Consider the following 72089-nt stretch of genomic DNA (forward strand, 5'->3'; position numbering starts at 1 on the left):
AACGAATATAACTATATCCGTTTTATCAATTATCCGAAGTGATTGATAAAACGGATATAACAATATAAAAATTTATAACAGTAAGAACTATTGATTTGGTTTACTTTGCTGTTTTTCATTAATAATAATTCAACTATTTAATCGTTTGCTTTAAAAAATTAATTAAAATCTTAATTCAACTATTTAGTCGTTTGCTTTAAAAAGTTAATTATAATCTTAATTCAACTATTTAATCATTTGCTTTAAAAAGTTAATTAAAATCTTATTTTTAAAACATTCCAATACTTAAGAACAAAATGAAAAGTATTTCTATAACAAATGTTAATAACTTAGGAAAAAATTAGTTAATGGCGGTTTTTAAAAATCGTTCTGCTTAATCGATATTCGTATTTTAATTCAAAAACGCATATCAAATTATAAAAAAACACAATAATTAAGGTAGTGCATGCTAATATTTTATAGAAAATTAATTTTTACATTAAAAATATTAGGCCTATGATTATTTTAATATCGAATAAAGCTAGATATATCAGCATCTATTACATTACAATTAGGGATTGCAATACCGGACCAAAATTTAAATACCGATATTCGGTATTTTTTAGATCTTAATACCGGGATACCGGTTTTAATACCGGTATTAGAAAGTTTAGAAAAAGAAAGAAAACAAGGTGTTTCTTTGTTTTATTTGCCAGTTTTATAAGAGAGTGTAATATCACAAAAAATAATATGGAACTTATAAATTATAACAGTATATAAAGAATCACAAAAAAGTAAAGGAACAACTTATTTATTTAAATCACAAAAAAGTGTAAACATCACTATTCAGTCAGTGGTACTATTACAAATTTTTGAAATGTGATCTTAAAAAACATAATGCATCAGTTGTATTGCCATTAAGCCTGAAAAGTAATTTTGTGTAAAAATGACCAGCTATCGAAAACGCTCTTTCGGCATCTACGTCTACGTTCTTCAGATAGTGATTTGTGCTGTTCTTTCATGATTGCAACATGAAATTTATTGTTGCATTAGCTGTTAATAAATTAGAATCTCTCCGACATAATGCCTCAATAGTCAGTTTTATTGGAAGTAGAGCTGATATAGTTCTGGATATTAAGACGAATTCACTGTCTGAAAAAATTAATTTGAAGGTTTCAGTCGATTATTGCTTTTTGGATTGGATTTCTAAATTTCAAAAACCGTTCCATCATTAGGAGTAAAGTGTTCCAACGTGTCTTAGAATATATTATTAACATATATTCTGTTTTATTTTCAGTTAGTATATATTTTTTAATATGGAATTTTTTGTAGGGGAATGTTTAAATATCTTAACAATTTTCCGAACTTTATAAATTATAGGAAGCAATTCTTGAAGGGTTAATATTTCATCCTCATTAGCAATATCTTCTTCCACAATTACATTGTCATTATCTTCATTGTCAATATCACTCTCACTCTTACTCTCTTCAATGTCGGAATCCGAAGTTTCTATATCCACAGTATTTGGATTCTTCTGTTCTTTATTTTTTTTATTTTTTATTTTTTTTTGGTATAATACATCTATTACTCCTAACTCAATTCCATGAGCATAGCACAATTGCTGATTTGCACCAATCAACTTTCCAATTTTTTTTCATAACTGTTGCTCCATCAGTCATTATGGATACAATATCTTCTTTCAGGAATAATCCATATTTCGCTAATTTAGATTTAAGCAATTCATTAAGCCATTAATTAGCTAATTAATTTCGCCAGGAGGGGAGACATAAAAACAAAAACGTATACTATTTTGCTATGGTGGCGATCCCTGAACATATAGTGCAGACAATTTAAAAAATTTCTAGTAAATACCGAAAAATCGGTATTTAAACTTGTGAATACCGGTATTACGAAATTGTAAAATGGCTCAAAATACCGGTATTCGGTATCCCGGTATACCGGTATTGCAATCCCTAATTACAATGCATATTTTGTAGATTAAGTTTGAAATAAATGAACTTTTTTTATTATAATTTTTACCGATTAGTTTCTCATGTAATTAGTATGTTAATTTTTACATTTTTTTTTTTTTTTTTGAAAAATCAAATAATTCTGATTCTGAGGCAAAAATTACAATTTCAATAATATTAAATAAGCAATATTTTGTGTGAATTAATATTAAACATTATGGGAAAAATCAATTTAATATTATATTTTTGAGCTTATGGAACAATTTAAAATTTTTTAAATATTTTATTTATTACTTTTCAAAAACATCTAAAAGTCACCAATAAATTTTACTGAAATTAGTTTTGTTGCTTAATGATTATTTTATAAATTTATAATGCAGAATTCAGAACAAACTGCTTATAAATTAAAAGATAAACTTTATCTAAAATACCCATTATACTTTTAATTAGAAAAAGTGACTATCCATTGTTTCAATCACCGTACAAGATCATAAGATAAATTATCTTTACATTTCAGCTATGCTCGAATTAATTACGGGGATATGATATCTTCAAATACTGTTAAGTGATATCTCAACAGCCGTGAAGTGAGAAAGAGAGCCAGTTAGAAAGAAGCTACTCAGTTAATTACGAAGGTGTTAACTGTCCCACCCTAGCAGCAGAGAAATTTGAGATCACGTTTTCCAGTTCCACATCAACCAGATGACATGTCACTCACATTTTTTCATAGTGTTTATGGTGCAGAGTTGCAATGTTTGGCGAGTTATCGCTTGTTTAGAGAATCAAAAACAGCGATAAATGATTGTAAGACATGATTAGATATTAGTTTTAGTGGATACTTCTAAGACAGACTGTATTATTAAAAAAAGCAATGTAGAAAAATGCCTAGGAACATTTCTATTTTTGTGTGTGTGTGAGGGGGGTCAGTTATTTAAATTTATGCTTTTTTTTTTTAATATAAAGGTTGTACGAGCGAAGTTATTCAAATTAATATTAAGCGCTGTTTAAAGTTTCAAGCATTATTTAATCATATAGAAAAATAATCATTTAAAATTTATGTTTTCTTTACAATTGTATAATTTTATAACTGTAAAAAATAACTTGTTTTAAAATTTAAAAAAAAAATGTCAGAAACCTAATTGAATATTAGATTGTTTTTTTTAAAAAAACGTTTTTAACATTTTTATTTTTACTAAATGGAATTGCCGAATTTACTAGCAATTTCGTTTGAAATTATTTTTAGAAAATTGCTTTTTTCTTTGTTTAAATTTACTTTTAAATCAAACCTTTTCTTTTTTTTTCTCCTCATGCAGGATATGCTGACGTTTTTTAAAGTAATTCGGAAATAAATGTTTTGGCGGATTGCCAACATTTTCTATTTAAACCTACTTATATAAAGATTAAATTTTAAAAAAATCAACTTAATTTTGAAAATTGGGAGAGAAAAATAGTATCTTGGGACTTATATTGTCCGCGGGTCTTTAGAAGACTTAATCCGGCCCTAGAAATAGGGCCGGATTAAGCCTACAAGGAGACTTTACATAAATTTTGGGGCCCCTTTTCAATTTCTCTATTTTTTTTTTTTTTTATTTTATTGACGATGAAGAATTTTATAAATTCGTTTGTTTTGTTATTATTTACATTTATTATAAGCTTATTAAGGAAATTTTAGTAAAAAAATAATATTATGCGAACAGTATTATATAATTTTGTTAAGAATTTGCATTTATTATAAGCTTATTAATGAAACTGCAGGAAAAACCAACGGAATTTTTCTCCCCAAAACCTTTCCCATATACTCTCTAATCATGTCAGAGAACGCCTTGCATGGCACTGGTGTACAATAATTACGAAATATTAACTTTTGTCGGGAATTTAGCATTTTTACTGAATCTATCGTTGTCATTTTTGACGAGTTATTTCACGATTTATCCCTGGCATGTGGTTAATAGCATCCAGAAATCGAATTTATATTTCAAACATGTTTTTCTCCATCGATTGAAACAAAAATTTGACTCAAACTATATTTGTAGTCACAAAATCCCATACCAAAATTGATATATTATTTATGCCATTGCGTTTTTGAATGATCGCTTTTACATGTTTCTGAAAGTACGGACATATAGACAGTCAGCCCGTGGTTGTATTTGACTCAAAATGTCTACACTGTAGATGTTAAATATGTGTACCCAATTTGCTGAAAAAACCTTATACTAAATTTTAACCCTATAGCTCAAAATATTTTTTAGTTATCTTTGCCACAGACAGACAGACAAACAGACCTCTAAATATGTGTTTTTCAAGCTCAGGGAGTCTGAAACATAAATACTGGTCAAAATCTCATATTCGAATTTTTTGACGATCACCATACTTTTTCTATAAGTTTGTACGACAAAGAAAAAACAGTATTATTTCTCATATAGCATGAATTTTGCGAATCAAATATAAAACATTACTGTTCGTTTCAGTATTCAGAGACAACCACTTTTCTACGATTCTATCTCATTAAGGGGAGAAACACGCATTTCTGGAATTCTTCGTCTTTCTTTAACCTATTAAATATTTTTTGTTCAATTTTTTTTCATGTGTATGCAAGTATGACTGTTTCTGACAGTATTATTTTAATTCAGTCATCGAATAATCAGAGTTTACTTTATTGTTGAATGTAAACATCTCCTTTCATTTTTCCTCTCACCCCTATTTTGACGAATTAAACCCATCCTAACGCATGCGCAAAAACGCGGAGGGTTTTAGAATCCGTTGTCAAACAATACCAGTAAATTTTTATAATTTCTCAAAAAGAAGGAAGCATTTAAAAGAAATCATTAATAATAACAGTAGCCAGTCCTACTTTAGATGGCAATCTTTAAGTAACGACAAAACCGGTCGTAAATCGACTCAATCAATCAATCCGCTCTTTTCCCCTCTGCAGAGTGTAACACGGAAGACAATAAATTACACTAATTGCTATGGGACTCTCCAAAAGCGGAAACAAAACTCCTTGCCCCTTTTCCTTCCTCTTCAAGCAAACTGCAAGTCCCAAGACGTTATGAATTGTCTTTAGTCTTGTCAATTCCTTTTCTCTCCCCGTCTTTTCACTCGATCCCAGGAGTAATTTCATTAATTTTTGTCGGTTGAAGCATTTGAAGAGTATTTTACAATAAAACCTTGACTTTCCAAGTTGATAAGTTTTTCGGATAATCAAAACGTGGATAATAGAGACTAAATTTAAGATCATAACTTCTTCTATGAATTACTTCGAAACATCTTATTTGAAACTATGAAATTAAGTCACATGCCTCTACTATTTAATAAATTAAAATTTCAAATATCATTCGCTGGTGAAAACGATTTGTGAATGGGCCGATTTTGTCTGCGCTCTTTACATTTTTTTAACGATTTTTAAACGGTCCTCAAAAAGAATAATATTTTTCACCGGCACATTCAATGTTTGGCATGAACATAAACAGAGTTTCTTCTCACCTCTGTGGAAGAGATTCATATGAAACTGTGCTATCTTTGCTTTCTCCTAAACGTAATACAGAGAAAGTACAGTAATCATTAAAAAAGTCAATTCGAAATTTTGACGAATCTACACGTTTTAGATCTCCCTGAGTTCGAAAAATCACATTTTTGGAAAACACCCGTCTGTCTGTCTGTGACAAACACAACTCCAAAATGCTTTGAGCCAGACGGATGAAATTTGGTATGCGATCTTTGCACCGAATTTGAAAATTTCTATCAAAATCTGTGTTAAATCTGTTCAGAGGATTTCAGAATATAAGTTAACACAATAGCCACAAAATGTAGAAACATGGATAAAATTCGGTGCACAGATTTAACATTAATACTGCAGGATCCTATTAAATTTTGTGCCAAATCTAATAATGGATTGACTGTCTGTCGGTCTGTACATTCAGAAATATGTAAACTCAACGCAACAGAAATATATAAACAGACGCAATGACTTATATCAAATTGGTATGGGATTTTGTAATTACAAGTGTAGTTTTATATCATATTTTTGTTTCAATCGATTGAGAAAAACGTTTAAAAGACACAAATTCGATTTTTGGATTCTATTAACACATGAAAGGGATTAATTGTCTATTCAGTCGCCAAGTATCAGACAAGTAATTCATGAAAAATGCTAAATTACAGCCAAAATTCTATATTATTCAAACTATAGTAAGAATCTCCTGGCGTAACAAGTTCATTAGAGAGTAGGCGAGAAAGTTTTAGGGAGACTACTTCCCCTGGTTTCTTATAAGGGATCTCACATTGATGATCTTTTCACAAGAATCGTGAAATCGACTTCAATGCCATCTTTAAAATCATTTCCGAAAGAAAAAAAAATTGTGAACGTTTTTAAAAAGACGAAAAGTACGGTTCGATATTCTAGGCTAGTTGATTAACAGAGATATCGGTTGATAAAAGCTCAGTTGATCGACTTCAATGCCATCTTTAAAATCATTTCCGAAAGAGAGAAAAAAAAATCATTAACGTTTTTAAAAAGACGGAAAGTACGGTTTGATTTTCTAGTCTGGTTGATTAACAGAGATATTGGCTGATAAAAGCTCAGTTGATCGACTTCAATGCCATCTTTAAAATCATTTCCGAAAGAAAAAAAATTTAACATTTTTAAAAAGACGAAAAGTACGGTTCGATTTTCTAATCTAGTTGATTAACAGAAATATCGGTTGATAAAAGCTCATTTGATCGACTTCAATGCCATCTATAAAATCATTTCCGAAAGAGAGAAAAAAAAAATTGTTAACGTTTTTAGAAAGACGGAAAGTACGGTTTGATTTTCTAGTCTAGTTGATTAACAGAGATATCGGTTGATAAAAGCTCATTTGATCGACTTTAATGCCATCTGTAAAATCATTTCCGAAAGAGAAAAAAAAAAAAATTGTTAACGTTTTTAGAAAGACGGAAAGTACGGTTTGATTTTCTAGTCTAGTTGATTAACAGAGATATCGGTTGATAAAAGCTCAGTTGATCGACTTTAATGCCATCTGTAAAATCATTTCCGAAAGAGAGAGAAAAAAAATTGTTAACGTTTTTAGAAAGACGGAAAGTACGGTTTGATTTTCTAGTCTAGTTGATTAACAGAAATATCGGTTGATAAAAGCTCAGTTGATCGACTTTAATGCCATCTGTAAAATCATTTCCGAAAGAGAGAAAAAAAATTGTTAACGTTTTTAGAAAGACGGAAAGTACGGTTTGATTTTCTAGTCTAGTTGATTAACAGAAATATCGGTTGATAAAAGCTCAGTTGATCGACTTTAATGCCATCTGTAAAATCATTTCCGAAAGAGAGAAAAAAAAATTGTTAACGTTTTTAGAAAGACGGAAAGTACGGTTTGATTTTCTAGTCTAGTTGATTAACAGAGATATCGGTTGATAAAAGCTCAGTTGATCGACTTTAATGCCATCTGTAAAATCATTTCCGAAAGAGAGAAAAAAAAATTGTTAACGTTTTTAGAAAGACGGAAAGTACGGTTTGATTTTCTAGTCTAGTTGATTAACAGAAATATCGGTTGATAAAAGCTCATTTGATCGACTTTAATGCCATCATTAAAATCATTTCCGAAAGAGAGAAAAAAAAAATGTTAACGTTTTTAGAAAGACGGAAAGTACGGTTTGATTTTCTAGTCTAGTTGATTAACAGAGATATCGGTTGATAAAAGCTCAGTTGATCGACTTTAATGCCATCTTTAAAATCATTTCCGAAAGAGAGAAAAAAAAATTGTTAACGTTTTTAGAAAGACGGAAAGTACAGTTTGATTTTCTAGTCTAGTTGATTAACAGAGATATCGGTTGATAAAAGCTCAGTTGATCGACTTTAATGCCATCTTTAAAATCATTTCCGAAAGAGAGAAAAAAAAAATTGTTAACGTTTTTAGAAAGACGGAAAGTACGGTTTGATTTTCTAGTCTAGTTGATTAACAGAGATATCGGTTGATAAAAGCTCATTTGATCGACTTTAATGCCATCTTTAAAATCATTTCCGAAAGAGAAAAAAAAAATTGTTAACGTTTTTAGAAAGACGGAAAGTACGGTTTGATTTTCTAGTCTAGTTGATTAACAGAGATATCGGTTGATAAAAGCTCATTTTATCGACTTTAATGCCATCTGTAAAATCATTTCCGAAAGAGAAAAAAAAATTGTTAACGTTTTTAGAAAGACGGAAAGTACGGTTTGATTTTCTAGTCTAGTTGATTAACAGAGATATCGGTTGATAAAAGCTCATTTGATCGACTTTAATGCCATCTGTAAAATCATTTCCGAAAGAGAAAAAAAAATTGTTAACGTTTTTAGAAAGACGGAAAGTACGGTTTGATTTTCTAGTCTAGTTGATTAACAGAGATATCGGTTGATAAAAGCTCAGTTGATCGACTTTAATGCCATCTGTAAAATCATTTCCGAAAGAGAGAAAAAAAATTGTTAACGTTTTTAGAAAGACGGAAAGTACGGTTTGATTTTCTAGTCTAGTTGATTAACAGAGATATCGGTTGATAAAAGCTCATTTGATCGACTTTAATGCCATCTTTAAAATTATTTCCGAAAGAGAGAAAAAAAATTGTTAACGTTTGTAGAAAGACGGAAAGTACGGTTTGATTTTCTAGTCTAGTTGATTAACAGAGATATCGGTTGATAAAAGCTCATTTGATCGACTTTAATGCCATCTGTAAAATCATTTCCGAAAGAGAAAAAAAAATTGTTAACGTTTTTAGAAAGACGGAAAGTACGGTTTGATTTTCTAGTCTAGTTGATTAACAGAGATATCGGTTGATAAAAGCTCATTTGATCGACTTTAATGCCATCTTTAAAATTATTTCCGAAAGAGAGAAAAAAAATTGTTAACGTTTGTAGAAAGACGGAAAGTACGGTTTGATTTTCTAGTCTAGTTGATTAACAGAGATATCGGTTGATAAAAGCTCAGTTGATCGACTTTAATGCCATCTGTAAAATCATTTCCGAAAGAGAGAAAAAAAAATTGTTAACGTTTTTAGAAAGACGGAAAGTACGGTTTGATTTTCTAGTCTAGTTGATTAACAGAGATATCGGTTGATAAAAGCTCATTTGATCGACTTTAATGCTATCTTTAAAATCATTTCCGAAAGAGAAAAAAAAAAATTGTTAACGTTTTTAGAAAGACGGAAAGTACGGTTTGATTTTCTAGTCTAGTTGATTAACAGAGATATCGGTTGATAAAAGCTCAATTGATCGACTTTCTAATAGTTTTTTTTTTTTTTTTTTCAGATTTGCAAAAATTTTGTGAGGAAGTTAAGGTTCTAAAAATAAAAGATACCGGCAGTTTGATTTCACTTATTTATTATCAAGCTCATAAATTTTTGATGCAAATTGTTAATAGAACCATTCTGGTTTAAATATTTCAAAAATTCTTATAAATAGCGGATTTTGAATGAATTTCCTTCAGCTAACATGCTTTATTATTTCATTTATTGTGATTTATTTTACGTTCATTGAGACATAATTTCTCCTCCAAATTCGGAGGAAAATTTTTCACATCAAAAAACAAGTGTCTTGAGGGAAAAAAAAAGTTTTAAACACTCAGACGCTAAAAAATATACAGATATTTACTTAAATTAGTATATCCAGAATTACTTGTAAAAAAAATTCTAAGAACAGAGAATTCTATGACGAGTGGATTTCAACGCATTTCTATGGTTATGTAACATAATATGTTGTTGAACATACTTAGATATTAGAAAATATTTCCTCATTAGATGGCGAATGGAATAAAAGTTTGAAAAAAAGATCGTACCATTGTATTCCATATCAAAATGTGTGAACAGATATTGCATTTTGTTTTAATGACTCGATGTTAATTCAGTTTAGAGTCAAAAAAATGTGAAAAATTTATTTTATGTTTTACGAAAAATGGCCTATATTCTTGTGCTTCTGCATTTGTGAAATTTTATTGGGCTGAAATGATGGCTAATTTTGTTTTTATATTCATAGAATTAATAGGATTCCATTACATTTCTTGATTATAATGATTATATTTTTCTTTCATTTTTTTTTTCGGTGCTACTGCTCCCCAGTAGGTGGTCCTTGAAACGTGAGAACCATTCACCTTTCAATTTGATAAGAGAAGACCCTGAAGGGGAGGGGCGGTATTGTTAAGTGACCGGTCATACGTCCCTGTCCACTTGATACGCAAAATGACATCATTACATTAATAGTCTCTTGTCCCTTCTCAAGTCCAGGTATAAAAAGAGGTATTTAACGCGGATTGGAGTATTCTTAAGTGACCGGTTATAGGTCCCTGTCCATTTTCGCTTCGTATTTTCTATTTCACGTATCTCTACCAATGTCTACCTGTTGATTACCGAGAATCCGTTCAATCCCTGGCCGGCACCGTCCAGAAAATTACCGCTTTGATATTTTAACTCCCCGGAGATCTTCTGGGTGGAAGGCCGACTTCAACAAACTCCTGATTTTTTCGATTTTTAGACTATAATTTTCGATACATCTCTATTGCTTCGTATATCTAGTTCATATTCCCATCAGTAAAGTTTACTAGGACTTATAATGCGCATTATAAAAAGTTACTCTGTTGAGTTACTCTAAAAAAAAATAACTACTCATCATCTACGATATTCTACTGCTCTAAAAAGAAATCATGGAACATTTTTGGCGACCACAGATGCGCGCCGACTGTATGTATGTTAACCCTCTTACTGCCACTTACTACGCTGATCCATCCGCACATATGGCTTTGGGAGAAGAAGCCCGACCGACTACTAGTAACTGTGTTCCCTCACGTTTCACGAGCATCCCTGAGACAATCCCTCCTATATGCAGCGCACTCGGTCCGAGAGTTACGTCCGTGCCAGAACGCACCTTGCACAGTTCTCCTCACCCGTTCAGCGATTCGGGTATCTCAGTAGCAAGTCGCTCCCCAGAATTCGTTGATACAAGCAGTTTCCAACGGCCATCGTTTGAAAATAATATGGGACAGATGCCTTATTATGCCAATCCAAACTGCTCTCAGTTTTATCCGCAGAACCCCAGTTTTATCCCGTATGATCCAAATGTTGTTAGTTATTCAGCCGCTTTGCAGAATGAAGTATTGGCCCAGAGGCCAAGAAGTCCACCGAAACGACAACCGCCATACAAGATCAAAAAGTGCCGCCGTCCTAAAAGGAAATCTACCCGGTAAGTTCTATAATTTTTAGTTTTATTTTTTTATTCTGTTCTTTGTTTTAAATTAACTTATATATATACAAAAGTGAATCAAAATCTGTCATAAATTTCATTAAAAAAATTCGTTAATGTCGCAGTTTTGTTATATTATTGATTTTTAATTATGTAATTACGTCCTGTTTAATAGGATAGTTTATTTAATACGTAAATTAAACTACTATTTAATATAAATGAACTATTTATTTCAAAGGAAACCCAGCTCTGCTGTGAATTTTATAGAAAAATTTTCATTATCATTTTTTCCCCCTTCAAATATTGAGAATTAGAGTGTATGTTACATCTTGGCACTCTAATGACCTGTAGTAAATAAAGAAATATTTTCAATATCATTATTTTTTCAAAAATTGAGAAATAGAGTATGCGTTAGTTATCTCTTGATACTTTAATTACCTGTAGTAAATATAGAAATATTTTCAATATTATTATTTTTTCAAAAACTGTGATGTATGTTGCCTTTGACACTCTAATTACCTATCATAAATATAGAATTATTTTCAATAATTCATTTTTTCCCTCTTTCAAAAGCTTAGAATTAGAGTATGTGTCACCTTTAGACGCTCTTAATTTTCTGTATTAAATACATAAATATTTTCAATAATAATTTTTCCCCTTCAAAAACTGAGAAACAGAGCATGTGTCACCTCTTAACACTCTAATTACCATTAGTAAATATAGAAATATTTTCAATGTCATATTTTTCTCCTTCAAAAACTCAGAAATAGAGTATGTGTTACCTCTTGATTCTTTAATTACCTGCAGTAAATATAGAAATATTTTCAATATTATTTTTTTCAAAAACTCTGATGTATATTGTATGTTGCCTTTGAAACTCTAATTACCTATCATAGATATAGAATTATTTTCAATAATTCATTTTTTTCCTCCTTCAAAGTTTTAGAATTAGAGTGTGTGTTACCTTTAGACGGTCTTAATTTTCTGTAATAAATACAGAAATATTTTCAATAATAATTTTTTCCCTTAAAAAACTGAGAAACAGAGTCTGTGTTACATCTTGACACTCTAATTATTTGTAGTAAATGTAGAAATATTTTCAAGATCATCTTTTTTTTTACCCTTAAAAAAACTGAGAATTAGAATGTGTGTTGCCTTTTGAGCAGTTGGTTCAAATGTACATGAAAGAATGTAATTTTTGATATTAGATTAAAAATTCATTAACTTTCTGATGGATTCTAGTTATATAATGGCTTTCAATTTAGTTGTCCAATTTATTTTATTATTTGACTTAAATGAACTTGTTTATGTAAAAGAAAACTAAATTTGTCGTTGATTTTGCTGATTGCTAATGTCATTTTTTTAATAAATTGAATAATTCTATAATATATATATAATATCTTCTACAGTTGATTTGATTTTGTACAAAATTGTACATTTTTTATTCTATAATTCAAATTCCATAAAATATTTCCTGATTCCAAATAGTTGACTGAGTCCTTTAGTAACCCAGTTTATTCTAATTTGATTTAAATGAATTATTTTTATATAAACTAATGAAGGGAGGAATTTATGAATTATTTATATAAAATGTCTTCCAGTTGAGTAATCAACCTTATTTTATTATTTGATTTAAATGAACGTATTTAAACAAAAGAGAACTAAGCTTTGTCTTAGATTTTGCTGATTGCTAATGTCATTTTTTTAATAAATTGAATAATCCTACAATATATGTAATATCTTCTACAGTTGATTTGATTCTGCACAAAATAGTACACTTTTTATTCTGCAATTCAAAATCCATAAAATATTTGCTGATTCCCAATAGTTGACTCAATCCTTTAGTTTCCCAGTTTATCCTAATCTGAGTTAAATTAATTGATTTATACAAAAAGAATGAAAAAAAAGAAGGAATTTATAAATTATTGATACAAAATGGTTTTCAGTTTAGCAGTTCAGTTTATTTTATTATTTGATTTAAATTAATTTGTTTATACAAAAGAAAACTAAGTTTTATAGTGAATTTTGCAGAAAAATTGTCAATGTCACTTTTTTTTTCATAAATTTAAAAAAAAATTCTTACAATATATTTAATTTTTTAAACAGTTGATTCGATCTTGTAAAAAACAGTACAGTTTCCTTTCGCGAATCCAAAATCCATAAAATATTTGTTGATTCCCAATCGTTGATCGAGTCTTTTTGTAGCCCAGTATATTCTGTTATTTGATTTAAATGAATTTATTTATACAAAAAGGAATGATGGAAGGAAGGAATTTATAAATTATTTATATAAAATGAATTCTAATTTTGTAGTTCAGTTTATTTTATTATTTGATTTAAGTGAACTTATTTATGCAAAAGAAAACGAAGCTCTGTCGTGACTTTTGCATAAAAATACTTAATATCGCTATTTTTTTATAAATTGAATTTATAGTGTATGCTATTTTGTCTCCAGTTGGAACAATTTTGTACAGTTCGCGGGTCCAAAATCCATAAAATATTTCTTGATTCTAATCGTTGATTGAATCGTTTGGCAGCCCAATTTATCATTTGATTGAAGTTAGCTTTGTCGTGACTTTTGCAAAAAAAAAAAAAAAAAAAAAAAAAAATGCGTAATATTGTTTTTTTTTTTTTTTTTTTTTTTTTTTTCCAAAAATGAAATAATTTTGCAATACATGTAATTTTTTTCTCCAGTTAGAACGATTTTGTATAGTTTGCGAATCAAAAATCTAAAAAAAATATTTGATTTCCAATCGTTGATTGAGTCATTTGGTAGTCCAGTTTATTCTACCATTTGATTTAAATGAATTCATTAATACAAAAAAAAAAGGAACCGATCTCTGTAATGAATTATACAGAAAAAAATGTTAAAATTAATTCTCCTCTCCTTCAAATGCTCAATATTACAATATATTATATATTCTCTTATGCGGCTACTTTTATTTTGCACAAAGCAACAAAGTTTTCAATTGTAAATCCATTAAGTTATTGTTAATTATTAAATTGTATCCTGTGTCAATAGTCCAGTTTATGACATTATTTGCTTTAACTGAACTTATTTATAAAACGAAGGAGAAGGGAATTATAATGAAAAATAAAATTTTAATGTCGATTTTTTTTTTTCTTATCTCTTGTAATTTCTTGAATGGTAAGTTTGATTTGTCCACAAATGACTACAGTTTTTCAATAATGAATCCGAAATTCACAAACTAACTTGTTTTACAATCGCGCAATTGCATCTTGTTAAAAAGATTTGATTTTTAAAAGTTTTATTTAAGTTAACAACGATTATTTGTTAAAGCTAATTAAATTATTATTTATTTGTATGTTGCCATTCTGACCTGTGAAATTATTTAAAATATTCATAAGTACGTAAATTATCAGAGTTATAGTGGAAAATATTTTTTTTTAAATGCTGCATGCATATTTAAAAAGCAAATACCCTTTAAATGTGTAAAAAATAATCACATCGGTACGGTCGAATATCTAACTTTTAAATTAAAAAAAAAATAAAAAGGATAAAACTGGTTTTTTTTCAGACAAAATTTTTCCAAAATATCCTGTAAAGGTTAGAAATCAAAAGAGATTCCTGTAGCTTGTATCTGTCTTTTAAAAATTTTGGTAAAGTCAGGAAATCAAAAGGAATTCCCGTGAGAAAACAGTAGTAAAAATGAATTCAAGTCACTTTTAGACTTTTTTAATGATGCCATTTGGCAAAGCTTGACTTCATAGGAATGTCATTATTGAGACTTGACTTGATAACAAAGCCATTATATTATCATTTTTAAGCCCATGATATGAGTTATACCTTTTAGCATTTGAAAATGCTTAGAATAGAAATTTTTCGAATTTTTATTTTTATTCAAACTATTTTTCTTTATTTCAAAGATTTTAAATTGTAGGCACAAATTAATTAATTTGAATTATTTTAAATACATAGGAATATTCATTTTTTCACTGTTTTATTTTTAAAGACAATGTTTACCAAACGCAATTAGAAAATTAATTTCTTTTAACTAAATTTACTAATATTTAACTAATATTTCAACTAATAAACATAATTAGTTAATATTTCTCATTAAAACTAATTCAGATATAATTTATAAATATGCATGCACAGAGTATTAAAATTTTTTAAATAAATATATTCGTAAAAAAAAACAAATATATTATTACTGTTTTTCTTAAACAAACATGCCTATATATTTTAATTTCTGGTTTGAAAACTCTTGAAATATGGGGAAGGGTGGGAGGAGGCACCAAACAAAGAAGGGGCGAATTTCCGATTAGGCAAACTAAAGCGACCAGCACCTCAGGACAGAAAGGGGCCTCAAGCATTTCTATTAAAAATGTTATCAATCTATTCGCTAAATAAATAAATTTATAAGAAAAACAAATCTTTGGAATTATAAAATATTATAACTATAGTGTATGCTAATATTAAATCATTATTAAATAAATTAAAATTAATCAATTACTCATTTTTAATGAATTTAAACATCATTTATTTAACTGGTCATGTTTGTTTTTTCATTTGGCAATTCCTGTAAAATAATAATTCTTATTGTTATAAGTTCATTATATCTTTATAACCAATCGTCCTAATTAACTGCTTTTATTTACAACAAAAATTATTTATTTATAAATTTAGTTGTTTATGTAAAAATTTAATTACTTAAATAATTTTTTTCAATAATAATTTTTTATTATTATAGCACTTCGGATGGTGTAAATTATTTGCTTATTTGTTAACCTTCAAAATTCTATTTCGGTGTAAATATTTCTATCTGTAATCATTGGATTCATGGCAGTATTTTTGTGCGCTCGCCGTGAACTTCAGCAATTGCAAAATGAGACCCTCCAATCATTTTCGCATGTACTCTAATAAGCGTATTTCTACCTCAGACAGCATAAAATTTGACCTTGGTTAAACCCTTGAAGGTGTTACATGGCATTTACTGTAATTTGTTTCCAACCGATTGCTACAAAAATCTGACACGGAACTCGTAACTACAAAATTATATACCATATTTGATATATTGAAGTTATTGAGTTTTTAAGTTATTGTTATTGCAAAATTACAAACGGACAGAAAGTTAACCCTTAGATGAATTTGGTCCCGATTTTGATAGGTATCCACACTTTAGATATTAAATATGTGTACCAAATTTTATTCCTATAGTTCTCTTCATTTTTGTAGTTATAATCTTAACTTATATTCGTACAGCTGGACGGATCGACTTCCTCTGAAGGGAATTCGCTCAAAATTTGGTGTAAAGACCGTGTACCAAATTTCATCGTTTAATTAATTGAAATAAACGAAATTTCTGAATGTGAAAATATTATCCAAAAAAAAAAAGACTTTTAAAATTCTGAAATTTAGTATTTCAATTATTTTTCTTCTGCATTGCAATTTTTCCTTAATTGTTACAAAATTTTTTTAAAAAATCAAATCTGTATCAAATTTAGAACTAAATTTGTCAATGAGTTGTACCGTGGTTTGTCTGTATTTTTGCATGCATTTAAATGGGATGCTTCAAAAGCGTAACGAGAGAAGTAAATGAATTTTGGTTCACAATTTTAATATCTAAAGTGTAAATTCTTAACCAAATTTGTATATGAATTGGTCATCTGCCGATATGTACTTTCACATAAATACAATAACTTAAATACATAAAATTTGATTTGCGATATTGTGATAGTAAACGTAATTTTATGTCAAATTTTAGCTTTATCAAAAAAAAAAAAAAAAGCGCTTAAAATGCATATATTTTCTGGTAATTCAGCCTTAACCATATGTCAGCGATTAATCGCCCCTTTAACGAAAAAATAGATCGCTTGCTGAATTCAACGAAATCGTTAGATTCACTGCAAATATAACATTCTTTAATTCTTCTTCTCCAGTGCCACGCAAATAATATACAAAAAAAAAAAAAAAAAAAAAAAAAAATTCTGTACTACAAAACAGACAACTCTGATATGTGAAATTCTGAAAATAAAAATTTGGGCATTCGTGCCCTGCATGGTCTTGCCCAAGATTCATAATTTTCCGAACAGAGGGAGGTAATATTTTTATTAGAAAGTATGCGAGAGAGTTTTAAAGAGCCCCCCCTCCCCCTCTCGTTTGTTTTAAACATAGCCTTAGAAAAGAAATTGCGCTCTCCATTTAATTCTAAACCGGAATTCCTGATCATGCCCTGCAAAAAGTAACGAAATGACGCTGTTAGGTTTATATGAATGTTTGTTGATTGTCAACATCTGGAAACTTCCTGACTTTCTCAAGTCAGGAATTCGCGGAGATCGAGAAACTCGTTGTTCGAAAGAGGGACAGGATAAAAGAGAGCTGACCATTAAAAAGTTCGGAGGCACCTGTGTCCATTTCCATGTGGTCGAGAATGCTCACATATGGTTCTCATTTAGACGTGAACATTTTACCCTCCCCATCCATTTTCCCTATTCAACTACTGTCACAGATAAGGCCACATGGACCCGATAGAGAAACTTTTGTCAAAGTTTTTTATAGAAAGTTTTGTCAAAATTTTCATTACTTAAATCTAAACTAAATTTCTGGATTTGAAAATTTTCACAATAACAACAAAAATAATAATAATACAATCTTAAAATTTCAAAATTTACCTTTTTAGTGATGTTATATTTGCAGTGCAATTTTCCCGTAACTTTTTATAAAATTTTGAAAAAAAAAAAAAAATATTTTGAAATGAAATCGGTAGTGGTATTAAATTACTGAAATTCAGGCTAAATTTATTTCATCCCTTCATCAGATCTTTTAAGTCATTTGTTTTCCTCCTAATGAAAAAGTTGTCATATCTCAGGCAACTATTAAAAACAAAACGAAAACCTTTTTTTTTTTTTTTTTTTGTATTATTTCTAAGCTACAAAAAACTAGTACAAGGTTTATTTTTAGTTTTCTAATATTTAATGAAGAAGCTATTAATTTATCTAATTTATTTACATGAGGTAACTACTTAAATGTGAAATTTCTTATAGCTATTAATAATAGAGAAAATGTACTTATTGTACGTATATTAGTCTTTACAGGGCAGATTTTTTAACCCTAGAGCCGTCAAATTTGGCCCAGATTATTTTTAGTTTTGAAATATACACTTTTGAGCACTTTTCTTATAATTTTAATTAAAATTTGAAATTATGTGAAATTTCACTCATATTAATCTAAGTGCTTCGTTTAATTCGTTCAAAGTAGTCATTCCTTTTTTTTTTTTTTAATTTTACGAATTTAGATTATAGACTTACAAGTGAAAAATAAGTAATTCGAATTGTTTATATCACAATCGAGATGAAATGTTATGAACAGGTACCGTTTTAATATTCTACGTTTATTTATGATTTATAATAAAAAATAAACAATAAAATTTAGATTTGCGGTGTTGTAATAATAATTGTAGTTTTAAGTCAACTTTTGATTAGAAATAATTGATTAGAGTGATTGATTTTAATTGATTAAAAGAAGAAGCCATCTAAAATGTATATTCGATTTTCTGGTAATTGTGCATTAACCATATACCAGCGAGTCGCCCCCTCTCCAAAAAAGAGTGCATGCTAGATTTAACAAAAAGTTAGATTCACGACCAATTTCATATTCCGTGACATTGTCCGCCGTTGCTTTGCAATTAATACACAAGTATTTTTAATATTATTATATTTCAAAACACACAACTTTGATACGTGAGAACTCTTAAAAATAAAAATCTGAGCATTTTGGCATTTCTACCAAAAAAGTATCCGAGATAATTTTAAGATACCATTCTCACTGTTTTTTATATTGCTATTATGTTATAAACATAACATTAGAAGAAAAAAAATAGCGCTTTCCATTTAATCCTAAACCGGAAGTCATGGTCACTTCCTGGGAAAAGTAAGAAAATTGCGTCGTGTTAAGTTTTTCTTGAGCGCTCATTATACTTAATATCTTCCCCTACCTGAGAATTCAATGAGAACGAGAAACTTATTGTTCGGTCAAGGAATAAACAGCATAAAAGAAAGCCGGTCACTTAAAAGCAAAGCGATATCTATGGCTACTTCCAAGTACCAGATGTGGGAGAAAAAGTCCACATATGGTTCTCATTTAGAGGTGGACTTTTTAAAATCAGATACATCTTCTCTATTCAACTGCTGTCATAGATAAGGTGTCTTAAATCAGTATTTTCCATTTACCATTTTTCAGTAGCCAATTTCCGCATCGGAATGTAAACCTGTCTTTTGTGTGATTGTTTCCTATTCCCCATATGGTGTCGCATACCTTAGCACATATGTGAACTGTTTCTTGTCAATAAACACTCCCTTTTTTTCCCCATCTAAACAATTAAAGAAGAACCGTTCTTCCGTTTCATTACCTAACGATCACTTTCGCGCCCTATGTATTGTGTCGATGTATTGTCAGCCGTTTCTCCATATGTTCCGTGTAGCCTAAAGATATTTGAAAACGCTTTCTGCTTCCCTTTTTTTTTGTCCCCTCGCCAGGTACAAATTGCGAAACATAGTTGTCCATCTAAGATTTTCTTGAAAATAATGGCAATTTTTAAATATGCCCTTCTTTTTCTCTGTTTTATTTAATATATTTCATCACTTTACTATGGCAATAGAAGGCAAATGATGCAATATTTAACTTGGGAAAAGATAAAATAAAGTTTTTTAAAACAAATTTTTTTTATTTGAATTTAAAAAGTATTTACCTGTTTCTCTTTCTTTCTCTATGGCAATTTGGCATTTTTTTTTTCCATAATTTTTTTTTCCGTCGACGCGTAAAAAGTTTAAACTTTCTTCATTAAATTTCTAAGGATTTTTTTTCTGTATTTCAATAAGAATTTGCATTATTTTTTCAATAATTTTATTTCCATCAACGCATAAGTTTAAATTTTCTTCATTAAATTTCTAATGTTTTTTTTTTTTTTTGTTTTTGTTTTTTTTTGTATTTCAATAAGAATTTGCATTATTTTTTCAATAATTTTATTTCCATCAAAGCATAATAAGGTTAAATTTTCTTCATTAAATTTCTAATGTTTGTTTTTTCTGTTTTTCAATAAATAATAATTTTTTTTCCATGTCCGTGTAATAAGTTTTCATTTTCTTCAATAAATTTCTAAGGAATTTTTCAATAAAATTTAATAGCAAATGAAAATTTATAAATATCATTCGTGTATGGATTGTTTTATTTTGATCTAAATAATTATCTTAAATTTAATTTTTTTATAATTTTTAATTAATTAATTCGCATTGTAGTTAATTGTTGCTTTATTCACTTCGTTATATTCATATTTTGCGATAGCGGCCTATTTTAAGATTACAATATAGTATTTTATTTTCCATCCTGTCAAGATATAACGAAAAAATATAATTTGAATAGTTTCGTTTTGCAAAAGGTTTTCCAATCTATAGAATCGAAGAAAAAGTGTAAAGAATTTTAGAGTATTCTTATTCAATATTTTACCGCTACTTTTTTAGCATTACATTATGACGAGGAGATTTAATGTCTCTTAATTCTTTATCAGCCGATTTCTCGTTTAAAAAAGGCATGTAACTACTTATTAGTTTTTAAATTTTAATAAAATATAATTCTATTTATTAATTTATTTAATAAAATATGATTCTAGAAAATAAACCGATGTTGAAAAAAAATTTAAAATTGCCCAATAAAGCATAGTTTATATACATGTAAAATAATAGTAAAGTTACAAAATTTAACAGTATATTTCACTTTATATTCTTATTTTCAAGTGAAGGAATATATATAATTTATAAAAAGCTTAGGGCAATATTCAAAAAATTTCATTTCGAAACTATTTGTTCCGAAAATCATATTTTTGAAATTATGTCTGTCGGTAAACTCGTTAATTTAAACCGCTTTCAGCTAGATGAGTAAAATATGATGTGTGTAGATTATAAATTAGTAGATTTCTGTCAAATTCTGAATGAAATCTGTTCTTCTCAAAAACTTGTTAGAAAACCATAAATTTTGTGTAAAAGTCGAATATCAAATTTTATCCATATAATTCAATGAATTCCGGACTTAGAGAAATCAGAAATGTAAATATTAGTCAAAATCCTGGATTTTTTTTTAATGTATATTTTCTTTTACCTATATTTTCTTTTACCATATGAGTTTTGGACTTACACTTTAAAAATTCGCCAAACGAATTTTAAACCTTGGAGATTTGCCAAACGATTTGTGTGGCACTTGGAGATATGTAAGATTATTACGACGGTTACTAATAAATAAATAAATAATTTTTAAAAATGGCAGTACAATGTTCTTGATTAAATTACGATCAATTTAAGTAAGAAATAAATTCCATAAAACGTAGAATCTCGTTTTAACGTTTTAACATATTTAAGAGATTACAATCGAATTTCTTAAAAATACTTTATTTTCTGTTTGTTAAAGTAAAAGTAAAAATTTCTAAAAGATCAAAGTATTTTAAGGAACATCTGGAAAATGGCCTTAGGTTTCAACTTCTATAGAAAGGGCATTCTTTTTTTCAGGCTCATAAATGTCAGTTTACTTCATTCATTGATGATCGATCAGTGCCCATTGTGTGTTCTTTTACCTGATGAGTGACTAGGTCTCGTTTCTATAGTGATGAGGGACTTAAGTCTAATTCTATAACCCGGTTATCTTCAAGCATGATTGGGAATAGAATTTTTGCATAAAAGAAACGACTTATTTTCCCAATCAATGATTTTATGAATTAGAGATGACTTTATTAAAGTTGCTTATGTTAACTACTTTAGAAATTCGTTATATATTTATATACAGTAGACTCCCGATTATCCGCGGTGCGGATTATCCGCGCCTGCCACATAAAGTTTTTTTTTTTTTTTTTTTGACTGATTTTTTCAAAAAGGTGCAGTTTTACAGTTATGCTTTTGTAATTACATAATACATTACAGTATTAAAACAGTACATATGTATTAATTTTTCTGTGTATCCTTAACGCCTCTCGTAAGTACAAAGCACTTTTCTGTTTTCATTCACAAAATGCATTTTAGGTTAGTTTTGAGTGATATACTAAAATATTAAGCGTTAGTTAAACATTTCCTGCTGTTTATTTTACGTTTTATTGTACATAAAACGATTTTTCAAAGTTGGAATGACTGTTTTCTTTTTTGCTATACCCGTTTTTAGCTTTTTTCGGATTATCCGCGATTTTTGTTATCCGCGGCGGCCGCGCCACCCAATTCCGCGGATAATCGGGAGTGTACTGTAGTTATAAAAATATATAACGTTATATATTAAATATTAAAAATATCAAAATTTTGAATATTTTGAGTATTTTAAGCTTTTATTTAAAAATAAAGGTTTCGTTCTATTTTAGAAAAATAAAGGTTTTAAAAGTTCTATTTCGTCTCTAATGTTTTGGGAGGTTGCATTTATTTCCGCGATTATACAACTCTTCTTTTAATACTATTTTATATCTTTAAATATTATATTCTCAAATTCCAAATCTTGGGGAAGTTTTCTTAAGAAAAACCGCCCGGCTATTCGAATATAAGTAAACATAATAACTAAAAAAATTTAAGAAATCTAAAGATAAAATTTAGTACCCAAATTTAACTTCAAAAATACAGATACATATTCAAATTTAGAACTAAATTCATTAAATGGTTGGCCATCTGTCAGTCTTTGCATGCATGTAAATTCAATGGCTGATAAACACTCTAACTTAAATAGATGTAATTTGGTACATGATTTTACAGATTATAATTGTAGTGAAAAAATTCAATGTGAAATTTTGATTCCAATCGTCGGATAAAATATATCCAAAATATGCATTCGTTTTTCTGACATTGGCGTATTAACCACATCGCAACGATTAATCGCCAAAAATTGCACACTCATAGTAATATTTCATAACTATTGTTCACCAATGACATGTAGTTAGTAAGTTCACTAGTCAGAGAATGTGCGAGTAAGTTTCGGAGAGACCACTCGTTCTATGATGTCAGTTTCTTCCTTTACTCATTTTCCTGGAAAGAGATTGATTTCTCACATTTATGATGGCCAAACTAGCTTTACGAATCAGAATGATGATCGATGGTGAAAACCTAAATTGTTGCCATTTGTGGACCAATTTCTCCGTAGAAGTTTACAAACATTGCAATCATTCATCTGTGAACCCAGCAGGTCTTGTCTCATTTGCTTTCTGAAAGGTTGTATAACGTGAAGCGTCGCGTATCTATCTGGCTATTCATATAGTAAATTCTTAAGGAACGCCCGGGCATGAGAAAAATTGCTTCACGATGGGTTCCACATCATTTGGCGGAAATTTAGAAATGGCTACGATATGATGCTGCTCGAACCCACCTGGAGCGCTATGAATGCGAAGGAGAGGCCTTTTCACACCGTATCATTACGCTGGATGAGACTTAGACCAGATCGTACCAGCCAAAACTGAAACGCCAAACAAACGAATGGCGTCATTACGGGTCACCACGAAGTTCGAAATTTCTTCAGAACCCCAGCAATGTGAAAGTTATGCTGATTCTCATGTACGACTGTGATGGTGTCATCCTAACGCATACCGTTCCCCCACAGCAGGCCGTCAATGTGCAGTGTTACTGCTCATTTTTGGAGCACTATCTCAGACCAGCTTTAAGAAAAAAATGGCGACACTTTCTGCAGAACGTCCCTATCATTTTGCATGACAATGCTCGACCTCATGCAGCGCAAGCTGTGGCTGATTTGCACGATTGATGGGGTGGGAAAGTACTTTACCATCCACCATACTCCCCAGATCTAAGCCCTTGTGACTTTGACTAAATTCCTAAGATGAAGAAATCACTTCGTGGCATTCGCTTGAAAACTGTTCCAGAGATTCTTGCGGCAGCAGACTGATCCATTCGAACTATCAACAGAACAGGCGCTGCTACAGGTGTTCTGCGACTTCCACATCGTTGGAAACGGGTTGTACACAATGCTGGCGACTATATTGAAGATCTGTAAAACATGGTGACATGAATCACTTTTGTATTCCATGTAAATAAATAGTTGCCACTATTAAAGTTCCAACCCTTGTATATATATATATAGTCTCGTGATTGTTTAATACCGGTTTAAACTGGTTAATGATTTAAATTAATTAAGACAAATAATGACTTAACTTGAAATTTGCGATCGTAGATTTCATTTTAATTATTATTATTTTGCGTCATTTCGAAAGTTACTTAATTTTGTACTTCGATTTAAAAAAGGTCGAATAGATAGATTCAATGCCAAATTAATTTACTCAGGTATTGTTTCAATTAAATTTTCTAGTAACATTAATAATTAATGCGATTTTCTAGCATTTATATTATGCTACTTAACAATTCCAAAAATAAATGTGATGTTTTATACTATATTAATAAACCATACCATAGTGTTAAATATTATGTAGATTACGGCATAAAAAAGTTTCCAAATTTTTTTTGTTACTATTTAGTTTAAATATACTTTCAGATTTCAACTATGCGCCTTTTTATAAGCGATATTCTGAAGATTTTTTTAAGTGATCTATTAGTAACCGTTTTACTATTTCGGTTTGTTAAAAATTTGCTATTTAAAACTAGACTCCCAATTTTCCGCGCGCGCAAAGTTTTTTTTTTTTTTTTTTTTTTTTTTTTGACTGATTTTTTTAAAAAGGTGCAGTTTTACAGTTATGCTTTTGTAATTACATAATAAAAAAAGTACATATGTACATATTAATTTTTCTGTGTATCCTTGGCGCCTCTAGTAAGTACAAAGCACTTTTCTGTTTTCATTAACAAAATGCATTTTAGGTTAGTTTTGAGTGATATACTAAAATATTAAGCGTTAGTTAAACATTTCCTGCTGTTTATTTTACGTTTTATTGTACATAAAACAATCTTTCGAAGTTGGAATGACTGTTTTCTTTTTTGCTATACCCGTTTTTAGCTTTTTTCGGATTATCCGCGATTTTTGTTATCTGCGGCGGCCGCGCCACCCAATTCCGCTGATAATCGGGAATGTATTGTACTTAGATAAAGATTGCATAGTAATTGATTAAAAAAGGATTTGGATTTGTAGGTTCGGAGAGAATAGGCTTTCAAATATGCATTACCTAAATATCCCTAGAGAGCTTAATCCAGCTTTGCCCCAAGCGTCACTTATTTTTGTAACGCCATAGACGGATAGATTTTCAATCGAAGGTTTAATCCGAAATTTAATCAAAATCAAAAATTTCAGTCTGCCAGACCATGTTGTAAAACTTTAAAATTATTTCAGCGTAAATTCCTAAAAAAATGCAAATTTTATGTATTAAAATATAATGTTGTTAGTAAAACCTTTTCCAAGTGCAAATGGGCTACGTCACATCTGTTTCATTATGACTGCAATAATTAAAATGTAGATTTTATACACATCGAGAGCCGTTTTAAATAATGTTGCTTACATGCACAAAAATCTATAATTATGAATTGCAATAAATAAGGACATAATGATGATGCGCGTTTTCATCAATTTATTAAAATAAAAATAAATAAGTTCACCAAAATTAAAATCTTAATATATAGTCAAATTAAAAATATTTTGAAGTATAACATTACATTATCCAATTTATTAAAAGAAGGAATCTTTTAATGTCTTATAACTTCTTTTCTGCAAAATTTCTAAATCCTCTATTGTAATGGAACTAAGTTATTTGAGTTCTCCAGTCGCATGAGAAACGTAATTGCATATATTATTTAATAGCTAATTGTACCATGCTTCTTCTACTGCAAAATACGAAGTCGACTCCACAATAACGCTTAGTACATGATACATTTTCACATGAGAGCGAATTAATTTTACGGCTGAAAATAAAAATTTACACAAAAAGAAAATGATGAAACCGAGCTGGGAGGGGGTAGCTTATATTTCAAACTTCTAATCCAATCCAACATATTTTATGATATTTTAAGCAAGATTGTTTTGCATTGTTTTAAAATGGCATGATTGCATCCTCCATTGCACTTGCTTAATTCATGCTAAGAGGTGGGGGTGGGCATGCTTATAAAGTCAACCATCTAACTCTTCGACCCGCCACGAAGGCACACGGATTTAAACCATAAAAACTGAATGACCGGACCGCCGCAACAGCAACATTGGCGGGAACTGTGGTTGAGTCCTAAGGGCTGTCACCGGTCACGGTACAACCCTCCCCGAAGGAAGTACTTCCCTTCATCGATGGGAGGAGTCAGATCCAACCACCATGCCGGAAGCATCTCATCCTCATTTCGAGGTGCCCCCCCCCCCGGGGTTGGGCATGCTTGTAAAAGTGAAAATGGGAATTCTTCCTTGAAATGGATATCCAAAGGAAGTGATTTTTATTTTTCATCATAACTTCAAAATTGGCTAAGACACGAGAGTTGATGAGTGGATGAAGTAATAAATTGATTTCAATTTCATTACAATAATGAAAAAGCATTATTGAAAATTATGTATAAAATTAATTTTGAGAAATTGAACAAAAAGTTTATTTGAAATAAAATTGGTGGCAATAAGTATCGTAAATTTTTGAATTGCATAACAATCCAACCTCAGTCAGGGCTAGATTATTGAATAGGCAATATAGCAACTGCCAAAAGACCCCATACATTTTTGGGACCCTGAGGTCTCAAACTTTCTGCCAGTATTTTCAGAATTTTTTTAATTTTGTACTTTCAGTGAATTTGCAAAGTACCATTCAATTCAATTTATTTAAATTAAAATCAAGTATCATTTAATTGTGAAATATTACTCTTAATAACTACAGAATTATTTATCCTTTCTTTTAAATTTTGTATTACGTTGCTATGTAATTCTAAAACATATGTTGCGTTATAATTAAAAAAATATCATCCTATTATGAAATGGTATTTAGATTATATTACAGAATTGTTGTTTTTTTAACCATCTTGTAGGAAATTATTTTTGAATGTCAATTTTGGATTCTTTTTATACGTGAAATTATAAAACCAAATCTCTTGAAAATCGCCCTCAGGTTAATGTCTTGCTATTTCAATTTTTCAAAATTATCCATTCCGAACTGCTTACAAGTATATTAAATTCAAATCCATGAAGAAAAAAAATCTGATTTTGAGAAGTAGAGAAAAGAAGAAAAAAAAAGAGGGGGGGGGGCTCACCTATATTTCCATTGCTTAAAAATTAACCCAGTTTTGATTTTAGATCCAACAGTCTGCCCTGTTGAGAAATTGCACTCTGTACTGTATGGATATAATTTTTATATTGTGCGATTTACAAGAAATATAACAGTTTAGAAGAATTACCATTTTTAAAAATCCACTTCAGCGATTACCTAGTAATCCGACAACCATCCATCATAACTTGCATCCGGCGTCTTTTCCGTAAAGAAGGGAGAGATATAATGGTCAGTTCTCATTGGAGTGAAGAGTACATTGGAGTGCTTTTACAACTCAAGTGTTGTTATAAGGGCACTATCCACCCCCATTCTTTAACGAGGTATTATAAACTGCCCTCCCTTCTCCCTTTGTTTATTTTGACAGCCAATAACACATTTCCGGTTATGTAGGGTTATTAGCCATAGATTCCATGAAAACAGCAAATAACCAGTTTATCCATTAATTATCAACAGACTCGGGTCCATTTGCTAGATAGAACGCGTGTAGACGAGGGACAGTTCCGATCGAAAAAGTTCGAGCAAAGCAGAAAGATTTTCCATTACATTCTATTCGGCAGTCTTCTATATGATCCTCATGAAAAAGTAACAGACATTTCTGTATAAAATTTTGTATAAAAACCAGCAGCAGTGCTTTTCCTCAACTTTCACGGATACTTATCAATTTGGGGCTTTTTAAGGTAAGAAAAGTTACCTAGTGAAACAATTTGCGCATGCATTTTTAATATTTGCGTCTTCCAGATTGGCGTCTAAAATTTAGCGCATATCTTCTATTTTGGTGACAAATCGCCAAATTATATATAACATTACTGTACTTGTTTTGACTTTCATTGGTCGTCTTCTTATATATGTTACCGTTAAAGTATGAAATCCGTTATTTTATAGAATACCTAGTTATTCCATGAAATAACTGATCGTGTCCGTTAAAGTGTAAAACTCTCTTGTATTTCATGGTTTAACTAGTTATTTCATAGAATAACGATCTGCAGCCCGTTAAAGTGTAAAATGATGTATATCATATATCTCGCACGACAAATACATTTACCTTCCACCCCTACTTCACCTTATGTTTTTGTTTGTTTGTTTTAGAAATAAAAAATTATTTTGTTTTAGAAATAATGTTCTTTGTCGTTCCAAGTGTCATTTTAGTAATCCTTGTTGTAACAAATGATTTTATGCTACGTTTCCATAAATACCATTTATACGCTGCATAAATGAGATAAATTGCTTCTTTTTCATTTTAATTGTCTATCATTAGTTTCATTTCATTTTAGATAAATTGTTTATTTTACACTTTAACTGTCTCTCATTAGTTCATTTATAGAATACCTAGTTATTTCATAGAATAACTAGTTAAAGTGTCAAATGAATAACATATTGCACACTTTAACGGACACGATCAGTTATTTCATGGAATAACTAGGTATTCTATGAAATAACTGCATTATATACCTTAACGGTAACATATAGATACATGCGCAGCTTCGCAGAGTGCAATTTCTGAGTCAGGTTTGGTCAACATTTCACTCATATCTTCAATTTTTGATGACTTATCACCTAGTTCATTCTGACTTTCAGCTATTGTGTAGTGTTTAGTAGTATAGTGTAAGAATTAAAATATACGTTTTGGAATTTTTTCCTTTCCATAGATTAAATTATCAATTTAATCTATGGAAACTCTACAATTTTGATGACAAGAGGATAAACCAAGTTTTCAAGTTTGAGGTTTATAGTGATATTCTAGTGTTGCATATTCGCAAATGAACTGATTTCCGTAGAGCGATCTCTCTGATAATATTCGTCAAATTTCAATAATATCTTCAGTTTTGTACATACCTTTTAACATGTTTTGATTTCGAATTATAATATAGTGTCTAATGCTAAATGATATTGAAAAGTATAATGAAAAAATTCAAACATGATTTTTTTGGAATAATTCTGTTTTGCTATTTGAGTCGGAAAAAATGAATGCAAGTCTAAAATTTTTAGTGACAAAACGATAGTTAAAATTTTTATGTATGCAGCTTGTTATAATTTTTTTAATGTATTTTCGTTTATGTATCTTGTGATTTGACCTTCATGCATATGCGACTGGACAGTGAACCCCCGTGTTAGCGTTTATCCAAATTACAGTAGACTCCCGATTATCCGCGGGCGGGTTATCCGCGGAACGGATTATCCGTGCCTGCCGCACTTAAGTTTTTTTTTTTTTTTTTTTTTTTTTTTTTTTTTTTTTACTTCTAAGCAAAGAGAAAATGCTTCCAAAGCAAGAAGCAAACACAAATGACTGATTTCTTCAGAAAGGTGTAGTTTTACAGTTATGCTTTTGTAATTACATAATACATTACAGTATTAAAACAGTACATATGTATTCATTTTTCTGTGCATTCTTGACGCCTCTCGTAAGTACAAAGCACTTTTCTGTTTTCATTAACAAAATGCATTTTAGGTTTGTTTTGAGTGATATACTAAAATATTGAGTGTTAGTTAAACATTTCCTGCTGTTTATTTTACGTTTTATTGTACATAAAACGATTTTTCAAAGTTGGAATGACTTTTTTCTCTTTTGCTATACCCGTTTTTAGCTTTTTTCGGATTATCCGCGATTTTTGTTATCCGCGGCGGCTGCGCCACCCAATTCCGCGGATAATCGGGAGTGTACTGTACAATCAATTTTGATATAAGAACGTTGCATCACTTGACTCTTTCGGTTTGCGAGTAGTATATAGGCAAATTATATTGTGGTAGGATATGAACTTTTACCTACCACAGATTGAATCCAGAATTCAATTCATTTTTGATGATATTTCATATATGTATTTTCATGGGATTTTTCTTTTGAAAGATTGTCTTCCTCTATTTATATGATAGAAATAAGCAGACTTTCAGTTAAGGTGTATGTACACACTTATTTTTTAGTTCAGGAACTAAATAATATATATTATGTTTGCTTTATAAGTATTTTGAGCCATAAAAACAACGCTTTTTTTCCCCATTTTTTGAAAAACATTTGCCAGCCAACTCAATATTTCGTATGCAAATATTAAAATATATAAATATTTTTGAATTTTTTTTAAAAATCAATTCCGAATGTAGTCACAAAAAAAAAAAAAAAAAAAAAAAAAAAACTTTCAAAACTTTCAAAAAAAAACTTAAAAGTTACGTAATTACTTAAAAAAACTGAAATGTAATAGATTCATGGAATTTCAACAAAACATCAAAAACATAGGTAATTATGATGAATATGAATATGAATATCAAAAGAATAATTACCCCAAACTATAGTGGCATAGTCATCGCATCCAAACCACTCGTATATTGCGATCCAAAGGTTCTGAAAGAAGTGACTCGGGGTCTCCCAGCCACATTCAGGTCTCCTGTTGCGGTAGAGACGCATTGAAAATAAAATACCTTCGTTAGACATTTAAAAAGAATAGAACTCTTATACAAAAGAAGCCTTTTGTTCGAGATATAAGTCTCTGACAGATTTCGAGGGATTTTACACAGCAGTGAAGATTGCTGCCTGATTAAATATAATTAATGCAAGACGAATATACAATCGAATCGTCTGTTTTCGAAAGAAAGCAACTTATTTCTATATTATTTTTAGAAAAATTAAGTCAGTAGTTTTCTGTCAGGTATTTATAACACATATAGTAAAAATGCCTACTTAAGGTGTATGTACACATTTAAAACTTCGAAAATCGTTCAAAATACCGAATATTTTTTTATTGCTTAATAATGTTCTCTGATTCTTTAGCTTTCAAACGATACCAAATTGTTGTCAATATTCGAAATATTTCTCAAGTTATAATTATTTTCCTTGAGCTGGTTTCATTAAAAACTCTAGTTACGGGTTTTTTAAAACTCATTTTATGAAGAATGATATTTTCCCCCTATGTTGCTTCATTCAAACAATCATAACTCATCAAGAAATGAACCAAATACAATTATTTATATACCAAAATAATCTGTATGAAATAGCGGATGTTTTTTGCCTCAATCAAAGTTATATTTATAGAAATAAATTTTTTATAGCTGTTTAAATGTTAAAATGACAGAAAAAAATCTCGCTTTTTCTATTCATCATTGATGAAAAAATTGTTTAAAAAAAACTATATATTTTTATAACTTGGTTGAGGCAGACAACATGAAGACTCATATTAGGCATCATTTCCAACTAGAGTTGGGTGTCTGTACAAATTATAATTTAAGATATCATGTTTCAAAAAAATATGCTAATTAGCCCATTAAATATTAATTAATAATTAGTGTAATATGGTTTTTTCTCACTGAAATGAATTTAAATATATATTAATGACCTACTGTGAAAAAACTGGATTTTTAAAGTTAAAATTTTTTTAAAAAAATCTTCTAGTGTGTAGGTACACCTTAACTAGATCTTTGAGATTCTCCATCCAAATTTCGATTATACCTTCAATTTCGGTTTAAAAAAAACACAAAACAGAATTCCTTCGCCTAGTTCCTTCCGATTTCCGGTTATCATGTTCAGACATGCACAAACTTAATTATTATTTTTCAACGGATTCTAAAACTCTCCATACTTTTGTTCATGCGTTAGGATGGTTTTAATTCAACAAAATAGAGGTAAAACGAAAGATGAAAGGAAGGGACGTTTACATTAAAAAAAAAAAAAAAAGTAAATTCCAGAAAAGCGCACATTAACCCTCGCCTCACCCCTTTGTGAGATAGAATCATCGAAAAGTGGTCGTCTCAGGTTACTGAAACGAACAGTGTAAAAAAAGAATGTTTGGATAGTGCAAAGTCTAAAACGTTGAGATTTATTAAAATATCGTGAAAGAATTTTTTGAATATTATCACATTATATATACTTTAATTACGAAATGGTAAAAATAACAGGCTACATTTTGTGTCAGGAAACTTTGTATTATAATAAACTGATAGTTAATTTCTTAAGTCTAATAGTTTATATCATAAATCTATCTATTTATTTCATAATTTTTCACAATTTCGAGCTGAATTTTGAAATTGGGACTTATCAACAAACTTTAGATCTGTGTCAAATTTTGAATCAAATTTTTCAAAAAGATCTCCTAAACGCATAATTTAATATACAACGAATATAAGTCCGAAATGCAAAAATATGAAGGAAAAAAAAAAGTTGAAGGAATAGCACTTCTTCTGGTATGTTCAGTTTTTTTTTTTTTTTAATGTTATAATTTTTTTTCCTAAGAATCATGTCTCTAAAAAACACTTTTACTCAATCATTTATTCCATTTTACTAATTTTTCATTTTTTTTCCTTTTGCTTATTTTTTAAATTTTTTTTCTCCTGATTTGTATTTATATCTTCAAAACTTTCTATGGATTTCTATTTTTTTAAAGTACAGCATCATTTTTCAGAAGAAAATTTCAGTGATGCTTCCAGTAGCTATGGCAATTGAAGTGTTTCTCGTTTTCTCGTTTTTCAATTAAAATGTTTTTTTAGGAATGATATTGATTCCTTTTGAACTATTTTTCTCAATATTCGCTTTAATTTTTGTTTCATATCTTTACTTTTAGCAATTTTCAATTTTGCTATTGTGTCAATAGGAGTGTACAAAATTTAATTCTGGGTTTTCCCCTTCTTCACTAAAATGTTTTTAGAGTAGGTATTGATTCCCTTTCAGTATTTTTATTTTTTCAATTTCTGTCCTTTAATTATTTTTTCTCAATTTTTTTGTTTCATTTTGTACTTTGTTTTTCATAAGCAATTTTCAACTTTACTATTGGCGGTGATAGAAAAATACTAAATTTAATTATTTTTTTATTCATCTGAAATGTTTTTAGGGCATATATTCTTTCCATTTTATTATTATTCTTTCAACTTCTGCTATTTAACTATTTTTCTCCATTTTTGTTTAAATTCCTATTTAATAACTTTATTTTTCGTAAGAAATGTTCAACTTTGATACATGAGGCAACAGCAGTATACTAAGTTTAATTTTTATTTTCCAGTTCACCTTGCGAGAATATTCAAAGGCATTTAGCCAATGACAGGGAACGCACCAGGACCAAGAAACTGAACGACGCCTTCGCATTGTTGAGGAAGATGATCCCGTGCAGGCCTTCTGACAAGCTGAGCAAGATTCAGACTCTGCGACTAGCTGTCCTGTACATCGACTTCCTACTCATGTGCCTCCAGCAGGACAATTACCTAGATCCCAGGAGTTTCACCATCTCTTCGGTCCGCGACAAGCTTAGCAAGGACTTTTCCTATTGGAGACTCAAGAGAGAAGGTAAACGATTCGCAAAACTGATCTCGTAAGTGTTCGTAAGCCATTGTAATGCTTTGAAACTACTCATTACCTATTTTGATGCACTTTTCAGTCATCAGATTTTTCCGCGTTATATGATTTCAATTTTTTAAACGTTTCCATTTCAATTAAAGAGTATTATAATTTAACTGCATGGCGTTAACTGTTTTGATAAAATCACTGAAATTAAATCTACAATATCATATAAAATAACAAAAATAATGTTATTGATTTTTTAGGCTTATTATTTTTTTAGTGACAATGTTTTGGCATAATGAATTAGAAAAATTCAACCAGGGATAGTAGTCCCCTCAAAACTTTCTTGCATAGTATATTATACCAGAAAACTTCTGGCTTACAATATTAATTTTTGGCTTGTATTTAACACTTTTACTGAATATATCGGGCGATCCGTGGCGAGTTTTTTGGTGTTAATTCCTGGCACGCGGCTATGGTATCCGAAAAATGAATTTGCATTTCAGACGCGTTTTCTTAATCGATTGAAACAAAAATTTGACACAAAACTGCACTTGTTGTCATAAAATCCCATAGCAAATTTCGTATACTTAAGCTATTGCTTTTTTTATATTATCGCGTTTAGATAATAAACACGTTGTTGTAACCGGTTCAAACTTTAGGGGTCTGCGCTTTAGATATTAAATTTGTGCACCAAATCTCATCTATCTAGTTTGTTTTGTAGTTATTGTGATAACTTAGATTTGAACAGCCGAATAAATAGACTTCATCTAAAAAAATTTTACTCAAAATGTGATAGTAATCAACAAATATAATGTTAATTCCGTATACCAATTTCATTCGTCTTGCTCGAAACGTTTTTGAGTTATTTTTGTCACAGGCAGACAGACGGAAATTCTCCAAAGATGTGTTTTTCAAAATCAGGGAGGGGAATCAGGATGGGAAGTTCCCGAGTTCGAATTTTTTCACATTTACAATACTTTTCTCCGTATTTAGTACACTAAAAAGTACAAATCGGAACAAATTATTGAGATTGAAGACTGTATAAAAAGAGAAAGAAAATGATACATTGCATGCCGCTTAATATGATTGCGATTAATTTTCTCATTCACTTTATATAATAAAAAGCCCCTGGTCTTAAAACTTATTTAAATACGCACAAAAATATTTATTTAATGCGATCGCTACATCATTTAATATATCAATCCAGCTATTGAAGATTATAAAACTTGTTCCTAATAAACCCCCGGTAGCGTCTGAACGGGACGTTAATCAATATAGACCACATCAATCATATCCGGTCTTGTGAGCAATCAAGTCAGATAATTGTCATGACGGACATAGTTCTAGAATTCTCCTTATTTCAAATTCTTATTTAATGGCAGCTTTCAAGAATTTTGAAATGAGGCGAAATCTTTATTAAAATAACCAGCCATATCATTCCAACTATTAAGATTATAAAACTTCTTTCTAATTTTTAAAAGCTTTCTAGGTCCGTTAATTTTGTTAAGCACATTTAAATATTTTAAATCTGAACCTCACCAATGCTATAATTCGATTAAATTTTATAAAATAATTTAAAAGTGGAAATCTCAATCTTAAAATATTATCATGCTGTTAGGTTTCGGGTTAGAAATATGAATCTCTTAAAATTTTTTTAACAATTAAGGCAATAAGTTTTTTAACATATCACTGTTTTATAATGAATAAAAAGCTTTTTTTTAATTAATAAAATGGCACTAAATATAATAATAACAATAATTGCAATAGATAACTGATTTTAATAAGCAAACAATATAAGCTCTTTGCACCCAATAATAATACAAATAACTGTGCAGTATATATAAAAAAAATCCCATTAAAGAGCTCAAAGTTTCTTAATAACAGTTAAAATATTTTTATTGCTTTTGCAATAGAAAACATTGCACGCACAAAAAAATTTCATGAGTAAATTAAAGAATTATTCACTTACAATAATTGAGGGTGATAGGTATAGAAGTAATCAAATACAAAAAACTCTTTTTTGAGATCAAATTAATCGAATTCGAAATATATACAATATCTTAACATCATGCTAATAGGAAATTTAAGCGATCAGGAAAAATTAATTCTAATTACTGACAAATTCGTTTTAAAAATGTTCAAACTGACCAAATTTCATTGTAATGTCAAATATATAAGTTATAAACACAATAATAATAGCTTTATGCATAAATATCTATTTAACATATGCATTTCTTTGGGCTAGGGCAATGTTCAGTTAAAACACATAAAGCCAAGAAATCAGCTGTTCATTTCAATAACGTTTAACCTCTTTAATACGTAAATGGAACATTCGAACCTTTTCCCGCGCATCTTTTAAGCCATGAAAAAACGTCTATTACGTCACCTGTGACGTATCTTAAAGCGTAAAGCAGTGAATAATTGCCCATATCATCACTGAGATTTTAATAAGTCCCTTGACGCTGAACAAAAACGTTCTTTTTTTTTCCACCCTGGTTTCGAATGTCAGATGATGTCAAGGCCACTCCGACACGCCCCCAAATGACGGTGGCAGCTCTCCCAGGGCGATACTTAGTGGCAAGATAGATAGAATGTAGTATCTTCAAACAGACGATATTTCCTCTTCATCCTCTTAATTGTCAGTTGGGGAGGTCTTTTAATTGTGGGTTTCAAAGGGTTGGCTCTCTCTCTATACTGAGAATAGAGTTTTTGATTTTTATGTGATGAGTAAACCAGTAAATGATCTATATGTTCTAAAGAGTGTTTCAATGGTTAAACATATAAGATGAGAGCACAAAATCTTAAATTTAATATGAAATAACTGTTCGAAAATCTATATATAGGGTGTTCATTAATTATTGTCGGGGTTTCCGTACCTCATAACTTTCGAATAAAAAATATTACGCAAAAACCGATTACATTTTTGTATATTACAACTCAAAGAATTTTATTAATGATATTAAAGTGTAAAGGTTGCACAATTTGCACTTTGTAGGCATTCAGCAGAAGGCGATTATGTATTCGTAAATTCGCTGAACAAATGTTGACTTTTGATAATCGTGCGGGTTCTCCGAGCCCCATATTCTACAGTTATGTTTATTCACTTTTTCTGACACATGAAAAGTGGATTCATCACTGAAGAACCATTTCCGAACGTAATTTTCATCATCCTCAATTCGAGTCAAAATTTGTTCAGCGAATTTACGAATGCATAATCGCTTTCAGCTGAATGCCTACAAAGTGCAAATTGTGCAAACTTTACACTTTAATATCATTAATAAAATCCTTTGAGTTGTAATATACAAAAATGTAATCGGTTTTTGCGTAATATTTTTTATTCGAAAGTTATGAGGTACGGAAACCCCGACAATAATTAATGAACACCCTGTATACTATATAAAAAGTTAACGTATGAGACACAAAAATCAGTCTTATAACATGTCAGACGATATTTGGGTTCAAACCCTGTAATTGTCAAGATCAATCGTCTGTAAGGCCTGTAAGGCCCGCAGAGTAAAATGTTCAAAAAATGAACAGTGAAAAATGCATGTGACTGGTGCTTGTAAAAATGTTGTAGGTCGAGGAGACTTCTTAAAAACAGACTTTTATTTCTTGCGACAAACAAACATTTAATACATTATAAAATATCGCATATTACACCGACACAGACTACGAACACAAGTGAAAAGAAAAAGAATCTAAGTAAGCGCGCACGAGTGCTTCCGCTCTTGTATAGAATGAAAAAAACATTTGCATAAAACCGTCAAATAACACATTGCATAAATAATTGGAAGCATCATTTCACTTCATGTGATAAATCGTTGCGAACGGAGTTCGAATCATCAACAGTTTGTGTACACGCATTCGGATGGAAAGAAAAACCCAATATGAAACGAGCATTCTATTTTTGCTAACATAACAAAGAGCGATTTCTGTTTTATTATTATCACAAAAAATGCTCATGTTTACATGAATGTGAAAATAGCAACATATTAAATGTGATTAAATTTCTTACGAATGGATGGTACTCTAAAATTTCAAAACTAAACTCTAAAATTTTCAAAAATCTAATTTTCTCACAAGTTAACAGGATCAAAAGGGTTTGCAATAATAAAAATTCTTATATTGAAGCATCAAATATCCTCCTTAAAAATTTAATTAAAAATGATTTTCCTAGAAATTACTGTAATGTCAATTTTTTAATTAAACAAGGTATGGTTTGGGATTAATCCTTTGGCTTAAATAAAAATAGAACTTTACTTGCATATTGGATCACTCAATAGATGGCGCTGGGTGCCTACCTCTGTTTACATAATTTACCGTTAACTATTTTAAAAAACAGGAAATCACAATCGATTGTTTAAAGTTTCCTTGACTGTTGGATGGTATGTCCTGGCCTTTTCGTTTTTAATTTTAATTTTAATTTTAATGATGTTTTTGTTTTTATTGTTATTTTTGTTATTATATTTTTACTTTGTTGTGGTTATTTTTTTCTAATTTGTTATTTTGTATTTCCTTTCTGTTAAAATGGTATATCTCTTGAGCATAATTTCAGGGGATTTTCGGGTCACGAGGAATCATTATTAGACAATGTCTGTATGTCCTCACAGAAAAAATCCCTTTATTTGAATCCCTGCCTGAGGGTGACCCTTGAAAAAGTCTTCAGGCCGGATTCTTTTTTTAATATTTTTTAATAATTTTTTTGGTTTAATTTTTATTTGATTTTTGTTTTTCCTATTAACTTGATTCTAATACTTTTGTATCAATTCATCTGTGTTTTAGAAGTAGCTGCAATTGCGCTCTCTAAATACTATGAAGTTCTTTTTTGGTTTTAGTTTAAATAGGTAATAAATTTTAGTTGCGATTTCGAAACTGTTTTGTTTCGTTTTCATTTTAGTTTCGTTTTCAAACTTTTTCTTACTTTAGATTGGTTACTTATATATATATATATATATATATATATATATATATATATATATATATATATATATATATATATATATATATATATATATATATATATATATATATATATATATATATATATATATATATATATATATATATATATATATATATATATATATATATGTGCATTCGTTATATTACAAAAAGAGATCATTGTGCATTTCCACTTTTTATTCTTCTTAAAACTATGCATTTGAGCATGAGGGTTCAAAAAGACCCGAACACAGTGAACGTTTTTGCTGACAAATGGGCTTATGCTGCAACAAACTGAGCTGAACAAAGAACAAAAATATATCACAGAATAGCAAACTGGGCTCATTCTTGATGCCACAATGTAATGGCCATGATATTTTAAAATTTATTACAAAATTAAATGGCATTTGGTTCGAAATGGACCCGAATACGACAGCAGTGTTAAGAAAGAAACGTCAAAAAAAATTAATTAATCGAGCATGAAATTATTTAAAATTATTGCCAGCTAGGTAATTTACATTGATTTAACTACGGATATTGATATTTCAAAACCATCATTTCCCAAAAATGACGTTTGCATTACTTTAAAATCAAAAAATTAGATTTAATGATATCGATTTCATCTATGCATAACGTTTTCTTTATTTTTTAATATTTCTTTTAATTAATACACAATTTTTCACAATTAATTTTTAATGTTGCGATGAAATTTAAGTTTATCCATTAAAATATTCAATTGTGTTCTGTCTCCAATTGTAACATTAAAGTAAAAGAAAAAAAAAGAAAAAGAAAATATGCTTTTTTTGGACATTCATTTCGAAATAGGATTATATATTACTTTATTGAAATTATTATTTTTCGCATAATAATTCACTTCGCATCCTAATATCCCTTGATTTACTAAATTACTTACTGTTTACTTATCAGTTATTATTTTAATATTTAAAACTGTTAAATTATTTTTTCAAAATCACTACGTTTCAGTTTGGGAAACGAAAGAAAGTTATTTGGAAATTTGGATTCCATGTTATGAAAATTGGTGAATTATGTTATAAAACATGATCCAGGCACATATACTCATTTTTTTTAAATCTTGAATTTGAAATGATGCTATTATCAATAACCTTTTTCTTTAAAATATTATTATTTCTTTTCAGGTGATTGTACAACTGAATTCAAGTCATCCTTCAACGAATACCATCGAACACTGCATGTTATTTAAAATGTTGTAATGTATTTTTTTTCAGTAGACATTTTCATCATTGTTTCATCATTTCATAATTATTTAACCAAAATAAAAATTGTTCCTTCAAATGCTTAAAAAAATGTTTTTAAAAAATTCAGTATAATTGCTTTAAGTTAGAATGAAAGTAATTTTGTTGAATTTAAATTTTTGAATTTACAAATGCTGTGAATTTTTTTTGTATTCTAATCAAAACACCAAAAATAGAATTTATTCTGGTTTTTTTTTTTTGGGGGGGGGGGAGTTGTCTACTAATTATTTCAGAAAGTCAGTAGATATTATCATGCTTCAACGAATTATTTCATTGTTATTTCATGTTAATTATTTAACGAAGTCAAAAACTTTTCCTTTAAATGTTTAAAAAATGTAAAAAAAAAAAAAAAAAAAAAAAGAAAGAAAGAAAATCAGTGCAATTTTTTTTTTATGTTAGAAAGAAAGAATTTTGTTGAATTCAAATTTTCCCAATTTACAAATGATGTTAATTTTTTTGTATTCTAATCAATATACCAAAGGCAGAATTTATTCCGTTTTTGTGTTGGAATTGTTTACTAATTGTTTCACAAAGTCAGTAGATATTTTCATCATTGTTTCATTCTTTCATGTTAAATATTTAACCAAGTAAAAAAAAAATGTTCTTTTTAATACTTAAAATTAATGTTAAATTTTTTTTTTTTTTAATGCAATCGCTTTAAGTTAGAAAGAAAGTATTTTGTTGAATTCAAATTTTTAAATTTACAAATGCTGTTATTTTTTTTTATTCTATTCAAAATACCAAAGATAGAATTTATTCTGCTTTTGTTTTGGAGTTGTCTACTAACTGTTTCAAAAAGTCAGTAGTTATTTTCATCACTGTTTCATGTTAATTATATAACCAAGTCGAAAAATATAGTTCATTTAAATGCTTAAAAATGTAAAAATAAATAAATAAATAAAAATAAAAAAAAATTCAGTGCAATTGTTTTAAGTTAGAAAGAAGGTATTTTGCTGAATTTAAAATTTTGAATTTACAAATGCTGTTAATTTTTTTTGCATTCTAACCAACATACCAAAGACAGAATTCATTCTGTTTTTCTTTTGCAGTTGTTTACTTATTGTTTCATAAAATCAGTAATATTTTCATCATTGTTTCCTTAATTCATGTTAATTATTTAATAAAGTAAAAAAATGTTACTTAAAATGCTTAAAAAAAATGTAAAAAAAAATTTTTTTTTTGTCAGTGCAATCGTTTTAAGTTAGAAGGAAAGTATTTTGTTGAATTCAAATTTCTAAGTTTACAAATGCTGTTATTTTTTTTTTTTTTTGTATTTTAATTAATATACCAAAGACAGAATTTATTCTGTTTTTGCTTTGGAGTTATTTACTAATTTTTTCAGAAGAGCAGTAGATATTTTCATCATTGTATCATTTTTTCATGTCAATTATTTAATCAAGACAAAAATTGTTCCTTTAAATGCTTAAAAAATGTTTTTAAAAAATCAGTGCAATTGCTTTTAGAAAGAAAGTATTTTGTTCAAGTCAAATTTCTGAATTTACAAATGCTGTTAATTTCTTTTGTATTCTAATCAACATACCAAAGACAGAATTTATTCTATTTTTATTTTGGAGTTGTTTGGAATAGTTTCAGAAATAATTTTGTTTATTTTTTGAAAGTGCCAAAGATAAATTTTATTGTATTACGTGCTTTTGATGTTACTAAGGGGTATGAATTTCATCTTAATGTACTGGGCAAAGTGCAGTATTTGATGTAGTGCAATTGTTTCATTTTGTATGAGAGTATTTTTGTAGAAATCTGTATAAAATGTGATATAATAAAGGAGCTTAAAAAATCCTTTTCAGTTTTGCTTCTCTTTTCAGCTAGAAAAAAACAACCACCCCGAAATAGTAATTAACATATTTATTCAATTTAAAAAATTTTATTTCATCTATTTTTACTTTACAATTAAGAATTTAGGAATTAGATGACAAGCAAAAGGCATTTTTGTAATTTCTTTACGTAAGAAATTGAAAAATTTCATGAAAATCAGGAATTAGAAGCAGAAATACTTAAAATTTAGATTTATCCTTTCAAAAATTTATTCTGAAGCAAAATTCATTGCAACACTTCAGAAAACGGTTTAAGACAATGAAAAAATTTCAGTTAACAAAAAAAAAGTAAAAACAATTAATTTTTGAAATCAAATAAGAAAAATATACATTCACGAAGATTTCTTTTTTCAGAAAGGATAGGGACTTTACAAAAAGATATAAACAATTTTCACAAATCAATCATTTAAATTTTTTTAAACTAAACGAACTAAACTCAATAACCCCAAAACCTTCTTGCAAATTCTTTAATAAACTTATCATACCAGAGAACACCATGCATGACATGGGCGTACAATAGTTATGAAATATTAACTTTTGAGGTGAATTTAGCATTTTTATTGAATCTTTTGTGCCATCCTTGGCTGCGTTTTTGGCGTTTAATCCCTGGCATGCGATTAATAGTATCCGAAATTCGAATTTGTGCTTTAGACACGGTTTTCTAAATCGGTTAAAATAAAGATTTCACACAAAACTGCACTTGTAGACACAAAGACCCATACCTAATTTGATATATTTAAGTTACTACATTTTCGAATGATCGCGAAAACATGTTTTCCAAGATATACACCAGAAGTCAACCCCTTTTTTGATTTTATCTCATATTTTGACTGGTGCTGTTACTATAGCTGTTAAATCTGTGCATCGAATGTTGTCTATCTAGCTCTCATATTCGAACAGGCGGACTTCGTCTGAACACATTTTACTCAAAACTTGATAGAAATCTGCAAATTTGGTTTAAAGCCCGTACACCAAATTTCATTCATCTAGCTCAAAGCATTTTTGAGTTTTCCTTGTCGGAGACAGACGTACATTTTCCAAAAATGTGTTTTTCGAACTCAAGAAGGCCTAAAACGTGGAGATTTATCTAAATCTCTGGTTCGAATTTTTGGCCGATTAATATACTTTTTCTATACCACGTATACGACAAAGTAAAAATCAGTGGTTTCAAACTTTTAACAGCGTCGTTAATCATCTAGCTAAATTGTAAAAAGATGAAATGCGACTCGATATCTCAAGATTTCTCTATTAAATGAAGATTTTTAGATAAAAAGATAAGTTACGAATTATGTTATTTGGTCAAAAAAAATTTTTTTCAATCGGATTGAATTATTTATATGAAACATTATAGCAGTTTAATATTTAACATTGTGATAGATCTAATTTTTATAATAGTTCATAATTTTTAGTGTGATAATATTTTTTTTAAAAATGAAAATCTCAAAACAGAAAATACATAAATTTTGGCTATAAAATATATATAAAAAAAAATCTCTTTGCTAACCTACTAAAATGTATTTCCAGCAACTAGAGCGCACAATAACTAGAAAACTTTTAAAACCAAATACTTGAAGTCTGTAGCTTTTAACGCGAGTTCGCAAATTGTACAGACTGTCTATGGCAAAGGATACCGACGCGCTCTGATTGGTTTAAGCCTTGGCATCTTTTTGGCAATGTTTTGCACTCATAATAGTGTATTTTTCGCTTATTTGGCTCAAACTTTGTACCTTTCATTAGTTTTATGGAAGATACGAGTGAATATCAGCAGGATCTAATTTTTATTAATATAGTTGTTTTCTCTAAATATTACTAGTAATACTACTAATACTAATTATTATTAATAATAATAAATAATACTAGTAATACAAGTAACTAATGTTGTTTATGCACAGAAGTATAAAAACTACATGAAAGTAATGACTCAACATATGATGCAGCAATGAAATAACTCTTATTTTTCTATGATTTTTGTGCCTTTATTAGATAATTTATGCAGTCATTGAAACTTGTTGCTGAACGTTTGTTACTTTCCCATCAACTACATATGGGAAGATGATTACTTAATGCCCAAAACATATAAATATGTAAGCTTTAACGGAATATGTGATTTCGTAGCTAATTTCTAGTTATATCAAAATAATATTAAGAAGAACCACACAAAAAAATATTTTAATAAATTGAAATTTTTATATTTCCTGAATTTAGGTTTCAGGATTTGATCTTTTTTGCTGTATATGTGTTCCAGATTAATATGACATGTAAACCGTAAAAAATAGGGGGGGGGGATAAATTCACAAATTTTATTTATTTTCATAAAAATATATTTCGGTATGGCATTTTTTTGGAAAAACATTGCCAAAAACTGCCAAGGCTTAAACCAATCAGAGCACGTCGGTATCCTTTGCCACAGACTTAGTCTGTACAATTTGCGAACTCGCGCTCTTAACAGCCGTTAATTTAAATTTGTTGACTTTTTGCAAATCGTGATTCAGACTTCAGACTGATGACGAAAAAATAATCCCTCTCTGCTCTTGCAAAATTGAAAGAAAAAGAAATTATATAAATAAAACACTGTACTAAAGAAGAAAATGTTCGCTCCTGCCGTGTTAATGAAGAGGCATCCGTTTCACTTGTGTTTGTTTAAGAGTTTTTTCGCCAATTTTCTAGCGGATCTGTGGCTGCAGTAGCAAGGTTATGACCTCAAATTTCCTGCGGAAACGAGTAGGTAAATAAATTACTAGAGCGAGGTTTGACTGTGAAATATATCGCGGAGATGGTGACATTAAATTGTCCGAGAAAACACTCATAACTGTTAAAAAGCAGTAGAGGTGACATTTATTAGAGATCCTCATATTATGTACCAAAGAGCCTTTGACAGTAAAGAGGGATTCTAGCTAATGGGGTGGGTTATGTAAGCTTTTTTTAATAGTTTAGTATATGTTTTATAGATATTTACTAGCCACCTTTGGCGACCAGCCGGTTCGCCAATCTTAATGTTCGTTAAAATTTTAATAATTAAATATTTTATGCAATTCCTACTTTAATAGCTTCTTCATTAAAATATTTTAACACTTCAAATTTTCATTGTCATATAATTCATTCATAATATTATAAAGGCCTTCAGTCATAACGTAATATCTATCTCTCTCATTTTCTGCTAGCACCCGTAGAATTTATGCTTTAAATTAAAGTGGAAAGAATGAATCTGCAATTAATATAATAATATTTTTTATTGAAACAAAGCATTTTTTTATAATCTTATTACTGAAAATAGAGTCACTCAGCGTTTAAACTTTATGGGCACTAAAGAATATCTTTTTTAATTTATGTAATATCTCAAGAATTTGTCAACAAAATTTTCTTAGATTCATCATGAGCAGATCGATTCATTAACAATGTTTAATTTTAAATGCATCAAACACTAAGAAAATAAAACTAATCGTTTAAAATAAACGGTTGAAAACAGGTTTTAAAAAAACTACTTAAAAACCGATGTACTTAAAACTATAAGCATATACAAAAAATATATAACTAACATAAATACATTTTAATTAGAAAAGCATACATCGAACCTAAAAGTAATTTAAATCCAGTCCGCATCCGTTGATAATAATTGTCAACACAATGCGCATGTGCGATTTTTCAACGCCAGTTAAGGTAACGCAAATACGTGAATTTTTCTACGCCAGTTGGGGTAACGCTATGCAGATTAGAAATTTTTATTTTCCTTTATTCTGTTTTATTTTAATTCAAAAGTACTTCAGAATGAATCTGAAAGATCGATTAATTAATAATGTTTTTAAATGCATCAAACATTAAGAAAATAAACAGAATCGTTTGAAGTAATCGGCCGAAAAACGTTAAGCCTAGCCTGATTACTGTTGGGAAAAAAAAACTGAAGCCTTACTCATTTGGCGGTAGGGCAAATGAAGACTTTTTGGCTGGAAAGTTAGTTTTTAATTAATAATTAAAATGCTAATTAAAAATTCAAAAAAAGGAACCCCAGGTGCACATTCCCAACCTCCAAGGTATACATGTACCAAATTTGGTAGCTGTAGGTCAAACGGTCTGGCCTGTAGAGCGCCAACACACACACACACACACACACACACATTGAGTTTTATTATAAGTATATTGATTACTGTCTCATCTAGGAAAAGGCCTTACAATACCTACATTAATTTCTCGGCTATAAAAAGACCGAAGATCAATCATAATGTTGTAGATCTAGAGGACTGAAGTTATTTCAAAATTATTCTTATTTCGAATCTAGATAGCTACGATTTGCTACACGTGTGAATTTGCTGGAAATTTTTCAACTTTTAGACAGCATATTATCTAAACAATTGTTTTAACTTTCAGTGTCTGGAATTATATTTTAATTGCATTTTCTGTAGAATAATGTTATCTAACTGTTCCACCCAAAAAATGTACAATTATTTTAAAAAAATTGTAAAATTTAAATTCCTAAAAAATTTTGAACTTTTTTTTTAATCCTTAAGGTTTTTTTAACATTACAAATTTTTCTACTGATTTTTTTTCCTGGTGGTTGCTAATAATTTATATAAAACTAGCTATGGATTTCCTTCTGCTAATGATGTTTAGATTTTTTAAAAACATTTTTTAAATTCTGAAACGCACAAAAAATTCTGATAAATGCATTAATTTGAAATTTAAACCTTTTTTTAAAAATTACTACATGTCTTCGAGCTAATTCCATAGCAAATTTTATAAAGCATATACTTTAGAACATTCACAAAAGATTACACTTCGCTATTTTATTTTCATAGAAAGCCTTAGGCTTTTGAAAAATAACATATGAGCAAAAACACATCAAGGAGAAAAATAAATTTAAAGTTTTCATTCATCATTATCATGATGTAAAATCCATCCAATTTATCTGTAACTTTCACAAAATGTTAATTAATTTACTCTAAATCGTTTGAAATAAAAAAAAATGGGAAGAATTTATTGAAATAAAATATTATGCTTGTTGAAGAAAAACTTTGGAATGTTCAATATTACAAAAGTCTTAATAATAACAAATTAAAAAAATATCTCGAAATTGATTGCATTCACGTTTCTACTGTAAACATGAATGAACAAATATATAAAAATAAGAATACCTTATTTTCATTGTTTTAGAAGTGTCTCTAAAATTGTAAAAGAATAAAAACTAACTAAATAAATAAAAACGTTATCTAATTTAAAACGTTTATTCTTATCAGAACAGTCGAATGTAGATAAAACTGGCTTACTTCATTACAATTTAACCTTACGAGTTTGCAAATGGTAAATAATAATAATAATAATAACAATAATAATCCTTTTTTTTTTAAATCGAACTCTGTTTTAGAAGACGATCTATAAAGTTGGTATGGAAACATTGTTTTCTGTCCTGAACTGCATGAAAATTTTTCAATAATATAATAAAAAATGCAGATACAGCTATAAAATTTTGCACACACATTTAGAAAGATTCAATTAATCATATTAGCCAGTAAAAAAAAAAAAATCAATTTCTTTTTGATAACTTTTTAGGTACTGTGTCAATATTTTTTTTAGGTATTTAAAATTTAATTAAAAAAAATTTATAGCTATTAACAAGAGCGATGCAATATCCATGTAAACTTAAGTCGCTTAAATGAGGATGGAATAAATGTTTAAAAAAATCATAAATTTAGAGAAAAAAAGATTTTTTTCCCAATTTCAGATCGATAGCTGTATTATTCTTCGGAAAATTAAACTTTATCTAATAAACCAAAATTGTCGAATTTTTTGACATCTCTGCTTTTATACAGATCAGCATTCGGTAAGCTTTTTTTTTTCTTTCTTTAAATCCTGACCTGTTAATAAGTTTTCCTATTTTCGAACTCATGGGCCGAATAAAAATCCTATTCTAAAAATGTTACTGCATGATTCCAAATGGTATTATAATGCCCAATTTTCAGAAAAAAAGGAGAAGGGCGAGCAAATTTTTATTAAAATTTTATTGCTTTTTAGCATACAAATATATTTATTGTGGACCACAAATGACTCGTTTCTCAAACGAAAAGTTAGAAACCAAAAGACACCAAGCAGTAGTGGCAAAAGTTGTTCAACTTCTATTGGTCGCCAATAGTTTTATTGTAATAAATTGGCTATTTTTCAATTTCTTTAAATTTTTTATTTTAAATCTTTCTTTACATTTCTTTTTGACTAATTATAAAAAACAGCTGGAAACATCTACAATAATATCTAAAATTCATCTAAGCATTTGGAAATGCTACAAGCGATCAAATAATAATTTATTGATAAAAAAAAACGTTTTAAAGTAATAAATTTTCAAATTAAATCAGTGACAAAAATAGTTTAATGTTTTTTATCCTATTTTTTTGTCCTATTAGGATAATGTTTGTCAATTTCTTACATAAATACGCTAAAAGAAAGTAAAAAGCATCGATAATACAAAGAATTACTTTTTCTGAAATATCTCCGTTTTAAGATTTCTGTTATTTGCGAACACGTCTTACGCTTTGCTATCGTGCTGCCATCTATGTTATTATTTAAACATGACAATATTGAAATTGATATTGCAACATTACTGACTCACGATAATGTTGTACAAATACCTTAGCTTGAACAAAGCTTTGAATTACTTAGTAAACTTCTAAGGAATATTGAAAATCTTAAAATCCTTTCTAAAAATTAATTAATTAATTTTTTTTTATGCTTTGAACTTCAAGAGCAACAAGCAAGTTGTTTTCAAATAATAAATTATTACTAAATTTGTCTTATTTTAAATACGGCAGAAATTTTAATTAATCAAAAGCTTTTTAAAAATATTAAATAGATAACAAGAAAAATATTTAAAATATGAAAATATATTAAAAATTAACTAAATAGAATTAAATAGAAAATTTCTTTTCAAGCATGAAATTATTTAGTCACAGGGCAAATTTGAAGGAATGAAATAAAAATTGGCTAAAAATATTGCAAAATTTAAATGAAATGAGTAAAACAGAATCAAAAATAAATTTTAAATTAATCATATTTTTTTGTGTAAACCTTCTGAGAATATTTAAAAAGTAAATCATAGGATAAAATTTTAGAATACACATTTTTTTATGACGCTTTAGAAATGAAATTGTTAATTAAATACTAATATTAGATTTAAAAGCAACTAAATAAAAAAATTGTATTTTTGAAACTGATATATTTTCTTTTCACACTTTTTTCCCCCTTCTTCATTTTTTTCTTTTAAAAATTTCTAATGGAATAATCATTTTAAAGTATTCGTTTCGTTGCGACAAGTTAAAATTCTCAATTGCTGTTAGGGAAATTCTACAAATATTTGGTTTAAAAAAATTGGGTAAATGATTCAGCGGAGTAAAATATAATTGCTCTTTTATGAATTTACTCTATTTTTGTATCATACTTTACTCAATAGATGGCGCTAAAATTACGCTTTTTTTCCTTTGTATATTTGTAATGGAGTAAAAAGATGATTTAATCTAGTTTGCTGAAAAGATGTAATACATTTGAACTACAGTTTCTTAACTATTCTCATTCATTCGTGAGAACAGTTCAACTGTGAAACAAACATGGGGGGGGCAGTTAAGTTTCAATACGATAATGATTATAGGTTAACAAATTGTCTTTAATTGTGTCATGCATGATTACAAAATTCTCTATAAGGCAGATTCTTCAATGTAAAGCGACAAAATGCACAACTAACCTCTTGGCGTCTTTTTGAATTCTCGCCAAACGAGTGGCGATAACGTCACCAATGTGGCAACCTAGACGAATTTTTATTTATTTATTTTATTTTATTTTTTATTTTATTTATTTTATTTATTTATTTATTTTATTATTATTATTTATTATTATTATTTTATCATTATTATTTATTATTATTATTTATTTATTATATTTATTTTTTATTATATTTATTTTATTTTATTTATTATTATTTCTGGCCTTCGAGTATCGTTTTTTAATTGAAAAATAATAATAATAACAAATATTCAATTAGTAGTCAACTTGGCGAGATTTCAAATAAGTCGCCAAGAGGTGAGCCCATCTAGGATTGGGTAATAAGTGCACACTAAGCAAGTTTTAAAACTTTTTAATTAATTTTTTATTACATATTTATTGAAATTTTAACCTTTTCTTCAATGACTTCGGATCAAATAATTACAGAAAATGATGCTCACCGAAAGTTAAATTTAATAAATTAGCTTTTAAGTTATATGAATTTTTTTTCTCTTAGATTTTTTTTTTTATGTTAGCAATCTTTGCCAAATATTCTTAAATATATTTTTCAAAAATTCTTTTCATTATTTTAGTGCTAGCATTTATTCAATGCAGTGTTGAAACACATATTAAATACATTTCTATGTGAACGTGGTATTTATCATATATAATTATTTCCTTTAAAAACATTTTTTCGAACAATAGGTTCAAATTTTTCTTGAAATCAAATATTATTAATCATATAGAACAAAAGGTTTTCAGCTACAGTTTTAACTGTCTGTCAGAATCAAAGCCGGATTTAACTTTATAGAGAGTAACTTTATAGGAGTCTTTATCAATGCCCGTTTCGATGAGCGACTTTCCCCTCTTCAACTTCCAGCATCAGAATTTTTAAATTGATTTTAGTTTAAATTTTATGCAAGCAGCTTCTACGTAACAAATATTATGACTCAGCGAAATATCAAAATATTTATTTTCAAAATGAATAAATAAATAAAAATAAAGATGAAATCTACGATCGCAAATTTCAAATATATATATAATTTTTATTTTAACATTATTATTTTTTAAATCATTATTTGTCTTAATTAATTTAAGTCATTAACCAGTTTAAACCGGTTTGAAACAACCATGAGACTTATATATATATATAATTTTTTTTAAGTTTCATTTTTAATTTTTCTAGCTGGCAAACAAAGTTTTGGAGCTCAACATATTTAAAGGAGAAATAACAGCTATGATGTCATAGTTCTACGTCAACCTTTTAAAAATGCATCTGCTTTCAAAGAAGCATACGTAATAATAATGCAATACTTGTAAAAGCAGGTAAAAAAATATATGCGATTAAAAGATGATGATAAAAAGTGCCATTTATGCTTTATTCACTGCCTACGTAATTTCGAGCTTCAGAGCTTCCTAACCAAAACAGCATCATGTTCTCACATGATAAAAAAATGGATTCAATAATCCGAGAACAAAAAATCTAAAACGAAAACAATTCTAAACAAATTGGTAACATAATTACATAAACATTAAAAAAAAAAAATCTAAATACTTTAATACAAAATTGGCAGAGCTGTTAATTTGGTAATCAGCCAACCAAAAATTGAACCAAACTAGTCTATAACTGAAAAATCCTTAAAATGATGTCCTGAAATTAAAAAGGTTTTTGATTTTAATTTGAATAAATTCGAATATTTGATCCTTCCAAATCAAATAAAAGTACAAAATCAAATTACCCTGAGATATCCTCCCGTTGGTGTGGTGTGGCGTGGAGAGGGGGGTGCCAGCTCAGGTGTCGTCCTCGTCATCTGACCGAGGTTCAAAATGACGAGGTCCATCCCAAAATAGCCCTAGTGTTGCTTCAAACGGGACGTTAATATAACCAAACCAAATCAAACCCTGAGTAAATCCTCCAAAATTCAATAACTCTCGAGACATTGAAACTCCTCAAAATCTTGGTACTCCTGAGAAGTTGCTACTTTGTGTTTCTAATATATTCAAACTCAGAATATAACAATATACTATAAATCGAGTAAGACTGCCAACGAACTTCATTTTTTGAGACAAAAAACTTTATTTTTAAGCAAAATAAACCCGGTCATGAGGTCTTTTATGAAGATGCTAATTATTTTTGAGAGTCGAATCCGAATCTCATAACAAGTGCGAATTATCATATAAACAATGATTAGTGGGACTTGTATTCATAAGAGCGCCATCTTCTGAAAATTATTCAAACTAAAATCAAGAATTCATTGCATTTCTGGATATTGCTTTTAATATTTTCCAATAACCTTGTAGATCAGAGACAGCAATTCATCTCTCTCTTTATATCTTTTTATTTTAACAGTAATAAGTAAAAAATCTTTTTTTTTAAAAAAACTTATTCACTAGTCGAGTTCGGTGATACTATATCAACCTGAAACTTTATATGAAATAATCAAAAATATCTGGTATATAGCACTATTAGCACAATATGCCCAACAACAGTGTAATGAGGTCTCCATGATATTGGCCGGTGTTCAAAATATCGAATAACATTGTAGAGATACCGCACAATATCTTGTACTAATAGGGAGAACTGGACTGTTTAAGAGTGTCAGATATTCGGTTTTGCATGCTTTCTAGAAAACTGCCCGTTTTCTTAAGCTTCAAAATGTAGCATCTTAAATTCTTAAAACTAAAATAATACTCCAAGCAATTTAGAATTCCATCGACTTGTTTATTCTTTCAACTTAACAGTGTATATTACAAACCATTGCCAGATTCCAAAAGGTTTACAATGGATCATCAGCTATTATAGAAAAAAAAAAAAAAAAAAAAAAACGAAATAATATTGACAAAATATGTTTATTAAAGAAAAAATCGTTTGCTTTTACTTTTTAATAATATTTTAACAAAATAAAAAAATAGTAGCATTTATAAAATGTCTGAAAAGGAATCGTCTGCTAAATGTCTATTAACAGATTTAGATTGTGATATTTACCGAACACTCGGTATCAGTTTTTGGATTCGACTGGTAATCATCTTGACTACACTCGTTTTTAATGCGAGTTCGCAAATTGTACAGACTAAGTCTATAACAAAGGATACCGACGTGCTCTGATTGGTTTAAGCCTTGGCATTTTTTTGGCAATGTTTTGCACTCATAATAGTGTAGTTTTCGCTTATTTGGCTCAAACCTTGTACCTTTTATTAATTTTATGGAAGATACAAGTGAATATCAACACGATCTAATTTTATTAATATAATTGTTTTCTCTAAATATTACTAGTAATACTACTAATACTAATTATTAATAATAATAATAAATATTACTAATAATACAAGTAACTAATGTTGTTTATGCACAGAAGTATAAAAACTGAATGAAAGTAATAACTCAACATATGATGCAGCAATTAAATTCTTATTTTTCTATGATTTTCGTGCCTTTATAAAATAATTTATGCAGTCATTAAAACTTGTTGCTGAACGTTTGTTACTTTCCCATTAACTACATATGGGGAGATGATTACTTAATGCCCAAAACGTATAAATATGTAAGCTTTAACAGAATACGTGATTTCGTAGCTAAATATTTAGTTATATCAAAATAATATTAGGAAGAAACACACACACAAAAAATATTTTTAATAAATAGTAATTTTTATATTTCCTGAATTTTGGTTCCAGGATTTGATCTTTTCTGCTGTATAGATGTTCCAGATTAATATTACATGTAAACCGTAAAAAATAGGGCGGGGGGAAATCACAAATTTTATTTATTTTTATAAAAACATATTTCAGTATGGCATCTTTTTTGCAAAACATTGCCAAAAAGATGCCAAGGCTTAAACCAATCAGAGCACGTCGGTATCCTTTGCCATAGACTTTGTCTGTACAATTTGCGAACTCGCGTTTTTAATCGGCTGACTAATCTGATACAAAATTTTAGGTCGATATAATGTAGTTTTCTTTTCATCCTTGGCGACACAATTAGCATGGGTAATGGGTATTTTTAACTATATATATTTCAGCACAAATCGTTATTTGTCTCTTTATAGTGATTTGCATTGTTAAATTTTATCCATTTTTATGTTGATGCCTTTGCTTTTATATTTTAATAAACGTATTTTATAATCCGCTCTAAGATTTTACCATGTGCTGGCACACCATATCCAAACGTGATTCTTGCGCCAAAAAATCGCATTAACCGGCCAACCTATACTAACTATATCAGGAAAACCATCTGCTTTCTTTTCTGATCAATCTGTCAATCACCGCCAAAACCAAAGCCACAGGCGCATCTATATCAATACTTCTGAAGAAGCAAAATCCCATTGGCTGCATACGAGTACATGTATCAGCTACAGCCTCTAGTGCGAAAACCGAGAACTTGGTTTTATCAGATACATAGACATCTGATAAAAACATCAGATTCAATCGAGTATCACTATCAATCTGTACCTGATATAAAAAAAAAACAGATATCAGCTCCGCTCTACTTACAAATCATTAACCCTCTGACTGCGTAATTCTTTAAAATCATTTTTTAGATGAGATGTTTGCAAATTATTTCAAATATTTTTCAAAGAAAGTGAACTGATACTGTATGTTAAACAATAATCTATACTTATATAAAGCTTAATGTGTGTGTGTGTGTTGGCGCTCTACAGGTAAGGCCATTTGAGCTACAGCTACCAAATTTAGTACATGTATACCTTAGAGATCGGGAATGTGCACCTGGGATCCTTTCTTGAATTTTTAATTAGAATTTTAATTGTTTATTTTCTTAAACAGAATCGTTTGAATTCTTTCTTTCTTCTGTTTATTTCTTGATGCATTTAAAATTAAACATTGTTAATGAATCGATCTTTCAGATTCATTCTGAAGTACTTTTGAATTAAAATAACACAGAATAAAGGAAATTAAAAATGTCTAATCTGCATAGCGTTACCCCAACTGGCGTAGAAAAACTCACGCATTTGCGTTACCGTAACTGGCGTTGAAAATTAACGCATGCGCATTGTGTTTTGATTGTTGAAAATATTATCAACGGATGATTCTTGATTTAAATTATTTTTAGGTTAGTTGCATGTTTTTGTAATTGAATTGTATTTATATTAGTTATATATTTTATTGTATATGCTTATAGTTTTAAGTACATCTTTTCCTAAGTAGTTTTTTAAACCTGTTTTCGACCGATTATTTTAAACGTTTCATTTTATTTTCTTAGTGTTTGATGCATATAAAATTAAACATTGTTAATGAATCGATCTGTTCATGATGAATCTGAGACAATTTTGTTGACAAATTCTTGAGATATTACATAAATTAAGAAAGATATTCTTTAATGCCGTAATAAACGTTCATTTCTAACTCTCAGTGACTCTGTTATCAATAATCATATTACAGAAAATGCTTTGTTTCAGTAAAAAATATTATTATATTAATTTCAGATTAATCCATTCCACTTTAATTTAAAGCATAAATTTTACGGGAGCTAACAGAAAATGAGAGAGATACATATCACGTTATCACTGAAGGCCTTTATAATATTATGAGTGAATTATATGGCTATCAAAATTTGAAGTTTTAAAATATTTTGATGAAGAATCTATTAAAGTAGGAATTGCGTAAAATATTTAATTATTAAAATTTAAACTAACATTAAGATTAGCGAACTAGCTGGTCGCCAAAGGCGGCTAGTAATATAATATAATAAAAATCTGTAATCGTAAAAACGAACACTCTAAACTGCGAAAAACCCGGGATATAACAGAAAATGTATTAAATGCCAACCCGCGGAAATCGCGGGATACGCAGTTGAAGGGTTAACCTTAGCAAAATTCGAATACTGGTTATATATTGATTATACTGTTTGTTTCAATATTCTGAGACGACCACTTTTGGACGATTCTATCTCATCCAGAGGAGAGACGCTGAAGGATTAGCGCATCTCCGGAATTCTTCGTCATTCGTTGACCTTGATTTTCGCACTATTAGATATATTTTTGTTCAATTTTTTTTCATGCTGTTATTGTTTCTAATGGCACTTGTCATGAACAAGCTCGCTGACGAAATCAGCGATTGTAAGCCAAAGGAGCGTCTCTTGTTTTAGTAGCACCAACTAGGGCCAAGAGTACGTCTTAGCTACTCACGCATCACATTCGCTTGCACAACCCCTTTTTACAGGGGGGGCACATTCACACATCTCACAGATAGAACAGATGAAGAACAACCATGCCCGAACCGGGACTCGACGCCCAAATCACTGGGAAGGCGCGTTACCCCTACGCCAGGACGTCGACTTCTTTCATGTTTATGTGAGTATCGTGTCGTTTCTGACTAGGGATGACGAATATTTTACGAGCGGTTATTACGTAACCAATATCAAAAAGTCACAAATACAAGTGATCAATACTTTTCAAAGAGGGGTGTGATTCAAATCCTTGATACGATCTTACTGGTGATATTTCGATTACAGGTTTTGGATCACGATAGAAACTAACAATCGATACGATATCACTGAAATTTACCGGAACGGTGACTTCACTGGAAAGTAACAATCGATACGATCTGTCCAATGGAAGTTCTCGAACAAAACAGAAAAGGAGAAATCTGTGAACGGATTGAAAAGTGAACGAATCGGTTATTGGAATCATCGTATCACTGAATTGCATATCACTGAAATTTATCGGAGCGGTGACTTCACAGGAAAGTGTGAAGTCGCCGCTCCACTTCATGAGAGTAACCGGTCTTACTGGTATTCGTATGTGTTAATGCACTGTTCCAAACAAATCGTTCTTAATTGCTTCTGATTTGACTTTGCATATATTCCATTTACTGCTGGCGCCATCTATTGGTAGAATATAGAACTAAACTAAGCAATTTAAAGAAATGACATTTATATTTAATTCAAATTTTTCAGAAAATGGTTTACTCCAATACAGAAATTAAATAAATAGTTTTGAGAAAGAAAAATAAAAGTTAAGAAGTAAGCAGAAACAGATAAATGAATTCAATCACACGTTACTTAAATGAGTAAATTAAGTATTAATTACAGTTAATAAATTTTATATTTAATATTAAATAATAATTTTTAATTAATAATATGATTAAAATAACAGATATTTGGAACAAATATTTAAAAATAACAATAACAATATTATTTGTTATTCAAAAAATCGTGGATTATGCATCTCTTTTTCTGACCGCGTTATTTTAATTCAGTCCCTGAGTAATCCGAGTTTATTTTATTGTTAAATGTAAACATCTCCTCCTTTCATCTTTCCTCTCACTCCTATTTTGTCGAATTAAACTCATCCTAACGAATGCGCTAAAGCGCGGAGGGTTTTAGAATCCGTTGCCAAACAATACCTAGCACATTTCGAAATATTTCGATTGAGCCAAAAATGTTTTCATATTCTTTCAATATTTTGTTTAAAATAAGTATTTAATTTTAAAATTTTCATTTTTTTTAGATAGTGATAAACCATCTTTCTTGAAGAAGATAATCAAAGGAATGCCTTGGTGTTTTAATTTGTCATAATATGTGTTATTTAAAGGTTGCTTATACCGTGGTAAAATCAAAGTCAGTTGAAAAAATTTGTTTTTAGAAACTGGGGTGGAGGAATGAATGGCCGAAATCTTCATAGCTAAAAGGTCCTTACAAGATTTTTATCCAATTTTGCCCTTTAAAGATTCAATATTTTGCGTTATTAGGCTTATTTGTTAGGTTAAACTGCATAAAATTATCAGAATCTCAGAAATAAATAGTTGACAAATAATATAAAAAAAATGTATTGATAGGATATTTCTTGCAGGTTGTTTACTCTGCATCTTCATAGAATTCATTGTGATTGAATTGCTTCCTATAATTTATAAAGTTCGAAAAACTTTTAAGATATTTAAACGTTCCCCTATAAAAAATGACATACTACTAAAATATATACTAACTGAAAATAAAACAGAATATATGTCAATATTAGATTCTAAAACATGTTGGAACAGTTTATTCCTAATGATGGAACGATTTTGGAAACTGAGAAATTCAATCCAACCAATAATCGATTTAAACCTGTAAATTAATTTTTCAGATAGTGAATTCGACTTAATCAGAACTGCATCAGCTCTACTTCTAATAAAACTTACTATTGAGACATTATGTCGGAGAGATTCTAATTTATTAACAGCTAATGCAACAATAAATTTCATGTTGCAGTCACTGAAAGAACAGCACACATCACTATCTGAATTATATATTACATTGAAAAATCGCACAGAAGAAAAGCATACCGAAGGTGAAAATGTCTTATGGTATTTAGATAATTATAATGATTTTAAAAATGAAAATGAAAAAGAGGAAAAGAAAATAATCAATTCAAATCTGATTAAATTTACAGTAAATTTTCTTAAAATTTTTTACCCACAAACCTATCTACATTCAGAAGAATTCGGTTCAGTTATCTAAGATTATGTTGACACTAATGTCGATAGTGAAAAGGAATTGTCTCTTGAACAAAAATTAGAATTAGCGATAAATAAAAAAAATTTCAATAAACCATAATACAATCAGCTATATCCAAAAACCACCCGACGAGAAGTCGTTTTTTTTGGAGATGAGGATTTAGAGGTAAATACGTGGAAAAAAATTTATCGCGCATTGTTAACAGTACCACCAATTAGCGTAGATGCCGAAAGAGCGTTTTCGACAGCTGGTCATTTTTGTACAAAACTACTTTTCAGGCTTAATGACAGTGCAATTGATGCATTATGTATTTTAAGATCACATTTCAAAAATTTGTAATAGTACCACAGACTGAATAGTGATATTTACACTTTTTTTGGGATTTAAATAAATAAGATGTTCCTTTCCCCCTTTTTTTTGTGATTTTTTATATACTGTTATAATTTATAAGTTGCAATTTTTTTGTGATATTTATGCTCTAATAAAACTGGCAAATGAAACAAAAAAAAAATACCTTTGTTTTCTTCTTTTTTTTTTTTCCTAAAATTTCTAATACCGGTATTAAAACCGGTATCCCGGTATTAAGATCCAAAAAATACCGAATACCGGTATTGAAATTTTGATCCAGTATTGCAGTCCCTAATTACAATACCGATGAAAGATGGTTGATGGGGTTACAGAAATATCTACCAGAATTCAAAACTTCCATGCCAATAAAAACGCACAAAACGATGTATAAATAATTTATATATCTAAAAAAGACATACTCACAGAGAAAGATCCAAAATTTAATCTCCGTTAATAATATCAATGGAGTTTTTGGGAAAAAAGAGTAGTGATTTTTCATCTGAAAACTTGTTTCAAATACTAAAATACTGAAATATGATATTTTTACATAATGAACACCGAGTCGATTATAACGTCCGGAAACACTGCTCTTTCGCACCTCAGCTATCTGGATACAATTTTTTTAGAGGCACTAGGCTAAGAGACATAAAATGACGCTGATACACTTTGCTGTTGCGGAAGACTTTATTTGTGCCATGTAGTTGGTCTAGGATTCCTAAAACACCAAAATTTTCATTGAACCTGCAAAAAAAAAAAAAAAAATCAATAACTCATCTCGTATTCTTGTAATGCAAATGGTTGTGTTAAAGTTACAGTACTGTAGCTTTAAAAAATTAAATTTAAAATTATCACAATGCAAAGCTTTAATTAAATTCAACCGTTATGTTAAATATAAATCCAAGAGACGCCTTAAAATGATAATGAATCAACGTTTTCACACAGAAACTAATGTAGTGGTCTCCTTAAAACTTTCCCGCATTCTCTCTAATAAACTTGTCATACCAGAGAACGTCATGCACGGAACCGTCGTGAAATAGTTACAAAATGTCAAATTGGCATGAATTCTTGTCCTTGGCGATTAATGCTTGGCATACAATTAATAGTATCGAAAAATCGAATTTGCGTTTTAGAGATGTTTTCTTCAAACGATTGAAATAAAGATTTGATACAAAACTGCACTTGTAGCCACAAAAATTTCAAATTTCATTTATTTTAGTCGTTTCATTTTTGAATTATCGCTTTTACATGTTTATGAAAGTACAGACAGACAGACAGTCTACTTGCCGTTGTATTTGGATCAAAATTTGACAGACGTCTACACTATAGATTTTAAATCTGTGCACCAAATTTTATCTATCTGGCTCTCTTTGTTTTGTAATCACCGTTGTTTACTTATAATCCAAAAACCGGACAGACGGACTTTCTTTGAACAAATTTTACTCAAAATTACACAGATAGAAATCTGTAAATTCGATGTACCGAATTGCGACCATCTAGATCAAACTGTTTTTGAGTTATCTTTGTTACAGACGGACAAACATTTTCCAAAAATGGGTTTTTAGAACTGAGAGAGATCTAAAAACCTGAGACAACGTCAAACAAAACATCTGCTATTTTGGAGTTAATTAAGCAAGGAAAAACGGCAGCGAGAAATCGTCCGTTTACTTAATGTGCCTTGACAAACAGTGTTTAATGCAATTATCCATCGACGATCGGGCCGCGGTGGCCTGGTGGTAAGGTCTCGGCTTGTGAGCCGTAGGGTTTCAGGTTCGAGACCCGATTCCACCGAAGAACCGTCGTGTAAGGGGATCTGTTGCACGTTAAATCCGTCATGCCAAACGTCCTCCCGCTGCTGTGGTGTGGTGTGGAGAGGGGAGTGCCAGTTCAGGTGTCGTCCTCGTCATCTGACCGCGGTTCAAAATGACGAGGTCCGTCCTGAAATAGCCCTAGTGTTTCTTTACAACGGGACGTTAATATAACTGAACTAAACTATCGACGATCAGGAACTGAATTGAAACGTATCGTGAACACTATCAATAGCCCTAAGGTTATCAGAAAGCGAATTCAACGAAATCCGAGGGTTTCCATGAGAAAGATTGCTGGTGAATTGGGAATAAGGGACCGATCAGTGCAACGAATGGCAAAAACAGAGCTTGGACTGAAGCCTTGCAAGTTCCAGAAAGTTCATCTTCTCACAGAAGAAAACAAACTCGTGCGGCTCCAAAGATGCCGATAACTTTTGTGACAGGTCGCACGTCAGTTTTGGTAGAGATTTCTTTTCACTAATGAGAAGCTCTTTACCGTCCAACAAGTTCATAACTTCTAGAACTATAGGATTTAGTCTGTAGATGCTCCAAGAACTTTACGAATTGTTGAACATTGCCAATATACGAAATCGATCATGGTCTTGGGCGGAATTTGGATAAAAGGCAAAACACCTTTGGTTTTTGTGGATGAGGGCGTTACCAGGAATCAAAAATCGTACCAGCGGAGTATTTTAGAAACTTTTATACTTCCGTGGTCCAAAACGCCCTTCGGCAATGTGAAGTGGACGCTTTAATAATACTCCGTATCAGCTCACAAGGCTCAAAAGACAAAAGAATGGTGCAAGGCGCATTTTCCGGACGGGACATCATCTGGAAAGTGGACACATTATCTCGGCGAATCTGAATCCCATGATTACAGTGTATGGTACATTTTGGAGTCTAGGGCTTGCACTAAACGACATAAAAGTTTGGACTCTAAAGAAATGTCTTCGGCGGGAATGGGATGGATTAAAGGCAGAAGACTTGCCGCCCATTGCTGAACATTTCAATTTGCGTATCCGTCTCTGCAACACTGCAAAAGGTGGCCACTTTGAAACCAAATAAATTTATTTATTAGAAAAAGCTTATTCTTATTATTACTTATTAGATTTTGTTAATTAATTTACTTTTAATAAAGTTATATTAAAAGTTGTTTGTCCGGTTTTTTCTGCCGCATCCAGTATTTGCTTATATTTTCAATATTTAAATATTGGACGTGAAATTAATTATTCACGTTTTGCTTCAAGTTTTGAAGCCGAACGATGAGCTTTTCTTTTCACATTGACAGACTCTCGCTCGGATTTTCCTCAGTTTTTTTTCCTGATATCGCTGGACGCCACATTGTTATTTAAAAAAACAATGCAGAATTAATTCATGCATTGCTCAAGTATTCAGATAATTGCTAGTCAAAACATTTCTACTCAATAAAGATAAACAAATAGGAAATTTATTCAATATTGTTGCCACAAACGGTGAGTCTAAAATTAGAATTAACAAATAATATTTTTTTAGACTCATTTGCTTCTAATACGGCGTTAATCAAAACTTTATTTTTCCTTTTTTTTTTTTTTGTCGCCATTTCACCATCAAGTGCAATATAAATACTTACTACGACTTAATAATTATTTTCAATAAATATTTCAAACAATACTGTGAAAACCAACCTCAAATGTCATGGATCAGGTGACTCGCTATCTACCAATCACAAAGTGAATAAAACCCATTGTTTCATAAATTAAATTTTACGTGATAGATTGAGAGATATTTTAGTTTTCAAAATAATATCTTCAGTAATTATTATAATATTAATAAATATTTTATAAAAAAATTTAATGAAATAATTTAATTGTTGCTGACACATGCATTTATCAAGAAAATATATCGTGCATTAAATGAGGTGATTAGTATAAGGGATAAAATAAAGTGATTATGTAACTAAGATTTATTATCGTTAATCCGAATGAAAAAACAGCAGGTTTTCAATTTGTGACATAATCTTAATCTGCTTCCATTATTAAACATGAATGTGAAGAGATATGCATATTTCTCATATTCGATTTCATGCTTCGAAGATTTCTACGAGAACCAACGAATGCTGTTAACAGGATCCGAGGATTTTTTTTAAAACTTTTTTTCCATATATCAAATGAAATTCTCATCCCATATATGCTCAAATTTATAACCTGCCTTGCCGCTTGGTATCAATCATTGCATTGTTTTTATCATTTGTTCCTTTTCATTTTCTCCTATAAGTAGAACAGAGTCCAGTAATCAAGAAAGCATTCGAACTCGAGATTTGAACGAATCTACACGTTTTGGACGCTTTGAGTTCGAAAATAGTAGAGTTCGAACATTTTTGGAACTCTGCCTGTCTGCTACAAAAATTACTCAAATAACTCTTTCCGGCGTCCTGGCATAGGGGTAGAGCGTCATCTCTGTGATCTGGGCGTCCTGGGTCGGGCATGGCTGTTCTTCTTTTGTTCTATCTGTGAGATGCGTGAATGTGCCCCCCCCCCCCCCTGTAAAAAGGGGTTGTGCAAGCGAATGTGATGCGTGAGTAGCCAAGACGTACTCTTGGCCCTAGTTAGGGCTACTAAAAAAACAAGAGACGCACCCTCGGCTTAAAATTGATGACTTTGTCAGCGAGCTTGTCCATGGCATGTGCCATTAGAAACAACAACAACAAAAAACGCTTTGAGTTAGACGATTAAAATTTTATATATGGTATTCACAACAAAAATGAAAATTTTTATCAAATTTTGAGCAAAATCTGTTCGGAGGAAGTCTGTTAGTCCGGCTGTCCAAATATGAGTCAACACGATAATTACAAAACGAAGAGAGCAAGATAGATAAAATTCAGTACATAGATTTAACGTCTTCAGTATAGACAACTGCCAAATTTTAAGCCAAATCCAACTGACCGTCTGTTAGTTTCTATTTTCAGAAACTTTTAAGTCCAATTATTCAAAAACGCAGTGAATTAAATATACCACATTTGGTATGGGATTTTGCGACTACAGATGCAATTTTGTGTCAAATTTTTGTTTCAATCAGTTGAGAAAAGCATATCTAAAGCACAAATTCGATTTTTGGATACCATCGATTCAGGCCGAGGATATTTCCCCAAAAAAACTAGCCAAAGGTGACAGGATAGATTCGGTAAAATGAAAAATTTACTCCAAAAGTTAACATTTTGTAATTATTATATGCCAGTGTCATGTAAGGCGTTCTCTAGCAAGACAAATCTATTAAAGAGTATGCCAGAAAGTTCTGAGTCCACTCCCTATGGTTGAAAATAGAGTAGTCAATCGAAGACAGTCTTCAAAAATAAGTATGGCGATATTCTAAAAAATAACTTAAACTTGCTTTATAATTCAGAAGTTGTTGATAATTTAATAGAGTGCGGTTTAGTTTAGTTATATATTAACGTCCCGTTTTAAAGCTACACTAACGATATTTTGGGAAGGACGCCGTAATTTCGAACAGTGGTCAAATGATGAGGACGGCACCTGAGCTGGCGCTCCTCTCTCCATACCACACTCCGTCACACCAGTGGGGGGACATTAGGCTCGAAGCGGATTTGGCGTGCACCACGCCCGCTTACACGATGGTTCTTTGAGGGAATCGGTCTCGAACCTGAAACCCTTTGGTTCCGAAGCCGAGAAACCAGTTCGCCTTTGGTGCAGTGTATTCCAAAAAACTTCTTTTCTTTCTTTTTAAAGTCTCATTCATATTGTTACGAAATTTCCGGGTTCGTTTCGATAGTGGGAGTTATATTGTGTGAAGGACGCTCAATCACCAGGCGGCAGTAGAAAATAAAACAACGACGTTTATTTACACGAAGACACACAGGACAGCACAAAGACGACAACTATATACAGCACAGAAGACGATTATCTTCAGCCGAGACGTGCAGCATACAACAGCATACACAGCAGCATACAAAAAAGCATAAACCGCAGCATACAACAGACTCTACTGCAGACAGTAGCACACAGCTTAGTTCAGCACTAGCTTCACTCCGTCGCTGCTCCGCTTCGCTCTGAAAGGCCAGTTCTTTAACGTCGGTTCCGACTACGACGACCCTGGCAGCCGCGGCCGCCTCCTTTTATGGGTCTTAGGAGGTGGGGCTAGAAGCCTCTCAACCAATCAGGCACGTTCAAGGCATAACTCGGTTCCTACTGGACGGACGGGAAAATTCTCGATGTTTCGGGTATAATCTATTTTGGCGCCAAAGTCGCCAAATGGTCGCCAAGTTTGTCGCTAAGCTCTGAGACCTCCTATGGTACCAACTATGCTGGGAAGCCGCATCACAGGTTCGTAACAATATTTAACTAATGAGACATGTTCGCGCGCTTTCCTCTATAATCACGTGTCTCAATGTAATCACGTGACGCAATGTGTCGATGTATGTTCTCTATTCTGTGTTGTGTTGTAATAAATGTGTGTGTCTAAAATGGCGTGGTTATTTTGAGGAGTAATAAAGTAGAGATAATTAATAAATTGGATGTGGTATGAGGAGTAAACAATATGGTCCGTCGATGGGTTGTGTGAGGAGTTAACAAGATACTTGCAAAGTTTAGCATTTAATTTTGCCAGGAAGCCATGATCATCAAATACTGAGGTAGAATGAGTGATAAACACCTACGAAAAGGGAACGAAGCGATATACACACACAGCGACACACATAGCGTTGATCATATTGTTACGAATCCTTGATGCGGCTTCCCAGCATAGTGGGTTCCATAGGAGATCCCAGAGCTTGGCGACAAACTTGGCGACCATTTGGCGACTTGGCAATTTATTTGGCGATTTTGGCGCCAAAATAGATTATACCCGAAACATCGAGAATTTTCCCGATCTGTCCAGTAGGAACCGAGTTAAGCCTCGAATGTTCCTGATTGGTTGAGAGGCTTCTATCCCCGCCTCCTAAGACCCATAAAAGGAGCTGCAGCTGCCGGGGAGTGATAGTGAATGAGTCGTGAACCAGTAGTCGTCGTGAATTGAGTAGTAGTGAACCAGAGTCGTAGTCGTGGACCAGTGGAGTCGAAAAGTCGTCGTAGTCGGAATCGACGGAAAAGAACTGGCCTTCCAGAGATAAGCGGAGCAGCGACGGAGTGAAGCTAGTGCTGAACTAAGCTGCGTGCTACTGTCTGCAGTAGAGTCTGTTGTATGTTGCTGTTTATGCTGTTTTGTATGCTGCTGTGTATGCTGTTGTATGCTGCACGTCTCGGCTGAAGATAATCGTCTTCTGTGCTGTATATAGTTGTCGTCTTTGTGCTGTTCTGTGTGTCTTCGTGTAAATAAACGTCGTTGTTTTATTTTCTACTGCCGCCTGGTGATTGAGCGTCCTTCACACCATATAACCCCCACTATCGAAACGAACCCCCAGAAATTTCTTAACAATATACTCAAACGTATTCTACAAGAAAGAAGGCCTGCACTTTCCGTTTTTCGACCTCTTTTTTTCCCCAAGTGTAAATTCGCATTTGTGTGTAGTTTTTCACTGAAGCTTGTCGAACCACAGATTATTCATTACAACAGAAATCAGCTAGGATAATAATCTTTTCAAACCTTTCTCGCATGCCCCTTTCACCCAGCCTAAAAATATTGGACCTTGGGGAAAATCGTCAACCCCAAGACTGCTTTTTTAATTTTACCTCACATGAATTGAGTACACATTTTGGACACTATTTTTTTAATCAAATAAAACCAAAATTTAACTCACAATTCAGTAACAAAATCAAAATGTACATTTTTCTTTATCTATTGTTGCATTTTTGAGTTAATCGCGTTTACCTGTATGTACAAGTACAAGCTGAAAGTTGGTCAGAATCTAAATATATTTAGTTCAAAATTCCTGTCAGCATTTTAAAAGCTAAATGTGAAATTTAAATTTTATTCATTTCCATCGTTAAATTTCATAATTATCCTGCTCGCTTATACTCAGATAAGCAGACAGACAGACATCCTGAGAATGGATTTCATTTTAAATTTGATGGAAATCTAATGTTTTGACGCTAAAGGCTGTGTCAAAGTTCTATCTTGTGATATCTTATGAAATTGAAAAGCTATGAAGACAGATGGTTGTTGCTAACATTCCTAGTTCAAGCATTCACATGAAATAACCAGGAGAAATGGTCTCCTCAAAATTTTCTCGCATACTTTCTAGTAAACTTGCCATGCCACAGAAGCCTTACATACGAATACAATAGTTACGAAATATTAACTTTTGTGACGTGAATTTAGTATTTTTACTGAATCTAACGTGCTGTCCTTGGCGAGTTATTTGGCGATTAATTTGTGTTTCAGTCGCATTTTTCTCAACTGATTGATACAAAAATTCGACACAAAATCCCATATCAAATTTAATAAATTTAAGTCATTTGTATCTTAGAGTTATAACATTTGCATGTGATACGACCGGAGTTTGTGATAACATTTGCATGTGATTGCGACCTGCTTGGCGCAATTTTCAAAAATCGCCAACTCCTAAACAACGGTCTTGCGCCGTGTTTTGAGAAATGTTCAAAAGCGAGGGAGCAGATGTCTAATCATAGCGCATAATAAAGGCGAAAGGTAATAGGTTTGCCAGTCTGGTGATTGCCAGCTTTGGCGCGTTATCGCAACTTGGCGAAGAAGAGGGCTAAACTCCGGTTCATCCTTTGCATGTTTCTGAAAGTGCAGACCGAAAAACGATCAACCCGTTGTTCGATTTGGCTCAAAATTTGAAAGGAATGCGGATTATAGATGTTAATCCCTTGTAACGGATTTTATCTAGATCTCTTCGTTTTGTACTTATCGTTTTAACCTGTATTCGAACAGACGGATTTCCTCAGAACAGAATTTACTCAAAATCCGATAGAGATCTGCAAATTTGATATAAAAATCGTATACCAGTTTCAACCGTCTTGCTCAGTGTTTTTGAGTTATCTTTGTCACAGTCAGACAGATGGACATTTTCTAAAATTGTATTTTTAGAACTCAGGGAAATCTAAAACGTGGAGATTTGTCAAAATTTTAAGTATCTTTTGAAGATTACTAAACTTTTTGTACACTGCGTATATTAGAAAGTAAAAAATAATAATATAATATATTTATAAAAAGCAAAAATATTAATAGTCGCTTTCATTGACCAATTGTCCGCCCACCCATATTAATAATATTAACATAATTTCAACCAACGTTAATTAACCCTTTCTAAGGCTGTGGGAAGTATACTTCCCACCAAATTTATCAATCTTTGTATGAAATTATGTAGGTTGGCATAAGTTCTGACAAATTCTTTTAGAAAGACAGAAACTTAGATGTTTAAGTTCTTTATCTCACACAAAATGATGTGCCTTGGTTTGTCACTTAATTATTAATTAACCAAATTAATTGATTAATCAAATTAAATGTATCTAATAAGCTAATAAAAATAACTAAATAAAGCCTTTTCTTATTCTAATTTCAAGTTTAAAAATATTTTAACATAATATGACTAGAAAAATTGGCCCTTTAAAGGGTTAAACAACCACTTATCTCAGAGAAATGTATTAATTTAAATTATATTTGTACAATAAATATAGAGCATTTTCTGTAGAGAATAGCACGCTTGCAAAATGAAGAATTAGGAAAAATCTGTCCAGTGATTTGACGCCAAAGGTTGTGCCAAAGTTTTATTTTGCAATATCTCTCGCCAATGAAGAGGTATACGAGGCAAATGATCCCTGCTAGCGTTCCTAGTTCAAACTTTCAAATGAAATAGAAATTGGCGAAATCGTACCAATTGTATGGCTGGGGAAATGATTCTTTATTGTTTTTTTCCCCTTCAATCTTTTATGCGTATAGATTAGGGAAAAAAAAAAAGACTTACTTTAGATGATGGAAATCATGAGCTTCGGGCGAGGGAAAAAAGGGGAAGTGGAAGCCGCAGTGTGAAACCAGAGTGGATAGCAGCGCGAGGGAAAACCAGATCCAACTCGTGAACATGTGACTTCCGAGCAGGAGGGGTCCGAGGAGTGCCGGCGTCAGATTGGACAGAAGGTGCTCCACAGGATGACAGTAGATGGCAGTGATGGCGATAGGAGACGTCCATTCATGGTGGATCTTATGAATGTGCTTGTAGATGCGTGGGAGGTGAAGAAGTCTGAAGATGAAACGTTGGGAAACATTATTATATCACATATAATTTTGATATATCGTTTTACAACATAACGTTTAGTTAATCGGCCCTTAAAGATCTTAGTTTACCTTTTAAAACTGGAATTTGGGAGATAACATGGGAAATTCTATTTTCGTTTTACATTCGTTAACAATTTTTTACCCCTTTCAACTATTTGATGCATGGCTGAATTTTGTTTTCCCTTATTAGTAATACAAAGAGTTAATCATACATGGGAAGAGTGAGATGATTAAATTATCCATTGATTAGCAACTCTAGAGAACTAGAGTCTCTGAGAACTAGGGTTGCAATCAACTTTGGTGTTTTAGTGACTCGACTTTTGTACGGCTTCGTACTAAAAGTTAGGGATGACGAATATTTTCAGAACGGTTATTACGTAACCAATATCAAAAAGTCACAAATACAAGTGATCAATACTTTTCAAAGAGGGGTGTGATTCAAATCCTTGATACGATCTTACTGATGATATTTCGATTACAGGTTTTGGATCACGATAGAAAGTAACCATCGATACGATATCACTGAAATTTACCGGAGCGGTGACTTCACTGGAAAGTAACAATCGATACGATCTGTCCAATGGAAGCTCTAGAAAGAAATCTGTGATTGGATTGAAAAGTGAACGGACCGGTTATTGGAATTATCGTATCGTATCATTGAATTGCATATCACTGAAATTTATCGGAGCGGTGATTTCACCGGAAAGTGCGAGGCTTCATTGGAAAGTGCGAAGTCACCGCTCCACTTTACGGGAGTGACCGATATTCGTATTTGATGATGCACTATTCCATACAGATCATTTTTAATTCCTCGTGACATGATTGACTTTGATTACATGTACTCTATTTACTGCTGGCGCCATCTATTGGTAGAATATAGGACTAAAGTAAACATTTTAAAGAAATGACATATATTTTTAACTCATATTTTCCAGAAAATGGTTCACTCTAATAAATAAATTAAATAAATAGTTTTGAGAAAGAAAAAGAAAATTTAAGAAGTAAGCTGAAACAGATAAAGGAATTCAATCACACGTTACTTAAATGAGTAAATTAAGTATTAATTACAATGAATCAATTTTATATTTAATATTAAGTAATAATTTTTAATTAATAATATGATTGAAATAACAGATATTTGGAACGCATATTTAAAAGTAACAATAGCAATATTATTTGTTATTCAAAAAATCGTGGATTATGCATCTCTAATGAAAGTGAAGAAAACCAGCCGGTGTGATCTGCCCAAACCTTTCTTGTATAAACCCTAACAAAAGTGTTCCGGAGAATGTCTTGCATAACACAGGCGTATAATTGTCAAAAAATATTGTCGCGTATTTAGCTCTTTTACTGTATCTACCGTGTCACTCTTGGCCAGTTTTTTGGTCATTAATCTCACTGGCATATGGTTAATAGAATCCGAAAATCGAATTTGTGATCTGGGCGAGTTTTTCCCAACCGACTGACAGAAAAAAACGTTGACATAGAATTACACTTGCAGTCATAACATCCCATGACGGAATTAATATACTTAAGTCTTTGAATTATCATATTTATAGATTTCTGAAAGTACAGACTAACAGACAGTCAACCTATATTTGGATTTGGCTCAAAATTTAACCGGCGTCTGCACTGTAAATGTTAATTCTGTGTCTTGAATACAATTCACCTATCTCTCTTCGTTTTGTAGTTACCGTATTAACTTACATTCGAAGATCCAGGCAGACTGACTTCCTCTGAACCAATTAGGCCCAAAATTGATAGAAACCTACAAATTTGGAGTAAAGACTGTATACCGAATTTCGACCATCTAACCCAAAGCTCTTTTGAGTTATCTTTGTCACAGATAGTTCTAAAAATGATGTTTTTCTGATACAGGAAGGTCGGAAACCTGTAGATTCGTCAAAATCTCGAGTTCGAATTTTTTTAATGACTATTATACTTTCTCTATACTACATATACTTGAAAGTAAAATATTACTAGCGGATCTGTACCTCTTACAACGGAGATATTAAGCAGAAAAATTAAATAAAGCGGAGATTTAATTTTCTGATCTAGGGTCAGACCATCTGAATAACTAAATATACTACGGATCATTGAAGAAAAAATTAATAGAAAGAAAAAAAAATGAAATATGCTTATAATGTTTTGATTAATTAACTAGAGAAACAATGTTCGTAATATTTTGTATGTTTACTTATGATATTAAAAGTTCACTATTTGAACAAATTAGTCAAAGTCATTTCTTTTTTGTGAGGAAGTCTTTGTTTGTGGATAGTTTTCTTTCATAATGATTCTGTAGATTTTTGTACTACATTCAAGGTAAGTTCCCGTATTTATCTTTCACTCATATTTATGTACTGGCATAGGGGTAGCGCGTCTTCCCCGTGATCTGGGCGTCCCGGGTTCGAGTCCCGATTTGGGCATGGTTGTTCTTCCATTGTTTGAGGCCGCGGTGGCCTGGTGGTAAGTTCTCGGCCTGTGAGTCGTAGGGTTTCAGGTACGAGACCCGATTCCACCGAAGAGCCGTCGTGTAAGGGGATCTGTTGCACGTTAGATCCGTCATGCCAAACGTCCTCCCGCTAGTGTGGTGTGGTGTGAAGAGAGGGGTGCCAGCTCAAGTGTTGTCCTCGTCATCTGACCGCGGTTCAAAATGACGAGGTCTGTCCCAAAATAGCCCTAGTGTTGCTTTACAACGGGACGCTAATGCAACTAAGCTAAAACATGTTTATGTCAAAGCTATAGAAAGTGTAAATTTATCCGCATTGAAAAATGATTTTGAAACAATATTTACCTATGAAAATAATAGAATCCAATTTCTTCCATAATAACACAGAATGCTATTTCCAAAACGATTCTTCGAAACGTTGGAATAGTCTTTCCTGAATCGTAGCCCCTCCAAACCATCATGTGATACCCAAAGACATAGAAAGGAATGCCGACCCAAAATTGATTAATGAGTACTTGTTTAATAACTTTCCATAATTTTTGGAATGGCACCTGTGAAGAGTGAAGAAATTGATTATTGTGAGAAAAAAGAAAAACAAAGTAAATCATTTTTAATGCAGAAATTTGAAAAATAAATTCATTCTTATTTTGAAATCTTTCAATTAATAAATTAATAAAATTTTTGTAATAATTTCTTGAATATCATTGTTTTATTTTAAATTTTTTAAATTCCCGATTATGATGAAACTGCTTCTATAGATTCTATAGATGAAAGATATGGATATTATCCTCACAATTTCTATTCAGTAAGGAATATTTCTGCTGGCGTTATGGCATAGGGGTAGCGCGTCTTCGCCGCGATCTGGGCGTCCTGGGTTCGAGACTCGGTTCGGGCATGGTTCTACTTCATCTGTTTTATCTGTGAGAAGTGTAAATGTACCCCTGAAAGAAAGGGTTGTGCAAGCGAATGTAATGCTTGAATAGCTACGACTACTCTTGGCCGTAGTTGGCGCTACTAAAACATGAGACCCTCTCTTGGCTTAAAATCGCTGACTTCGTGAGCAAGTTTGTCCATGGCAAGTGCTATTAGAAACAACTATGTTTCTAAACCATTCACATAAACTATGTTGGCACAAATTAATAAACTGATAGAAATGTGCTGAAAGTATTAGTTTTTTTGGTTTATTTTTCATATGCGAATTTCCATATTTTTTTGACTATATATCCGTGAAAATTTATCAAGAAGAAGAAAAAAAATAAAGTCAAACATTTTATATACAAAGCAGAAAAAAAAAGTATTTAAAAAAATGTTGATTTATTCATAAAATATTTAACATATTTCTCAGAATTTTATAGTTTTATTCTAAATTTTATTATTAAAAACTGAGCATTTCCAAACAATGAAAGATATAGGAATTTCTATTTACTATTAAATGTTGCTAAGCCACTTTTATATATTTAGTTTAATATGAATTCGATGAAAATGGATTAAAAATCTAACAAATAAGAATTCTATTTGAAGAAAAATTAAATGGTACATA

The 72089-nt window shown here is 30.5% G+C and overlaps 2 protein-coding genes across 2 annotated transcripts in view; one reads left to right on the top strand and one right to left on the bottom strand.

Annotated features, from left to right (window-relative positions):
* The first annotated feature begins 10605 nt into the window (after positions 1-10605).
* On the top strand, positions 10606-39953 carry LOC129956489 (T-cell acute lymphocytic leukemia protein 1-like). Its single transcript, XM_056068408.1, has 3 exons — positions 10606-11141; positions 33271-33551; positions 39647-39953. Exons 1-3 carry the CDS (start codon positions 10606-10608, stop codon positions 39709-39711), a joined length of 882 nt encoding a protein of 293 aa, XP_055924383.1. The 3' UTR covers positions 39712-39953.
* Positions 39954-58719: 18766 nt separating this feature from the next.
* The window catches only part of LOC129957566 (fatty acid hydroxylase domain-containing protein 2-like), a 16830-nt gene continuing 3460 nt past the window's right edge, over positions 58720-72089 (bottom strand). The window contains exons 4-6 of the mRNA XM_056069929.1: positions 70895-71100; positions 67793-68065; positions 58720-58870 (exon numbers count right to left, since the gene is read on the bottom strand). Coding sequence (XP_055925904.1) covers positions 58729-58870; positions 67793-68065; positions 70895-71100 — 621 coding nt within the window. The 3' untranslated portion in view covers positions 58720-58728. The remainder of the gene's footprint in view (positions 58871-67792; positions 68066-70894; positions 71101-72089) is intronic.

Source organism: Argiope bruennichi, chromosome 11 (genome assembly GCF_947563725.1).
Source record: "Argiope bruennichi chromosome 11, qqArgBrue1.1, whole genome shotgun sequence".
Lineage (NCBI taxonomy): Eukaryota > Metazoa > Arthropoda > Arachnida > Araneae > Araneidae > Argiope > Argiope bruennichi.

Bases quoted from the DNA above. Each gene is read 5' to 3' on its own strand.
- LOC129956489 (XM_056068408.1), top strand. From the start codon at position 10,606: ATGGAACATTTTTGGCGACCACAGATGCGCGCCGACTGTATGTATGTT. The intron at 11,142-33,270 runs GTAAGTTCTATA...TTTATTTTCCAG, and splicing joins CCTAAAAGGAAATCTACCCG to TTCACCTTGCGAGAATATTC. The intron at 33,552-39,646 runs GTAAACGATTCG...ATTTCTTTTCAG, and splicing joins TTGGAGACTCAAGAGAGAAG to GTGATTGTACAACTGAATTC.